Source organism: Salmo salar, chromosome 17, assembly GCF_965601325.2.
Source record: "Salmo salar chromosome 17, fSalSal1, whole genome shotgun sequence".
NCBI classification, from domain to species: Eukaryota; Metazoa; Chordata; class Actinopteri; order Salmoniformes; family Salmonidae; genus Salmo; species Salmo salar.
In genome coordinates, this window is record NC_138307.1 from 68,220,988 (window position 1) to 68,293,076 (window position 72,089).

At 44.8% G+C, this 72,089-nt stretch overlaps 2 protein-coding genes across 2 annotated transcripts; one reads left to right on the forward strand and one right to left on the reverse strand.

The window, feature by feature from the left end:
- Nucleotides 1-2,127: 2,127 nt before the first annotated feature.
- Nucleotides 2,128-8,258, reverse strand: LOC106609638 (troponin I, slow skeletal muscle). The gene is made up of 7 exons (XM_014208601.3): nucleotides 8,133-8,258; nucleotides 6,646-6,690; nucleotides 6,153-6,194; nucleotides 5,836-5,967; nucleotides 3,772-3,861; nucleotides 3,328-3,516; nucleotides 2,128-2,928 (listed from the first exon to the last, which is right to left on the reverse strand). Exons 2-7 carry the CDS (start codon nucleotides 6,667-6,669, stop codon nucleotides 2,830-2,832), a joined length of 576 nt encoding a protein of 191 aa, XP_014064076.1. The 5' UTR covers nucleotides 6,670-6,690; nucleotides 8,133-8,258; the 3' UTR covers nucleotides 2,128-2,829.
- A 16,013-nt stretch (nucleotides 8,259-24,271) lies between these two features.
- LOC106609639 (alpha-N-acetylneuraminide alpha-2,8-sialyltransferase) lies at nucleotides 24,272-47,418 on the forward strand. Its single transcript, XM_014208602.3, has 5 exons — nucleotides 24,272-25,223; nucleotides 26,405-26,549; nucleotides 40,338-40,447; nucleotides 41,204-41,296; nucleotides 43,672-47,418. The coding sequence occupies exons 1-5, from the start codon at nucleotides 25,045-25,047 to the stop codon at nucleotides 44,150-44,152; spliced, it is 1,008 nt and encodes a 335-aa protein (XP_014064077.1). The 5' UTR covers nucleotides 24,272-25,044; the 3' UTR covers nucleotides 44,153-47,418.
- Nucleotides 47,419-72,089: the final 24,671 nt, after the last annotated feature.

Here is a 72,089-nt window from a genome sequence, read left to right on the forward strand (position 1 = left end):
CCATGTCTGAAATGTGCCGTATAAATAAAGCTTGATTTGATTTGTGGGTATTGTTCATTTAGTGCTGTGTTGGAAACTACTACTGTATCTTCTTCCCAAAGGTTAGTGGAAGGACAGACAACTACTTTACTTATCAGCTTATCTACATGAACACCAACCACCACACACACACACAGGCTGGCACCGGTAGGTCCCCTGGGTGGCACACATACTGGTGAACCTTCATAGAGGTCTGATGTGTGCCTTTCTGAATAGACACTGAACAGGGGGACAAACACTCACACACACTGGTGAACCTTCATAGAGGTCTGATGTGTGCCTTTCTGAATAGACACTGAACAGGGGGACAAACACTCACACACACTGGTGAACCTTCATAGAGGTCTGATGTGTGCCTTTCTGAATAGACACTGAACAGGGGGACAAACACTCACACACACCTGACGCCACATTGACTGACCTGAACCTGTCAACACTTCCCTCTCACCAGCAGGCCTCTGGCTATTATTGGCCTGGGTGTCTCTCATACTCGGCATGACTGTGTCTGGGTGACAACAGCCAGGCGACCCACGCAGGCCAATAAAGTGAATGATGAGCTTCAGCTCCAGTGTTTGTTTCCAAGGTCGGATTAGACTCAGAGAACAACAGAGCTAAAAATACAAGGTGACTGAGGGTTTGATGCAGGGGGACAGGCTTTAAGATTCACCATCTGTTGACAACTGAACTCACAACACCCACAAATTGTTTCTGCTTCTTATCAGGCTGGTGTAGCTGTCTCGTGTGTCCAATAATCTACCAGACGTTACACTGTAATTGTGAGTTGAGGGATAGAGTTTCTTACATTTCATTCCTATTCCTTAGCTTTAGAAGACTGAAGCGGTCCAACAGTGGGTGTAAGACAGTGCTGATAAAGCCTTTGGCCAGGTCATCCAGCAGCTCACTACTACATCATATTGATGTGATTTGTGGGACATGAAACACTGCGCTGCTGGAACACAACCTTTTGACTGAAGGTCAATGTGAAAGTGTTTTTCCCTCGCCTGTCGGCAACTTCCATTTGACGTTTACAAAGTAGCAGATGAATAACCCCTAGTATCCCCCAACCCCCTGTTTTTCAATGGCATTGTCAATCTATCGTTTGCCAAATCCCTCAACACCGTTAAAGGGATAGTTCACCCAAATTACAAAAAAATGACATATTGGTTTCCAAACCCTGTAAGTGACCTATGAACAAGGTATGACTGCAATCCATGCTTTGGTTTAGATTCCCTGGCACTTATTTCAAATGTTAATATTTTAGCATTGTGGCAGTTACTAAGTCATGGTACCCATATTAGCATTTTTAGCGCATCATGTCCAAATCATCCTAAAGTATCTGAAATGAATTGTCTAGCTCAACAAAGTCACTTATAGATGAGCTGCATATGATGCGCGAAAAACGCTAATATAGGTACCATGACTTGAATGTGATTTATGCCACAAAACTAGAATGTTAGCATTTGGAAACAAAAACATAAATTGCTGTCATACCGTGTCTATAGACTTCTTACAGGGTAAGGAAACAACATGTAATTGTGTCATTTGGGTGAACTATCCCTTTACGCTGCTACCCATGGTCATACATGCCTCTATTAGATCCCTGAGTACCAGACAATAGAAAATAGACACATGTGAGTTTGCATAACAAACCAATGACATCCTTTGGTGATTCATTTTTTATAATGCCATAAATAAAAGACACATACATCTAATCTTCCATAATAAATAGCAATAGTGAGATATGCACCACACACAGCTTTTTAAGAAGTGGTTAACTGTCCCAGTGTGATAGGCTAAGTGGTCAATGACAGGGTGGAGAGATCATGTGCGAGGATGTCAGCGAGGGGTTAAATCATGCTGTTTTACCATTGACATCAGCCCTGAGGGAGTCCGAGTCCGAGAGAGCAACATGTTGCTTAATTAGATAGGAAATCATCATGATATTGACAACTGGAAACGTTCATCAGCCTCAAGCCTTTCCTATTTCTTTAAGACTGTCAGCCTAAAGGCTTGACTCAGTGGAGGACTATGATGACTTCACTATTCTACATTACTCCAATCATTCACTTCACTTTTATGTAACCTCATCGTGTTTAGGTAGTTCACATCTTCATGTGCTTTGTAAACGCATCATTTCCTAATCTCTCGTGGACAGATTACGGAACATAAATGTTATCGTAACGTCTGTCAAACGTTGGTGGGATGTGACGACTAAGGAGGAGCAGTAGTTCTGGTGCTTTTCCCTCACTGGTTATTTGGACGTATCAGGATTGGGTGAAGATGGTGCTTTAGCTGAGAGTTTCTGTTTAAGGGGTGGAGACTTCGCTAGTCTTGTTAGTATCTTATTTCATACATCTCTCCCCATAACTTAATTGAGCATTTGACGCAATTACGCAATATTTTTGTTTTGGGTTTCCAAGACTACCTTATACGGTGTCATCTGAGGGCTTTGTGGTATACTGTTTATATTGGGTTGGGTTCCAAAACGAGTTTATACAGGGTTGTCAAATATTTGGTAAGTAGTAACTGAAAGAAATTGCAGGCTCTGTAAAACTCTTATAGAAACCCTTCCACTCCAGCAGAGAACTACAACTTGTTTTACAAAACTACAAATCCCTCTAATGGACTGCTCAGCACTGGACTCCTCACAATTTAACCCCATGCTGCCTTTGTACTGCGGTAGGGTGTGTGGCGGGGCACTTTCAGGGACTACACAGCTCCTCCTCCTCCTCTTCCTCCTCTCTGGACCATGTCCTGTGCGTCGTTCCCGTCCCAAGGCTGTAGCATGGCTTACTGGCCGCCAGATGCGTCGAACATCTTCTTGCGGCCCTCCATGCCAGACATGGCCTCCACATTCTTACGCCAGTCGGTCACCTCAGACGTGAGCACCTGAGAGGGAAGGGGAACAAACACTGTGCTGTCAGACATCAGCGTTTAACTAGCTTTAGCGCCCAGGCTTCCTTGTGTTCGTGGAGAGTTGTCTCAGATGGCCACATTACAACCTTTCCCCATGCAATGTGTAGAGGGAAAACAAACAATGAGTAGCGCTATGCTACCTCATGTTTAATTAGCTAGCTAGCTACTATAATAAGCTAACGTTATGGTTACTCTCAGTTTAACCATTAGATACAAATGCTCGGAGGTCCACAGTAGCATGGTTTCCAGTACCACGCCATCTCCGCACAAGCCAGTGTTTATTTGTGCCAGAGAGGTTTCAAATTTCAAGGTGAGCTAACTTCAAGGTTCAGGAGAAAAGAAGGATGCATTGGTAAAATAAGTCCCAGTTACCTTGTCTTTGTCCTTGTTGGTGTCTTCCTTCTTGACAGACTTGAGGTTGGACCTGAGGTCCATAGAGCCTTTGTGTTTGGTTCCCAGCAAAGCTCTCATCATCTCGTCTGCAGAGACGCGCACCTTCCTCAGGGCGGGCTTCTTAAACTTCCCTCCTAAGTCCTGCACCTTCAGCTTCAACTCATGGATCTGTAGATTTCATCGAAATCTACTATTAAATATTATAGCAACCTTAAGCCAACACCTAGCAACCTCTTCAAGAAGTGTTGGTTTGATACTTGCTGGACCTGGGTTCGAATCCCGGCCAGGGCCAAGCCCAGGAACTGGTACTGACCATTGATTTGGCCCTGACCCAGCTGCAACACTGAGACTAACACCCATTTGTTGCCACCACAAGAGGCAGGACCTGAGGATAACATCTCACCCAAAGGGCCAAAGACTTACGTCTTTATTGTGCTTGGTCACTTTGGCCTCACAATCGTATCTCTCCTCATCTACCACATCTATCTTTCCATGGAGCTGCTTGCATAGGTCCTGAAGAAAATAGATAAACACACCAAGATTAAATATCATACACAAAAAAGGTGATCTAGAACCTAAAAAGGTTTTTCGGCTGTCCTCATAGGAGAGAATCCTTTGAAGAACTATTTTTGGTTCCATGTAAAACCCTTTCCACAGAGGGCCCTACATGGAACCAAAAAGGGTTCTTCCTGGAAACCACAAATGTTTCTTCTATGGGGACAGCCAAATAATTATTTTGGAACTCTATTGTCTAAGAGTGAAGAATCAATCTCATTGAGATGCAGTACCAGTCAAAAGTTTGGACACACCTACTCATTCAAGGGTTTTCTTTATTTTTACTATTTTCTTCATTGTAGAATAGTAGTGAAGACATCAAAAGTATGAAATAACACATATGGAATCATGTAGTAACCAAAAAAGTGTTAAACAAATCATATTATATTTTATATTTGAGATTCTTCAATAGCCACCCTTTGCCTTGATGACAGCTTTACACACTATTGGCATTCTCTCAACCAGCTTCATGAGGTAGTTACGTGGAATGCATTTCAATTAACAGGTGTGCCTTGTTTAAATTTAATTTGTGGAATTTCTTACCTTCTTAATGCGTTTGAGCCAATCAATTGTGTTGTGACAAGGTAGGGGGCTATACAGAAGATAGCCCTATTTGGTAAAAGACCAAGTCCATATTATAGTAAGGACAGATCAAATAAGCAAAGAGAAACGACAGTCTATCATTACTTTAAGACATGAAGGTCAGTCAATATGGAACATTTCAAGAACTTTGAATGTTTCTTCAATTGCAGTAGCAGAGTTACCTCTGCTGCAGAGAATAGGTTAGAGTTACCAGCCTCAGAAATTGCAGCCCAAATAAATGCTTCACAGAGTTCAAGTAACAGACACATCTCAACATCAACTGTTCAGAGGAGACTGCGTGAATCAGGCCTTCATGGTAGAATTGCTGCAAAGAAACTACTACTAAAGGACTCCAATAATAAGAAGAGACTTGCTTGGCCCAATAAACACAAGCAATGGACATTAGACCGGTGGAAATCTGTCCTTTGGTCTGAAGAGTCCAAATTTGAGATGTTTGGTTCCAACCACCGTGTCTTTGTGAGACGCAGAGTAGGTGAATGGATGATCTCCATATGTGTGGTTCCCACCATGAAGCATGGAGGAGGAGGTGTGATGGTGTGGGTGTGCTTTGCTGGTGACACTGTCTGTGATTTATTTAGAATTCAAGGCACACTTAACCAGCATGGCTACCTCAGCATTCTGCAGCGATTCGCCATCCCATCTGGTTTGCGCTTAGTGGGACTATCATTGGTTTTTCAACAGGACAATGACCCAACACACCTCCAGGCTGTGTAAGGGCTATTTGAACAAGAAGGGGAGTGATGGAGTGCTGCATCAGATGACCTCAACCCAATTGAGATGGTTTGGGATTAGTTGTACCGTAGAGTGAAGGAAAAGCATACAACAAATGCTCAGCATATGTGGGAACTCCTTCAAGACTGTTGGAAAAGCATTCCAGATGAAGCTGGTTGAGAGAATGCCAAGATTGTGCAAAGCTGTCATCAATGCAAGGGGTGCTTACTTTGAAGAATCTAAAATCTAAAATATATTTTGATTTGTTTAACACTTTTTTGGTTACTACATGATTCCATGTGTGTTTTTTCATAGTTTTGAGGTCTTCACTATTATTCTACAATGTAGAAATTAGTAAAAAGAAAGAAAAACCCTTGAATAAGTAGGTGTGTCCAAACTTTTGACTGGTACTGTATATACATACAGTATATAAAGCCTCCTCCACAGAAAATCTCTAGTGTTGTCCTCTATGGTCTTCCCCTTGTGACAGAATAACCATGCTGGAATATTTACTTGAGTGTTGTTCAGTTACATTCTCATTGTTTAGCTTTGTGGTTGGCCCACTAGTTTGGCCCAGTCGTATTGCTCCCTCAATTGGCTGACTCTCTTGTCTCTCACCTGTAGCTCAGCCAATGACAGTCCAGAGAGCTGCAGGGGGGGCAGTCGCTCTCCCAGGTAGCTCAGTTTCTCCTCATCCCTGTCCTGCGTCTCCTGTTCCAGCTGCTCCATCGCCCTGGTGAGCAGCATGATCTGATTGGACGAGATAAAGATCCGTCATTCCAGGGGTGGGCCAGTGGTGGAGGACCCAGTCTAATACCACCATGTAGTAGTTAGTCGTCCTCCATGCTTCACGGTGTCACTACAGTTGTATCCGTAATAAAGAATGACTTAGTTATAATCTATGTTAATTGTTAACATAATGCATGGTAATTTACCTTCAGGGAGAGCTTACGCGAAGCCGTAATCTTCGACTTCGGCTGTTGGGAAAAGGACACAATGTTATTGCAAATAAAGTGAAAATCAATTTTGTCAAGATCGGTGACCTATTCTTTTATTGGGACATTTTTGTGTTGGCCCAAAAGGGTTTAGGTGGTCACACAACTGCCACTCACAACAAATCTACTATGGACCTAAAGCTTTTATCTACAAATGGGCCTGTTCCTGGACACAACTAGTCCCAGAATGAAAAACTCTTTCAATAGAGATTCTCCATTGAGCAAACTTTTTACTGTCTTTATAGCATAAGTTCATCCATACAGGGAGCCAGTTACAGTTTAGTCGGAATGTGGTCACTCAAAAAACGTTGCCCTTGATTGCTGACAATAAACGATAAGACTGAAGTGGCAACCTTGGGACACCGTGTTCCCTCTCTATATAGGGATTAACACTGTTGAACCAGGGCTGTCTCTAGGTCTGGTTCTAGCTCACCTTGTCAATTAACTTGGGATTCATTGGCCTGGGTTTGTCTTGCTCCTACAGGGACAGAGGGGACATGTCAGGACGTTGTTCAAAATTATCAAAATGATCGAAGTATACATACTTCTATGAGAGGTAGCCTGAAAAACGTGTCTCTTGATTGATTGGACTTTGTTCAAAATTGCATGTAAGGTTCAACTAGACGTGAAAGAAATGCTTGGCATAACAGACAAGTCAAAATAGAATGGAGAATTTTCCGGTCCTAAATCTAATACGATGATGATGACGAAGGTCATGATGATGATGATCGTGATGACAGTGAATTTATAAACATTAAAAGACTTACCTCACTTAAATTTGACCAGATTTATGGGCACAAAAAGACAGGGGAGACACATAAGTAAAAAATAGCATTAGTAAAAAGAAAAACATAATTTGTAACCTGCTGGAGGTACATTACATTGTAATAGGGAGACAGACAGACAGACAGACAGACAGACAGACAGACAGACAGACAGACAGACAGACAGACAGACAGACAGACAGACAGACAGACAGACAGACAGACAGACAGACAGACAGACAGTTGCAGCCTTGTCCCCAAGCCCCATCATAATTTTACCCATGGATTAGGGCAAGGACACTACAGGAAAAAGCCATTCTGCCGCGAATAGCATTGTAGAATCCCCTCAGTTTTAGCTCAGTGTACGACTAACTGGCAGCTTAACAGAGTCATTCTGTGTCATTTGCAAGAGAATGTAAGTTGCAAGAGATCCACAATCAGGTAGAACGGACATATCATACCCTCAGAAGCAGTTATTCTAACATACATACATTATAACATTATAACTAGGGCCTACAACATGCTGCTACTGTAAGACTCAATGGCTTGTCATCTCAAGACAATAGGTAGAACACACATATCATACTCCCAAAAGCAGTTATTATATACTTACATTACATACATTATTACTTAGGATACAACATGCTGCTGTTAGACTCAATGGCTTGTCATCTCAAGACAATAGGTCCACTTCGTTCTAATAAGGCTTAGGCTAAGTATATTTAGAACAGATAATATGATGTATTTTTAAACAGATAACACACTGAGATTGAGCTATACATAATCATTAAAGCGGTATTAATTTAAAAAACGTACTTGAAGGGAGCTATATGCATAATTAATTAACAGTCAAGCCAACCTATTGCCCCAGATAACAATACTTACTCATCAGCCATTATGAAAACCTTGTTTGGAGAGAGAAAATTTGATTTTGAAATCCGATCCTGGCAATTCAATTAGGGCACCTTCCCTTTGTTGAATTACCTGATCAGCCTGAAACTCTCAGATCATTTCAAATCACTGACAACAGCAACAAAATGCCACCATTCACTTAAGTAATTATTAAGTAAACTAAATAAATGATTAAGTCATTTACTTAAATAAATACTTAAGTTTGATTCTGAATCACAGAATCCCCACCCCAAATGTGCATTACCTGGAATAGGGTGGACCACAGTCGGGTCGGGTACAGTACTCTCTCTCTGTCTCACTCAAACAACAGAGGGATCTGAGACAATGGGGTGATTTTCTCTTTTATGTGGGGCTGGGCAGGGCTTGGCAGGGCTGGGCAGGGCTTGGCAGGGCTGGGCAGCGGGTGACAACAGATATAGCCTAGCACCAGAGTCCTGTAAGAATGGGCTGGCTGGACACCAGGGATGAAATATAACCTCCTGTGACATTGTGACAATGCAGGTCAAAATGTAATAATAAATCATGACCAACGCCTTAATGGCATTGTCTGAAAACTTCTGTGAATTCCTCTCGCTGCCTTTTGCAAAAAGCCCTTGTTCCTATGGAACACTGAAAATAAACAGAGTCATGTTGTTTGGGTTATTTTGTTGGTTTGGTGGATACAAACTCTGTTTCACTTGTGTGGTTTATGTTCTCATTAAAGCCCATGAAAGTGATAATCTTGTCAAGAAATGAAAAGAATACATGTGTATATTGGTTGTTGTGATTTTGATTATCAATACTAAAATACAGGTAACTGCCGAAATAATGGAAACACCAACATAAAGTGTCTTAATAGGGTGTTGGCCACCACGAGCCAGAACAGCTTCAATGCGCCTTGTCATAGATTCTACAAGTGTCTGGAAGAAGAAATTCCATCCTTTGGTGTTTTGTTGATGGTGGCGGAACCCGCTGGTTCAGGCGCCGCTCCAGAATCTCCCATAAGTGTTCACTTGGGTTGAGATCTGATGACTGAGACGGCCATGGCATATGGTTTACATCGTTTTCATGCTCATTAAACCATTCAGTGAACACTCGTGCCCTGTAGATTAGGGCATTGCCATCCTGGAAAGACCACGCCCATCAGGATAGAAATGCCGCACCATAGGTTGAAGGTGATCACTCAGAATAGCTGTGTAGTAATTGTATAAAATGATTTTCCATGCCAGGAAAATGCACTCCACATCATAACAGAGCTGCCAGAACCCTCATTTACTCAAGTGTTTCTTTTATTTTGGCACTTACCTGTGTATCCTAATAGGCTGCTGTGACAATGTACAGTAGTTGAAGCATTTTTTATTTGATGTGACAAGTTTTATAGAGGTTAATCAGGGACAACAAATCAGAAGGCTCGTGAATGTTTTCCATGGCTATTTCAGGCACTTGTCAGAGCCTGTTGTTGTGATATATGCAAAAGTGAGATGTGATATTTAAGCAATAAGGCACAATGGGGTGTGATATATGGCCAATATACCACGGCTAAGTGCTGTTCTTATGCATGACGCAACGTGGAGTGCCTGGACACAGCCCTTAGCCATGGTATATTGGCCATATACTACAAACCCCCGAGGTGCCTTATTGATATTATAAACTGGTTACCAACGTAATTAGAGCAGTAAAAACAAATGTTTTGTCATACCTGTGGTATACGGTCTGATATATCACAGCTGTCAGCCAATCAGCATTCAGGGCTCGAACCACCCAGTTTATAATATGCAGCAAAACACTGACATTCATAGTTCCAAAAGGATTGTAAAGTTGTCCTCAACTTTAATAATTGGTATATCTGAAGTATTGCTAGGCCCAATGTTCTGGAGCTGGTATTCTATGTGGCTAGAGCTTCTTGTGATCTTGTCTCCCCCGGCCTCCCTCTCCAGATAATAAAACATGTAGTTATGACAAAAGGGACAGGCATGTCCCTCCTGTCACCAGTAATATTCCACATAACTGTTCAACTTCTCCTCCAGACATTCCACATGCTTCCCCTGGCCTATACTGTACATGGGTTGTGTCCAAAATGGCAGCCTATTTATAGTGCACTGCTTTTGACCAGGGAATTGGTCAAAAGTAGTGCACTAGGCTATATCTACGCTATAAGGACCGCGAGGGTGTGGTGTATGGCCAATACCTTGCCTAAGGGCTGTTGTTAGGCATAATGGGAAGCCATGGTATATCAAGAACAGCGTAGCGATACTTCAGATACAACAGTAAAGAAGTATTTTTATGTCATACTGGCTAGAATGCTGTTTTAGCCAATCAGACTACCTGTTTTAGGAATAGGGAATGGGGTACCATATTAGATGCGCTTATGGTCTGTCTTTTTGGAGTTCAAACGCTAGTAAACACACTATACTCTTATAGTATTTATAAGGAATTTATTATACATTTTATGAGACCATATTTATGATTAGATAGTCAATTGTTGGCGTCATAAAGTTTCAAGGGATTAGAGGAAATATAACACAGTCAGACACATGAAAACATATCAGTCACCACAATGCCACTCTGAATCAATCCCCACAATGTGTATAACGTAGCTGTATACTGTAGTGTTTATAGGCCTGTACTGTTGTGTGTGCCCAGGTCTCAGTGCATATACTGGATGGGATCCACAGGGTTCTCATTGGTCACCGAGCTGATACCCCCCTCTCGGATGGAACAGGGGTACGAGGGACAGGAACAGGGGTACAGGAGGGACAACAACGTCCGAGGGGGGTGGAGGCAAATGTTCTGTCATAACTCCCTCAGTGATCCCCAGCAGGTGGGCTAGCTATTTCTGCAGCAACCCGACACACACACACACACAGCTATCTGAGACTTTCTCAACATGCACTTCTGCTGTCGTTATGATTTCTGATAGGTACTGACGACTCAATATGTTTCCCCGTAGGTGCCTCCGTAATGTGCCTACCCTTGTAAATCTGATCAAACGATCGAGAGTGGAGTCAAAGAGATACAGAGGTGAAGGAAGGGAGACAAACACACAAACAAACACACACACAGGAGGAGTTGCGAGGACAGGCCATCACCACAGCCATAACCTGTTCTGTTCATGAGTCCTAGGCTTATTGTCACCTGTGTTTTGCCATTTTCCTGTAATAAGATGATGCTCTCCTGAGGGCTATACTACAAAGCAGAATCAATGAGCTAACTTACCAGTTGCCTTAGTATTCTGAAATAACTTTGGACAAGTTTGAAATGGGCATGGTCTAATTGATTCAACAACCAATTAGCTTGAATTCGAAAATCATTAGTTATTTCAGGTTGTTTATCAAAGTTAGCTGGCTAACTCATTGATCCTGCTTTGTAGTATACCCCCCTGGTTCATGTCCAGCCCCGCCCAGAATAAACTTTCTACAGATACTCTGAAACACTTTGTTAAAAATGTGCTCCAATGCTTTGGTGGCAGGTAGCCTAGAGGTTAGAGCATTGGGTCAGTAACTGAAAAGTTTGAATACGTGAGCTGACAAGGTGAAACATCTGTCTGTGTGTGCTTGAGCAAGGCACTTAACCCTAATTTGCTCCAAGGGTGCTGTACTACTGAACCCATAAAACAACACATTTCACTGCACCTATCTGGTGTATGTGACAATGTTTTATTTAAAAAAAAATTACATATCGAGATTCCAAAAGGGCACCAAACCAGTCTCTGGCATGGGAATCATCTAAGAACACAACAACCTTTATATAGGACGTGATGTGACCTGTTAAAGCCAAAGTCTGCCTTTTGACAGTGAGTTTCACAGGTTGTAACAATGGCAACAACAGCTCTGTCTTTAGTGAACAGCTGATGTAGGTTGAGCCCAATATCATGCCAGGGTATTCTCTGTCCAGGGGGGTGGCTAACCTTGATCCTACCCACTAGGGTTCCCTAGTGGGTGGGGGGGCAGAGATGGCACATGCCCCCGTATGCCTCAGTACCCCCCCCCCCCCCCCCCCCCCCCCATATCCCCGCAGCAAGCAGGCTAGCCAGGCTGTCAAATCCCATAGTTCAGTTCAGTCAAATCCCCTCACCAAATTGGTGGTCTTCTACACAGATCTGGCTCTGTCAAGATGCTTAACATTGGAAATCCAGGCTACACCAATGGGCTGATGATGGAATGCATAATTAAATAGACAGTAGTTTCTCTATGTGATGAAATTCATGCCTTCTCCATACTCAGCCTATGGTTGCTTCCCAATAAGCACTCCTTTCTCCCAAAGTGTGCACTTGTTGACTACCCTTCATGGATTTGACAGGAAATTACTTTTATAAGAAACTCCCTCGAGCCCATTCCTACACCAATGCTCTTATATTTGTGGGGAGTAGTAACCTAATAACGTATAGCATAGAAAGATGCCTTCAACTGAAAATGGAAGTTAGGTTGAAAATACTGTAAAAAACAGAAGCATCCACTTTCTGCGGAGGGTGGGGGGTAGTGAGTGAGTGCACACTTCAGGAGAAAGGAGATCTTATTGGGATGCAATCTATGAGGGCTAGAAGTTTTTCCTACCATGTGACTTGACCAGGAAAAACTCTGGGCCATAGTTTGAGGTTATTATTAGAGTTGGGCCTGGATTATTTCCTTATCAGCTCATGTGGTCCTACCTCTGAGATAAAGAGCTTATAATGTATTGGCATTCTTAAGGTGCTGAGCATGAAACTTTGACAGGTTTATAGCTGGGTGTGTTTTTACAATTTTGTTCAAGCATTAAACATCCGCAGAATTCTCGCCATCCTCATCAATTAAAGTATTTCACACCACCATACACACACACACACACACACACACACACACACACACACACACACACACACACACACACACACACACACACACACACACACACACACACACACACACACACACACATACACACACACACACACACAGGAATTTCTCTCCTCTGAACACTCCTGAGTGTCTCAGCCCTGTGGACACTGCAAAAACATCAGACATTTGTGGTCTCTAATGTGTATTATATGGCTTGGTCTCAAGGTGTCATTAGACTTCCATTATTACACCAATGAGTCACTGTATCTGCCTGTCATCCACATGTACTCTATTCATTTAGGGTTGTATATATTGTAAAATGACCGTAAAAACTGTTAAATTCCCGTGGATTGATGAGAGGGATGAGGCAGATACAGTGACAAAAGGAATGGCAAATACGTCTGGCTGCACAATCGATTGGCAAACGTTCTGCAAATTGAGAAATCATGTGACTAAACTGAACTAAAAGAAGAAGAAACTACACTATGAAACAAAGATAAATGACAAAGAATGACAGTAAAAAGCTTTGGAACACCTTAAAGGAAATTTTGGGCAAAAAGGCAAACTCAGCTCCATCATTCATTGAATCAGATGGCTATGGGACTCCCGGTCACGCCCGGTTGTGACACAGCCTGGGACTGAACCTGGTTGTGTAGTGATGCCTCAAGCACTGCGATGCAGTGCCTTAGACCGCTTCAGTGATATGATAGCATTTCGCAAACCCGCTCCCCCCGTTGCCCCAAGATGAATGGTTTTGACCACTAAAGTTTTGCTTCACTACACACTCAACTGCTTTGATTGGTGTAACGTTAGCTAGAACCGTAAAGTGTTTATCCAGATAATAAAAGTCACCTGCGAAAGAAAATTCAAGGAACATGTCATTTGCAGGGTGCATGATCATGAGCAAAGTCATGGTAGCCTATCATTTCACTTCCCCTGGGAAAATCCTGCCATCCTGCCATCCAGTAAGTAAGCATTTCACCTGTTGTATTCAGCGCAAGTGACAAATAACATTTAGTTTGATTTACCAGGCGGTGTCAGAGGAAGGCCCTAAAAATTGTCAAAGACTCCAGCCACCCTAGTCATAGACTGTTCTCTCTGCTACCGCATGGCAAGCGGTACCGGAGCACCAAGTCTAGGTCCAAGAGGCTTCTGAACAGCTTCTACCCCCAAGCCATAAGACTCCTGAACATCTAATCAAATGGCTACCCAGACTATTTGCATTGCCACCCTCTCCTCTTTTACACTCCTTCTACTCTCTGTTATTATCTATGCATAGTCACTTTAATAACTCTACCTACATGTACATATTACCTCAATTACCTCGACACCGGTGCCCCGCACATTGACTCTGTACCGGTAACCCCTGTATATAGCCTCGCTATTGTTATTTTACTGCTGCTCTTGAATTATTTGTTACTTTTATTTCTTATTCTTATTATTTTTTGTAGGTATTTTAATTGATTTTTTAATTTTACTGCATCGTTGGTTAGGGCTTGTAAGTAAGCATTTCACTGTAAGGTCTACACCTGTTGTATTCGGCGCATGTGACAAATAAAATTTGATTTGATTTGAACATGAGCACGGGCTGACTTGGCTTTGCTGTACTGCAGCTGAAGCCTGCCAGCAGGCTACCTACCAAAGGTCCATTACAATGTAGAGCTTCATCTTATTCTTTCTAACTATTTCTATGGTGGATTCGCGGCCACAATTTATTAAAGATGCCAAAACTTGAGATAACAATAGATGGCGAAGTCAAAAATAGGCCAGTGGTGTCCATCTGTGGCAAAGTTTGGCCTAAATCAATGCTTATGACTTATCCAGCTCCAGAACCAGACAAATGTTATTAATAAAGGGTTGTAAAAAAAAAATCTTCATGGAAACAGATAACATTAGCTAGATAAGGTTAGCAAGATAGCTAGCTAACTACACTGAGGTCAGCATTCTAGGTACCCACTGGGCACCGACATAAATTCAGCGCCTATTCCACGTTGGTTCAATGTGCCCAGTCGGTAGCTACACTGAGAGCTGTCAGTGCCCTATTTGTTGATGTTTATCATCTCCATGTGGAAATTCCTACACCCAATTCGTGAATATGTATAAGTAGCCTTCATCATTCTAAACGTGAATTTCCTCTCTAGGATAGAGAGGAAATAGTGACCTATTTAGTGACCTATTCAAACAAATCTAGTATGGCAGGGGTCCTTTAAGTAGACCAGAACTGACCTTTTTTTCAATGGTAAAAGGCCTGAGTGAATTATCTTCATTTATCCACCATCTTTGGTTAGGTCTAGCAAATGCCAAGGTATTCATGAGTTAGTGGTTATTATGATGTTGGAGAGGCAGGAGAGCAATGACCTCCTGCCTGATTTCAGATTTCATGGATCACAGAAAATGGACAGGGCCAAACAAAATACAATGTAATAGTCTGCAATTAATTCATTAGGAAGAGCAAACATCCATTCAACATGATCAGTACACATAAGAATGCTGTCACGATGGACATTCAACATAATGTCATGCATTTGGCAACATCAGATTAGAGTGATTAAAAGCTCATGTCTTTAAACACTGGATGCAAATGCATGAGATCATGTTCAATCAATATTTACTCTTATCATGCAACTCTAACATGCAGGAGGGGTGAAGTCAGGCGGAGGAGACTAAGGTACGTGGAAAAAACACGTTTAATAAACACCAGTCCAAAAGGGCCGTAAATACAAGGCAGGGTACAATAAATCCAGCAACAGGCAAGAACCCTCAAACCGAGTCGGGACGCAGCCCAGCAAACCCGTATGCCTTAACAACTGAACGGCAGAGGAAAACCCAAATCCCCAACCTACAATAACATGACACAAATAATCCCGCACAATCCCAAACCAAAACAGACAGACTAAATACCCCCACTAATGAACTAACTCAAAACAGGTGCTAACATAAAACAGACATCACCAAATGAAAATGAAAAGGAGATCGGTGGCAGCTAGTAGGCCGGCGACGACGACCGCCGAGCGCCGCCCGAACGGGGAGAGGCGCCACCTTCTGTAGACGTTGTGACAGTACCCTCCCCCCTGACGCGAGGCTCCCACAGCGCGCCGACGCCAGCCTCGAGGACGACCCGGAGTGATGGATCCAAGATGTGATGGATCCAAGATGTCCTCCACCGGTACCCAGCACCTCTCCTCCGGACCGTACCCCTCCCAGTCCACGAGGTACTGCAGGCACCCTACCCGACGACTGGAGTCCAAGATGGACCGGACTGTGTACGCCGGGGTCCGCCCGATGTCCAGGGGGGCGGAGGGACCTCCTGCACCTCAGCATCCTGCAGTGGACCAGCTACCACCGGCCTGAGGAGAGACACATTAAACGAGGGGTTAATACGGTAATACGAAGGGAGCTGTAACCTATAACACACCTCATTTATTCTCCTCAGGACTTTAAACGGCCCCACAAATCGCGGACCCAACTTCCGGCAGGGCAGGCGGAGGGGCAGGTTCCGGGTTGAGAGCCAGACCCTGTCCCCCGGGGTAAACACGGGGGCCTCACTGCGGCGGCGGTCAGCGCTCTCCTTGTGCTGTCCAACAGCCCATTTAAGGGATTCCTGGATGGCGCTCCAGGTCTCCTTAGAGCGCTGTTCCTAATCCTCCACCGCAGGAGCCTCAGTCTGGCTCTGATGCCAGGGCACAAGGACCGGCTGGTAACCCAACACCACCTGAAAGGGCGACAGGTTAGTAGAAGAGTGGCGGAGAGAGTTCTGTGCCATCTCGGCCCATGGCACGAACCTCGCCCACTCTCCCGGCCGGTCCTGGCAATAGGACCGCAGAAACCTGCCCACATCCTGGTTAATTCTCTCCACCTGCCCATTACTCTCGGGGTGAAAACCCGAGGTCAAACTGACCGAAACCCCCAGTCGCTCCATAAACGCCCTCCACACCCGGGACGTAAACTGGGGACCTCGATCAGAGACGATGTCCTCAGGCACCCCGTAGTGCCGGAAGACATGAGTAAACAGGGCCTCCGCAGTCTGTAGGGCCGTGGGAAGACCGGGCAAAGGGAGTAGACGGCAGGACTTAGAGAACCGATCCACAATGACCAGGATCGTGGTGTTCCCCTGAGACGGTGGGAGATCCGTGAGGAAATCCACCGACAGGTGGGACCATGGTCGCTGTGGAACGGGGAGGGGCTGTAGTTTCCCTCTAGGCAGGTGTCTAGTGGCCTTACACTGAACAGGAGGAGACATAGAGCCTCACATCCTTCACCAAAGTGGGCCACCAGTACTTCCCTCTAAGACCCCGCACCGTCCGCTCAATCCCTGGATGACCCGAGGAGGGTAGCGTGTGTGACCACAGGATCAATCGATCGCGGACACCGAGCGGGACGTACTTCTGACCCGCGGGACACTGAGCTGGAGTAGGATCTGACTGCAACGCCCGCACGATGTCTGCATCCACCTCCCAGACCACCGGTGCCACCAGACAGGAGGCTGGAAGTATGGGAGTGGAGTCGATGGACCGCTCCTCGTAGTTGTGGAGACGAGACAGTGCGCCGGTCTTGGTGTTCCGGGATGCTGGTATGTATGAGATAGTGAACTGGAATCTCGTGAAAAACATAGCCCACCTGGCTTGGCGAGGGTTCAGTCTCCTTGCCGCCCGGTTGTACTCCAGATTACGTTGATCAGTCCAGATGAGAAAAGGGTGTTGCGCCACCTCAGGCCAATGTCTCCACACCTTCAGGGCCCTGACCACGGCTAGCAACTCCCTGTCCCCCACATCATAGTTACGCTCCGCCGGACTCAGCTTCTTGGAAAAGAAAGCACAGGGGCGAAGCTTCGGGGGCGTGCCCGAACGCTGTGACAGCACGGCTCCAACCTCAGCCTCGGACGCGTCCACCTCCACCATGAATGGCAAAGAGGGATCCGGATGCGCCAGCACTGGGGCTTTGGTAAACAGAGTTTTCAGCCGACAAGAGGCTCCGTCCGCCTCCGCCGACCACCGCAGCCGCACTGGGCCCCCCTTCATCAGTGAGGTAATGGGAGCCGCCACCTGCCCAAAGCCCCGGAAAAACCTCCGGTAGTAATTGGCAAACCCTAAGAACCGCTGCACCTCCTTAACAGTGGTCGGAGTCGGCCAATTATGCACGGCCAAAATGCGGTCACATTCCATCACCACCCCGGATGTGGAAATGCGATACCCCAGAAAAGAGACGGCTTGTTTGGAGAACTCACATTTCTCGGCCTTGACGTACAGGTCATGCTCCAACAGTCGCCCAAGCACTTTACGCACTAGAGACACATGCGCGGCGCGTGTGGCAGAGTAGATCAGAATGTCAACGATGTACACCACCACACCCTGACCGAGCAGGTCCCGGAGAATCTCGTCCACAAAGGATTGGAAGACGGCTGGAGCATTCTTCAAACCATACGGCATGACGAGATACTCATAATGGCCAGATGTGGTACTAAATGCAGTTTTCCACTCGTCCCCATCTCGGATACGCACCAAATTGTACGCGCTCCTGAGATCCAGTTTTGTGAAGAAGCGTGCCCCGTGAAATGACTCCACCGCCGTAGCGATGAGAGGTAGCAGGTAACTGAAACCCACCGTGAAGGAATTTAGACCTCTATAGTCAATGCACGGACGCAAACCTCCCTCCTTCTTCTTCACAAAAAAGAAGCTTGAGGAGACAGGTTATTTGGATGGCCGAATGTATCCCTGCCTCAAGGACTCAGTGACGTATGTCTCCATAGCCACTGTCTCCTCCTGAGACAGAGGATACATGTGACTCCTGGGAAGTGCAGCGTTAACCTGGAGGTTTATCGCACAATCTCCTCGTCGATGAGGTGGTAATTGAGTCACCTTCGTTTTACTGAAGGCGATGGCCAAATCGGCATATTCTGAGGGAATGTGCACGGTAGAGACTTGGTCTGGACTCTCCACCGTAGTCGCACCGATGGAAACCCCTATACATCTGCCCGAGCGCACTCCTTCGACCACCCCTTAAGAGCCCTCTGTCTCCACAAAATTTTAGGATTGTGAGTGGCCAGCCAGGGAATTCCTAGTACCACCGGAAGCGCCAGGGAATCAATGAGGAAGAGGCTGATACGCTCCTCATGACCCCCCCACATCACCATAACCAGTGGCACAGTGACCTCCCTAACCAGCCCTGGCCCAAGTGGTCGACTGTCTAGGGCGTGCACGGGGAAAGGTTGGTCCAACTGAACCAGGGGAATCCCTAACTTATTGGCGACCCCACGGTCCATAAAACTCCCTGCCGCGCCTGAATCGACTAGCGCCTAATGCTGGGAGTGAGGGGAAAACTCAGGAAAAGAAACTAAGGCATGCATGTGGCCGACAGGGGGCTCTGGGTGAGGCTGGTGCTGACTCACCTGAGGTGTCGAAGTAGTGCTCTGCCTGCCCTCTGAACTCCCGGACGAGCTTCTCCAGCACCGGTCGGCAGTGTGCCCTCTACGACCACAGTGGGCGCAGGAGAAGACTCCCCTCCGGTCTTCCTAGCTGCAGCCCCCCCTATCTCCATGGGCGTTGGAGCAGGAGGGCTGGGAGGTGGAATGAACAGGGCCCGATTGGAACGCCCGCGGGCAGCCAGCAGGTTGTCCAGTCTGATGGACAGATCGATGAGCTGGTCCAGGGTGATGGTGGTGTCCCGACATGCCAGCTCCCGGCGGACGTCCTCTCTCAGGCTACAGCGATAGAGATCAATCAGGGCCCTTTCATTCCACCCCGCTCCAGCGGCTAGGGTCCGGAACTCCAGCGCGATGTCCTGGGCACTCCTCGTCTCCTGTCTCAGTTGGAACAGTCGCTCACCCGCCGCTTTGCCCTCCGGTGGATGATCGAATACAGCCCGGAAGCGGCGGGTGAACTCCGGGTAATGGTCCCTAGCCGAGTCTGGACCCTTCCAGACGGCGTTGGCCCATTCTAGGGCTCTACCCGTGAGACAAGAGACGAGGACACTGACACTCTCCTCTCCCGAGGGAGTGGGGCGAACGGTCGCTAGGTAAAGCTCCAGCTGGAGTAGGAACCCCTTACACCCAGCGGCCGTCCCATCGTACTCCCTCGGGAGCGCGAGTTTAATCCCACTGGGGCTGGACTCCGTTGGCGCTGGTAGGGGCGCAGGCTGTCGAACAGCTGCAGGCATGGTGGGGGGAGCGCTTCTCTCCCAGCTCTCCAGACGCGCCAACACCTGGTCCATGGCCGTACCCAGGCGATGGAGGATGTTGGAGTGCTGGGTAACCCGTTCCTCCATGGACGGGGTTGGCGCTTCTGCTCCTGCTGACTCCATGATGTTGGTGCGGGATTCTGTCATGCAACTCTAACATGCAGGAGCGGTGAAGTCAGGCGCAGGAGACTAAGGTACATGGAAAAAACACGTTTAATAAACACCAGTCCAAAAGTGCCGTAAATACAAGGCAGGGTACAATAAATCCAGCAACAGGCAAGAATCCTCAAACCGAGTCGGGACGCAGCCCAGCAAACCCGTATGCCTTAACAACTGAACGGCAGAGGAAAACCCAAATCCCCAACCTACAATAACATGACACAAATAATCCCGCACAATCCCAAACCAAAACAGACAGACTAAATACCCCCACTAATGAACTAACTCAAAACAGGTGCTAACATAAAACAGACATCACCAAATGAAAATGAAAAGGAGATCGGTGGCAGCTAGTAGGCCGGCGACGACGACCGCCGAGCGCCGCCCGAACGGGGAGAGGCGCCACCTTCTGTAGACGTTGTGACAACTCTACCTAATCATATTACTCCAGTCCAGACTATGAAATTGTACTTTGTCTGAAAGAGAAAAATTGTCTAGCTTTTCTTTGGTTAAAAATTAGATTTCACCATATGTAGGCCTTAAAGGAACTGACCCTTTTTTAAATGTTCACCTAAAATGACATACCCAAGTCTAACTGCCTGTAGCTCAGGACCTGAAGCAAGGATATTCATATTATTGATACCATTTGAAAGGAAACACTTTGAAGTTTGTGAAAATGTGAAATTAATGTAGGAGAATATAACACATTAGATCTGGTAAAACATAATACAAACAAAAAACATGCGATTTCTATATTATTATTTTTTCATCATCTTTGAAATGCAAGAGAAAGGCCATTAAATCACCTAGGAGTGTAGGCGCAATTTAGATTTTGGCCACCAGATGGCAGCAGTGTATGTGCAACGTTTAAGACTAATCTAACGAAGCATTGCATTATTGCACAGAATTTTGTATCAAGTCTAGCCAAATGTGCCGAATTGGTCAATTGATACATTTTCAAGGACATAAGTATAGACAACTTACAAAAATGATATGGTATTACACATTTTGAGTTTGCACACTCCCAGGAATGTCATAAATGATGGATAATTAGCTGCCCTACAAGAAAAGACGCTAACCTGTGTTGCCAGACACAGCAGGACCCAGATCCTACATTTGAATATAGAAAATTATTTTCTCAAGCAAAACTACGCTACATTTTATCTCTGGGACCCTCAAGATGACAAATCAGAGTAAGATTACTGAATGCAAGTACATTATTTACTGTGATAAAAGTTTTGTTGTTGTGCACTCTCCTCAAACAATAGGATGGTATTTTTTCACTGTAATAACTACTGTAAATTGGACACTTCAGTTAGTTAGATTGTCCAGGTAATCAGAAAAATCGGCATTTGTTTGTACCAAGAGGGGTGTGGCAGAAGACATCATCACCATTAGTATCCCAATCAATCAAAGAAAAAGATGAGGCAAGCCAACCTGCTGTCATTAAATAGAATATTCTACAGGGGGCAGCACAAGACTGTGCTAATGGCACCCATTCACAGCAGGCAGCAAGGCGCATTCTCAGCAGCACAAGAAGCACTTTGTTCCAGAGATAGGGTGGGTTGCAATGGGAGAGAGAGAGAGAGGGATCAGCCTGGTCTCATAGACTAGACGCAACATAGTAAATTTACATCCGGGACACTTAAATTAGTATAACATGTTACGTTTGTTATGGTTACATATGACAGAAGGTTACTTAAGGCAAAAACAAAAGTAGGGCGGTTGGTCGGGGTTGATAGGTTGGCATATAACGCGAACGTCTAGCAACCCCAAGGTTGCATTTTAGATCATTAGCAACTTTGCAACTATTACAACTTTTTAGGTAATTTGTACATGTAGGTAAGGGTGAAGTGACTATGCATAGATAATAAACAGCGAGTAGCAGCAGCGTACAAAACAAATGGAGGGGGCGGGGGGTGTCAATGTAAATAGTCCGGTGGCCATTTGATTAATTAATATATGTTGCCCTAAGAGTTGTGCAAAGTTGGTAGAATCTTAATTATAATAATTCACAGCTGTAATGGCTGTCAAAGATGCTTCCACAACTCAGGGGGGTGGCGACTTATCCAATTAGCCACAACAAATTGGAAATTGGAATTTGTAACATATCATACATTTAGCAATTAGCATTTAGCTGTAACATATTGTATGAATTGCAATTCGTAACATATCATACTTGTTTTCACATTTTGCTGCCTTAAAATTAAATCTAAAAAGAGATTAAATTAGATAACCTTCTAGAACATTTCCAAATGAAGACTAAATAAAACAACTGAAATATCATAATTGGATAAGTCTCCACCCCCCCCCCTGAGTTAATATTTGTGGAAGCACCTTTGACAGCCATTACAGCTGTGAATCATTTTCATTAAGATTCTACCTACTTTGCACAACTCTTAGGGAAACATATATCCATCATTTTTTAAAACATTTCTCAGGATCAGTAAATTTGGTTGGGTATCATTGATGGACAGCGATTATTTAAACATTGTCTCAGATTTTTTAAGCAGATTTAAGTCAGGACTGAGATTAGACCACTCAGGAACACTTAGCCATTAAAAGCCATTCTGGTGTATATTTTGCATAAAAAATGTGTGTAATTGTTAATCAAATGGCTACCCGGACTATTTGCATTGTCCCCACCCCACTCCGCATTTTTTATGCTGCTGCTACTCTCTGTTTATTATCCATGCATAGTCACTTTACCTCTACCTCTATTAACTCAATTACCTCGACTAACCGATGCCCCTGCATATTGACTCTGTTTTTTTTATTGTTGCTCCTTAATTATTTGTTATATTTACATTTTTTCTTACATTTTGATGCCAAAGACACACCGGAATGGCTTCCCAAGAGGTGTTAAGTGGTGGCAGGTAGCCTAGTGGTTAGAGCGTCAGACCAATAACCGAAAGGTTGCTGGATCGAATCCCTGAGCTGATAGGGTAAAAATGTGTCATTCTACCCCTGAAGAAGGCAGTTAACCCACTGTTCCCTGGTAGGCCAGCATTGTTAAGAAGAATTTGTTAACTGACTTGCCTAGTTAAATTTAAAGAAATGAAGTGTTCCTGAGTGGTCTAGACTCAGTACTCACTTGAAACTCAGAGACACATGGTCTGAATATTGCTGTCCATCAAATATTCCCTTCCAAATTTTTCTCAAAATATGTTGCCCTAAGAGTTATGCAAAGTTGGTAGAATCCTATTCCAAATGATTCACAGCTGTAATGGCTGCCAAAGGTGCTTCCATCAAGTATTACAGTTTTTCCTTGGATGCTTGAACACATCTGTCCAATCAGAATTCCATTTTTCAAAACATTTAACACGCAGCCCCAAATTCAAACACTTTGGCCAAAATGACACATTTCATTTGTAAAATGCATTAAGACTCTCAAAACATTAAATATGACGAACTACCTCCATCAAAGCATACAACTTGTTAATTAAAAGTTATTTCAATCAATCATTACACAATGGCCCAATAAATACTAACTACAACTATCAATACACCTAACATGGTCAACCCTCTTTTATATGTCTGTGCCATTTTGTAACGCGGGTCGTACAATGGGGACCAAGGCACGGCGTGTGAAGTGCTCATATTAACTTTAATGAAACACGAATAACAAAAACAACAAAATGACCGACAACAGTCCCGTCAGGTGAAACATACACTAAACAGGAAACAACTACCCACAAACCACAGGAAAAAAAACGCCCCTACTAAATATGACCTCCAATTAGAGGCAACGAGGAACAGCTGCCTCCAATTGAAGGTCAACCCAATAAACCCCAACCTAGAAATAGACAAACTAGAAATCCAACATAGAAATAGAAGACATAGAACAAACACAAAAACACCCCTTGTCCCGCCCTGACCACTCTACCATAGAAAATAACAACTTATATTGGCCAGGGTGTGACACATTTGTTGATACTATAATTATAGTATGCACCATAAAAGGCAAGTAAACATATTAGTACAGCATGGGTTGTATTATTTTTTCCTAAAATTATTGTACCAAAGAGGTCCCATACAGAAAGAATGTCACTCAAGAGCATGAATATCCAGAAACAAAAGGCTTTATTTTCCCTTTTGACCTGAGAGCTGAACTATCTTCCTCTATGGGCCCCACTTCCTCTCCTTTGTCCTTGTCCTTGGTCCATTCTTGCAAACAGCAACTCAGAAATGACCTCTCTTATGCATGAATAAGGTTTGATTGCTGATTGAACAATTGAACAAAGATGTTTTGTGCAGATGAGGTTCACAATTGTTTTTGAAAAAGTCAAGGGTGTGTAGACTTTCTATAGGCACCATAAGAAATGTAACCCACTGTTTCCTGGGGTGTCCTGGATTTACGTTTACTATGTGACGTCTACTCCTGAGTCTAGGTTGGAGGGATGTAGAACTATGGTAGTTACAGAGGGGGAGAGAAAGAAAGAGATTCACTGGATTTTGCCCAGTACACTTGCAAGGTTTCCAAGAAGATCCAGCAGGACAAGGAGAGAGGAGATGAGAAAGGGGTAGCATGGTCCATTCGGGTTGGATGTACCAAAATAAGTGACCACAAAGGGCGATGTGGCTCTAGGGAACCGGGCAGGGATTTCACACAAGACCGCTGTTGTGTAGGGAGAGAGCGGCGGACATCTAGGTGATGCTTGCGGGGTCAGTGATGCACCAAGACGAGTGTGGTGGATTCCAGCAACCCGCCGCTGCAGAGAGCAAAGCCCGCTAGCTTACCGCGGCCGAGATGGTGCATGGATAGCGGATCCCTTCATGCTGCAAAACATGACCAAGCGTTTATAACAAAACCGGCAGTTTGGGAGCTAAACTAAGGAATTCGATGCTTGCATTAGCAGGAAGAATACAAACGCGCATTTCCATTGAGACTCCGAGCCTGGATGAGAAAGGATGCCATCTCCATAAAACCTATCATACATAGCTAACGGAGAGGGCCAGCTTGCGTTTTTTTCACCATACTAGATTTGTTTGAGTAGGCCGGTTGTGATTCGTGAACCACAAGCTGTAACGATGTTGGTGAGATGCCACCGGAGCAAGCTGTCGGTGTGGGCCGTTCTGTGTGTGCTCGTGTTATGCTGGCTCTACATTTTCCCAGTGTACAGACTCCGGAGCGACAAGGAGATAGTTGATGAAGTGCTGCGGCAGGGACAAGTATGGCAGAGGAACCAGACGGAAATCGATCTGTTCAGGTTGGTTTTCACTCATCTCACAACATTAGGCCTATGCGATTTGGCCCTCATAAATAATTCATAGCAATATTAATATTCTACAATATAGCAAAACATTTTTACATGATTGTGTCCAAGTAACATAACATCTCCTACAGTCTATTTACGCACATAACAAGACAATACATAGGCTAATTATAATAATAATGTTTATTAAATGGAAAAAGAGGAATGCAAATGGTGAAAAGAAAATCTATCACTATCAAGCTGAATCTCCAGGGCACACGGTATGGTAGGCCCATTTGTTGTATCTAGTCGCATTCTCACGAGAATATGACGGGAGTAGTAGGGTAATGCACTGAGGAAAGGAGATTAGGGAAATGGCCAGACCGTGGCACCTGCACGGAAAAGCACAGAGACGCGATTTATGATGGTGCAAGAGGGAATTAGAATAATTTAATAGGATCTCTATGGTTCAGCACGTTTGGAGTTGAAAAGGTTGTCTCGCAGCCGAAGCTGTGTGTGTCCATGGAAACGACAGAAATGCAACTGTACTGGTGGTGCTGAATCTAGGACAAAGTAACCATCAACAACCAGCCTTTATCCATTTGCTATTTCCACACTTCCACGCTTCAAATTCGCCAATTGACGCCCACAGTTGGACTGAAGATGATATTTTTATCATATCTGCACCGACTCCTAATTGATTCCAAATGCATTTACACTACTCAGGCTTCCCCACAGTAGGCCTACTGTCGATGCAGGCAGGATTTATGAAGCATGTATGAATGTGTCATTGTGTTAAAAGAGCATGCATGACACTTGGACACTGTATCAATTGAGACAGTTGAGTTGTCTCATGATCTGAATTATAGTTGACAGTGCCCACTCTGCAGTGAGTGTTTTATTTAATCAATAGACAATGCTCAAATTACATGTGGCCCAGAGTCCTGGACTGGTAACCATAATTCAGATCAAGAGACCGTCTCAATTTATACACTGAGTGTCACTCAATGACAAATTCTCTTCTCATTCTGACTGTCTATTTATAGCTCAGGGGTAAAGGTTTCCCATATTTACCACAGATCTAGGATCAGCTTACCCTCCCCAAATCCTAAACTCACACATAAGTGATGACACCCTAAACTGACATGAGATCAGTGTCGAGCTACATCGTCATCCTACTCCCTCTCTCGTTACAGGAAGCTGCTTTCAGAGTGCTGTGACCCAAGGAGAATGTTTGCGGTGACCAAGCAGAATTCACCTATGGGGAAGGTCCTGTGGTACGACGGAGAGTTTTACCACTCACACACAGTCAACAATGAGACCTACTCTCTCTTTGTGCAGGTAGGCCTCTACTCTGGTCCTGGAGGCCAGCAGTGTACAGGCATTTGTTCCAGCCCAACTCTAACACACCTAAAAACACAATATATTTGTGTGTGTGTGTTTGTATGTGTTTGTGTCTGTGACCACACTTGCATGGTCACTGACGGTAGTGTAGAGAATGTGTGGAATTGAACTCCAAACCCCCTGACCCCAATGAAAACACAGCAACCATAGTCTGTGCTAATGGTCAACACTCTTTTAACAACTTAATCAGCTTCTCACCACCTTCCCTTTCACCCACGCTCAACTGTGAAATCCCCACGCTATCACCTTTTACGCAGGTCTCCAAGATAACAACATTATTTCCATCTCATTAAAACACTAAGTGAGCAACAGACACTTTGAACTGAGAAATGAGTCTAACCATAAAACATGTGACACGTTGATAACCTAACTGTCAGTGTTTCAAATCATTAGGCATTGTTCTCATCTTAAACACAGGTGTTTAGAATGCAACATTCAACATGACAGTCAGCTTGTTCCAGTTAGTGTCCAACCAGGAGATCACCTATATCTGCTAAGTGTTGAGACTTTAACCACTAGCATTTACTTTCCCATCTTCCTGTTTGGAGTGCTTCTAGTCCTGAGAAATCCATGTGACTTTCAATGCCTTTTATTCAGATCAGTGTTAGTAATGTCTGTCACCTTACCTACATTTCAGCACAACTGAAAAGGCCCCGGCTTCCCGATAGCGATGGCTTACGAGTGTTTTAACGATGCGTCTTTCCTACAACGGCCGAAGATGTAACATGCGTTTCCTAAAACACCACTCAGAGAGAACGGTCGCTAAGGGCGTCGTTGGAGCATGTGTCGATCGATACTGATAAGATCTAAATAAAGGGAGCGCTGCTCTCGGATCAGCTATCTCCATTCAAATCTTTCCTTAACATTAGAATTTTTTCACAATACTGATGACAGATCAGCTCCTACAGAGATATTACCACCTATGGCTGCAAATGTTGAGGCGGCTTATTCTAATGCTTACCCAATAACCCAACTAGACCATAACTGAAGGCTGAGGAGAACTAGGCCATAACTGAAGGCTGAGGACAACTAGGCCATAACTGAAGGCTGAGGACAACTAGGCTATAACTGAAGGCTGAGGAGAACTAGGCCATAACTGAAGGCTGAGGACAACAAGGCCATAACTGAAGGCTGAGGACAACAAGGCCATAACTGAAGGCTGAGGACAACTAGGCCATAACTGAAGGCTGAGGACAACTAGGCCATAACTGAAGGCTGAGGACAACTAGGCCATAACTGAAGGCTGAGGACAACTAGGCCATAACTGAAGGCTGAGGACAACTAGGCTATAACTGAAGGCTGAGGAGAACTAGGCCATAACTGAAGGCTGAGGACAACAAGGCCATAACTGAAGGCTGAGGACAACTAGGCCATAACTGAAGGCTGAGGACAACTAGGCCATAACTGAAGGCTGAGGAGAACTAGGCCATAACTGAAGGCTGAGGACAACTAGGCCATAACTGAAGGCTGAGGACAACTAGGCCATAACTGAAGGCTGAGGACAACTAGGCCATAACTGAAGGCTGAGGACAACTAGGCTATAACTTAAGGCTGAGGAGAACTAGATCATAACTGAAGGCTGAGGAGAACTAGGCTATAACTTAAGGCTGAGGAGAACTAGGCCATAACTGAAGGCTGAGGACAACTAGGCTATAACTGAAGGCTGAGGAGAACTAGGCCATAACTGAAGGCTGAGGACAACAAGGCCATAACTGAAGGCTGAGGACAACAAGGCCATAACTGAAGGCTGAGGACAACTAGGCCATAACTGAAGGCTGAGGACAACTAGGCCATAACTGAAGGCTGAGGACAACTAGGCCATAACTGAAGGCTGAGGACAACTAGGCTATAACTGAAGGCTGAGGAGAACTAGGCCATAACTGAAGGCTGAGGACAACAAGGCCATAACTGAAGGCTGAGGACAACTAGGCCATAACTGAAGGCTGAGGACAACTAGGCCATAACTGAAGGCTGAGGAGAACTAGGCCATAACTGAAGGCTGAGGACAACTAGGCCATAACTGAAGGCTGAGGACAACTAGGCCATAACTGAAGGCTGAGGACAACTAGGCCATAACTGAAGGCTGAGGACAACTAGGCTATAACTTAAGGCTGAGGAGAACTAGATCATAACTGAAGGCTGAGGAGAACTAGGCTATAACTTAAGGCTGAGGAGAACTAGGCCATAACTGAAGGCTGAGGACAACTAGGCTATAACTTAAGGCTGAGGAGAACTAGATCATAACTGAAGGCTGAGGAGAACTAGGCCATAACTAAAGGCCTTATGACATGTATAGTATGTGGCCATAAAGGGTTTACTTTTAATTATTATTTATTTATATATTAGGATCCCCTATTATTATTATTTATTGTATTTTGTTTATTTATTTAGACTTTTTATTTGGGGATCCTAATAAATAAAATGAATCATAATTAAAAGTAAACCCTTTATGACCACACACCATACATTTCAGAAGGGAGTTATCCTCAGCCTTTATTTATGGCCTAGCTATCCTCCACATTGTGGTCTGAAAGTCCTGGCTCATGGGCCACATCAGACCTGCAAGTCACAATAAATACATTAAATAAATAACTCATCCTTGGGTCCAAACAAAACACAGCAAATAAAATGCATAATATGATAACATAATATACATAATACTACATAATACTACATAACACTACATAACACTACATAATACTACATAACACTACTGTCACGCCCTGACCTTAGAGAGCCTTTTTTATTCTCTATTTGGTTAGGTCAGGGTGTGACTTGGGTGGGCATATCTATGTTTCTATTTCTTTGTTGGCCTAGTATGGTTCCCAATCAGAGGCAGCTGTTTATCGTTGTCTCTGATTGGGGATCATACTTAGGCAGCCGTTTTCCCACCTGTGTTTGTGGGTAATTATTATTTTCTGTGAGTGTTTGTGTGCGCCACAGTTGCGTCACGTTTGATTTCTGTTTACCTGGTTTTTGTGAAAGGTTACACTTCCATTAAAGATGTGGAATTACAAGCACACTGCGCCTTGGCTCATTTATGACAGGGAGTTTGAAGACAGTGAGCGTGGCAACTACATCATCTCCTGCCTCTGCCTCACGCATCAGAAACAGGAGATGGCTAGTGCCCTATAAGCCGTTCCTACAAAATACAATACATAATACATTACAAAATATATAAAAATGGCTGTGTCTCTTCACACTCCTCGTTGTTCCGTAAGGTGTTCTTTTATAGGGTTTTATTGCTAGCTTGAGTTACCTGGGGTGGCAGAGAGTTTCATGTAGTCGTGTCTATATTTAATACTATGTTTCCCAGCCTCTGTTCTGGACCTGGGGTTTGTGAAGAGACCTCAGATTGCATGTCTTGTGTTGTACCGATGAGTGTTCGAACTGTGTGCCAACTGATGGAACAGACAGTTCTGTACCTTCAACACATCAATACCTCACGCAAAGACCAATAGTGATGTAGTCAATCTCTCCTCAACTCTGAGCCAGGAGAGACTGACATGCATGTTACTCTCCGTGTACATCTATGTGCGATACGTGCTGCTTTGTTCTGAACCAACTGCAATTTACTTATGTCGCTCTTCGCCGCACATGACCACATAACTGGGCAGTAGTCACCGCAGCAGGCCTTTTCCCTCTTGGTAGGCCGTCATTGTAAATAACAATTTGTTCTTATTTGACTTGCCTAGTTAAATAAAGGTTAAATAAAAATAAATAAATAAAAATGTGTCCAGATGCGACAAAACTAGGGCCTGTAGGACCTGTCTGGTCGACTGAGATATCAAGAAAGCAGTGCCACGCCGTATCACCGACAGACCTCTTCTCATTTTAACAACCATTGAGTGTATATGCTTTGACCATGACAGCTTGCTATCGAGGCTTACACCCAGCAGTTTAGTCTCCTCAACTTGCTCAATTGACACATTTTTTTCAAAAATAGATCTAGATGAGGTTTAGGGTTGAGCGAGTGATGTGTCAGAAAAACTATGCTTTTAGTTGTTGAGATATTGATCACCAGCCTATCGCTAGTTAACCCTTTGTAAAACTGACTGGAGCTCTATGGGTGTCAGTTATTTTACTGTCACAGCCGACGTGTGTTTAGTCATCAGCGTACATAGACACGCAGGCCTTGTTCAAGGTCATCAACCTAGTGTAACAGTAAACCAGTAAATCAAGGGGGAATGTCAATAGTCTGTGGTTTCCTCTCCTTGTCTCCTCTCCTTCAGTCTGCACTGGTCTGAAAAGAGTCGAGAGGTGAAAATCTGTTTAGTTGAAGGAGAGGAGACACGGTAGAGGAATCTATTTTAGATGATTGAGATACCCCCTAAATTACTCAGAAGAGTATAGGGAACTTAAAGATGCGTCCTCCACCTAGAGACTAAAGAAGGGAACAGATTGTGCTGTTGGGAAATGATTTATCATAGGTCACGAGCCCCGGGGAACATGGGAATATGACACCCTGAATGCAAGCTGTGGGATTTGAGATGGATCCCACTTTATCATGACAGAGAGGACATAAAGGAGTATGTGAAAACCCTCATTGGAGATTGGATCAGATAACCGGAGATATTCAGTCCTCAAAATGTGGGGAAAAACACAGATGGGTTGTCAAATTGTGGCACTCATCAGCTATATCCATTAGTCTGTATAGGTAGGTGTGTGTGTGTGTGTGTGTGTGTGTGTGTGTGTGTGTGTGTGTGTGTGTGTGTGTGTGTGTGTGTGTGTGTGTGTGTGTGTGTGTGTGTGTGTGTGTGTGTGTGTGTGTTCTAAGCAGAACATTGAGAGTAATAATGAAATAAATGTTGGACCCGTTCTCTTTCATTTGTATCTGTCTCTCTGGTTACTAACATCAGACCATCCCTTGTTACTCAGAGCAGAACATGCAGTATGAACCCCCACGTTGCAGGTGTTAATGGTTTCAAGGAGAGATGGAAAAAGCTACTGTGAGTCCCAGCTCCCAGGACTGTTGATGTGTGTCCTGCTCGCCCACTACTACCTAGACCTGAGAAAACACTAGTGTGACAAGACAACTGTTGTTGTTATTCTAGGTAGGGACAGTGTGTGTGTATCTGTAGAGGGGGGTTTAGGTGTGTGTGTGTGTGTGTGTGTGTGTGTGTGTGTGTGTGTGTGTGTGTGTGTGTGTGTGTGTGTGTGTGTGTGTGTGTGTGTGTGTGTGTGTGTGTGTGTGTGTGTGTGTGTGTGTGTGTGTGTGTGTGTGTGTGTAGGTTAAGGTGAGTGTCTGGATGTGTGAGTGGTGTGTGTCTTGTGTGATTGTATGTGTGTGTGCTGAGTGGGAGAAGATGAGGAGGAATAGGGAGAAAACAATTCTACTGCAGAGGGAGAGAGAGAGAAACGGCAGTATTTTAGCTACATAACCAAAAAGACATTTCCAGAAAAGCAACAATCTACAGCCTAGGATATTCATTCATTACACATATACATAGTGTACATTCATGTGACTCAATGCTACACTCTTAGAGAAAAGAGTTCCAAAAGGGTTCTTCAGAAGTCCCCATAGGAGAACCCTATTTTGTTCCAGGCAGAACCCTTTCGGGTTCCACGTAGAACCATCTGCGGAAAGGGTTCTACATGGAACCCAAAAGAGTTCTACCTGGAACACAAAGGGTTCTACTCAAATGGAACCAAAAAGGGTTCTTCAAAGGTTTCTCCTATGGGGACAGACGAATAACCCTTTAGGTTCTAGATAGCACCTTTTTTTTATAAAAGTGTAAAAGTGGCGTGTTTAGACAGTGTGTCGGAGATGGGGGAGGTGAAGTATGTGTGTAATTTGTGCCATAAGGTCATGGTTCGCTACACCAAGTCCACAAACAGAAGAGGAGAGGAAGTAGGGAATCAAATCAAACACAAAGTTCCTTAATTGGTTACATATTGTGTTACAAATGTTACCATATAGGCTACACTGTGAAGATGTTTTGAATTCCTTCTACATTGTTTTCAGTACCCTAAAAAGGATACAGTCAGAGGGTTACAGTCAGAGTTACTTGCATTCTCTTTCTCCTCGCTCTATCCCTCTCTTGCTCCCACTCCTCTCTCATTCGCTCAGATCTGCCATCTTTAAAAAAAAATCTCTCTCTTTGTCTCTCACACCCTAATGTTCTCCATCTCCCCTTCTCTTCCTCAACCCCCACTCTCTCTCCTCCTCTCTCTCTCTCTCTCTCTCTCTCTCTCTCTCTCTCACTCTCTCTCTCTCACTACCCCCACTCCTTATGTTTCTCTCTTTATCTCCCCCACACACTCCTGATTGAGCTCTGCTGATTCCCTATTTGGGGTCATGGTGATCAGTCATTTATCTCTTTCTCCATGGCTCCCCACTGGACACGAACGTCATTCAACATCTAGTTTTCATACACATCTGGTTGAGATGTAAACTAACGTGAATTCAATGTGAAATCAACAAACATGTCATTTGATTTAGGCTAAAAGTTGGTGGTACGGGGGCTGGGGTCTCTGGTCGTTGTGGGGGATTGGGAGGAATGTAAGGGGAGACTCAGGGGATGGGTGGGCAGGAGGGGGGACTGGTAAGCAACCTCGGTTGCTAGGTGGGATGAGAAGGGGTGGGAGCCATGCTTTCTTCGGGTCGGGGAGGTGGGGAGAGGGGCTAGGCGGAGTGGGAAACATGGTTTCCGGACGAGGAGGCAGGATGTGGGCTGGTAAATGGGGACTGAGGGGGGATGGGTCGGGGTTATCTTTGTGTCTGTGACTCCTCTCTGAAAAACAAATATAAGTTGGGTGAAGAAAAAGGTGACATTTCCTTACTGTGATGTCTTTTTGCAAATCCAATCATTTCCCCCATGTTTATTGAACGTCATCAGATCATTTTTGTTGTCGTTGAAATGACGTGGAAACAACGTTGATGTGACCAGTTTCTGGCCAGTGGGTATGTTATTCTAAAGTTCAGGGTATAGATGTTGCTGCCCTGAGATAGTTCTGGTTTCACACCTCACTGTCCTTATTCAGACAGAGGAGATGCACCTAGCTGAGCCTCACTGCCGTGTTACTGAGGTAAATCACCTTTTATTGGGTGTGGGTGTGTGTCAGTCTCCCTACTAGTAAAGGTTGCCTTGACACCATCTAATCTACCTGTTTATGACTGAGGCGTGGACGTTACAACAATCCTCTTGACTTCACGTGGAGAGAGAGGGATCCAGAGAGCGTGTGTGCGTGTCACTGTGTGCGCGCGTGTGTGCGTCCTGTGAGATCTGTGTGCTGTGTTTGCAGAGCATGTGAGTGAGTGTGTGTCAAGTGTGTGTTTGTGTACTCTATCCTCCCACGTCCTAACCACCAGTGGCTACTCACCCACACACACATTATACACAAGGACAGCTCTAGACAGTACTGTATAACCACTGCCTGACAAAAATAGAGCCTGAAGCAGGGAAGAGGCACACACTCACATACTCACATTTTTACATTTACATTTGAGTTATTTAGCAGACACTCTTATCCAGAGCGACTTACAGTAGTGAATGCATACAATTCATACATTTCATACATTTTATTTCATGCATTTTTTTTATATTAATTTTTTTATGTACTGGCCCCCCGTGGGAATCGACCCCACAACCCTGGCGTTGCAAACACTCTGCCAACCAACTCACTCACACACACACACACACACACACACTCAAGTATTCATACACTATTTGCCTACTTTTTCCCTGTGCATGAATGTTATCAGAGCAGAGTTATCAGTCAGAGCACTAATTGCAGGTCTGAGCATAGAGAGCGAGCCATGCCTGACCAGAACTGGCAGTGCCACCAAGCTCATGGGCACAGCAAAACAGAGCCCTTCTGACCACGCAGTGAAGCGTTGGCATCGGTTGGCATCGCCGTCCATTGGAGGAATGTGTCATTTAGGAGTTGGCTGATTAATGGAGAAGCTTTGTTAGCTTTGATCACATAGAAAGGGCTTTTAGGCTGTGATTGCTTCTGCCCTTGTCAGTAGTGCTCATCATCTCTCATCCTCTTTCTCCTCCTCTCATTTGTCTGGTTAAAAATGTTTTTGTTTTTTTAAGTATAGCCTGGTTTAAAAAAAACGTTTTGGTCTGTGTATGTCTGTGTGTATGTCTGTGTGTATGTCTGTGTGTTGATCTATGTTTTGGCCCGTGAGATGGTCCGTGTGTTAGCCCGTGAGATGGTCCGTGTGTTGGCCCGTGAGATGGTCCGTGAGTTGGCCCGTGTGTTGGCCCGTGACATGGTCCGTGTGTTGGTCCGTGAGTTGGTCCGTGTGTTGGTCCGTGTGTTGGCCCGTGAGATGGCCCGTGTGTTGGTCCGTGAGTTGGTCCGTGAGTTGGTCCGTGAGTTGGTCCGTGAGTTGGTCCGTGTGTTGGTCCGTGTGTTGGTCCGTGAGATGGTCCGTGAGTTGGTCCGTGAGATGGTCCGTGTGTTGGTCCGTGAGTTGGTCCGTGAGATGGTCCGTGTGTTGGTCCGTGAGATGGTCCGTGTGTTGGTCCGTGTGTTGGTCCGTGAGATGGTCCGTGTGTTGGTCCGTGAGTTGGTCCGTGCGTTGGTCCGTGCGTTGGTCCGTGAGATGGTCCGTGTGTTGGTCCGTGAGATGGTCCGTGTGTTGGTCCGTGCGTTGGTCCGTGCGTTGGTCCGTGCGTTGGTCCGTGCGTTGGTCCGTGAGATGGTCCGTGTGTTGGTCCGTGAGTTGGTCCGTGAGATGGTCCGTGTGTTGGCCCGTGAGATGGTCCGTGAGATGGCCCGTGAGTTGGTCAGTGAGTTGGTCCGTGTGTTGGTCCGTGTGTTGGCCCGTGAGATGGCCCGTGTGTTGGTCCGTGAGATGTTCCGTGTGTTGGCCCGTGTGTTGGTCCGTGAGATGGTCCGTGTGTTGGCCCGTGTGTTGGTCCGTGAGATGGTCCGTGTGTTGGCCCGTGCGTTGGTCCGTGTGTTGGTCCGTGAGATGGTCCGTGTGTTGGTCCGTGAGTTGGTCCGTGAGATGGTCCGTGAGTTGGCCCGTGAGATGGTCCGTGTGTTGGTCAGTGAGTTGGTCCGTGTGTTGGTCCGTGTGTTGGCCCGTGAGATGGCCCGTGTGTTGGTCCGTGAGATGTTCCGTGTGTTGGCCCGTGTGTTGGTCCGTGAGATGGTCCGTGTGTTGGCCCGTGTGTTGGTCCGTGAGATGGTCCGTGTGTTGGCCCGTGCGTTGGTCCGTGCGTTGGTCCGTGAGTTGGTCCGTGCGTTGGTCCGTGCGTTGGTCTGGGTGTTGGTCCGTGTGTTGGTCCGTGTGTTGGTCCGTGTGTTGGTCCGTGCGTTGGTCCGTGCGATGGTCCGTGCGTTGGTCCGTGAGATGGTCCGTGTGTTGGTCCGTGTGTTGGTCCGTGTGTTGGTCCGTGCGTTGGTCCGTGCGTTGGTCCGTGAGATGGTCCGTGAGTTGGTCCGTGTGTTGGTCCGTGTGTTGGTCCGTGCGTTGGTCCGTGCGATGGTCCGTGCGTTGGTCCGTGAGATGGTCCGTGTGATGGTCCGTGTGTTGGTCCGTGTGTTGGTCCGTGCGTTGGTCCGTGTTTAGGCCTGTGTTTTGGCCCGTGCTTTGGCCCGTGAGTTGGTCCGTGTGTTGGTCCGTGTTTAGGCCTGTGTTTTGGCCCGTGCTTTGGTCCGTGAGATGGTCCGTGCGTTGGTCCGTGCGTTGGTCCGTGTTTAGGCCTGTGTTTTGGCCCGTGCTTTGGTCCGTGAGTTGGTCCGTGTGTTGGTCCGTGTTTTGGCCCGTGCGTTGGTCCGTGTTTTGGCCCGTGCTTTGGTCCGTGTGTTGGTCCGTGAGTTGGTCCGTGTTTAGGCCTGTGTTTTGGCCCGTGCGTTGGTCCGTGTTTTTGCCCGTGTGTTGGTCTGTGTTTAGGCCTGTGTTTTGGCCTGTGTTTTGGCCCGTGTTTTGGCCCGTGCTTTGGTCCGTGTTTTGGCCTGTGTTTTGGCTTGTGCTAGCCCTACTCTCATCTCATAATACTTCTCTCAGTGAGATATATAGATAACTAATGTTTGGATCACATGTGTTACAATGATATGGAGGGATATGTTCCCAGAACTGTGAGCTGGCCATTGTTCTCCTTTTAGCTGGCTCAGCCCCTTTCATGGTTCACCAGACACCCTGGGGGGAACACAGAGGTGGGGGGGTGAATAGAGGAGTAGGAGGATGAGGGGGTCTAGTCCTCCACTCCAAAGGGAATAATGAGAGCATTTGTTTCTCTCAGGACTCTCCGTTCATCACTGGCACCGGCTCAAGCAGGGCGCAGACTCACAGCAACAGGCCAAACGAATAGAAAGGATTTGCCTCAAGAGGCGCCCACAGACACTCCATTCACTGGCCAACACTGGTCGGCCTGTAATGGAGGTTGAAAAGAGAGTACCCAGCTAGCCGTCTGGGAACTTTTCCAGGACTTTTAGTTCACATTCCTAGTACGTTCTAAATTCTGATAAGAATGTTCCACAAATGTATAAAGTGCATTTGTTTATTTACTTTACATGCATCCAAATTTAACTTAACGTAAGAGCTGGTCAAAATATTATAGCAATGGAAAATAAGTGAATGTCCTCTGTCCACTTAATGTTTGCTGTCCGTCTGTAGCAAACTGTGAGCAGACATTTATTGCTTTATACTTTTTTAGGAAAGTAGTCAACATTTACAGTACATTCGGAAAGTATTCAGACCCCTTGACTTTTTCATTCACAATAAATCCATTATTTAATTTAGACAGGTCTCAAGAAGCATTAAATGAAGAAAATGTAGACTATTTCAGAAGAACAGAATAGCATACTCTGAGTTGTCCTTATGTTAGGTCTTGATCTGGCTATGCCAAATGGCTGTGGGCTACACTAGTTAATTTAGCAGACAAGATTTGCTTAAAATTCCGTGGCATTATTTTATATTATTTATAGTATGAAGAATACAATTGAACAAAGCTGATTAAAGTAGAAAGGATATTTTCTCCCAACGATTTGAGTGTGCACTATTCTGTGTTGAGCGGTTAACATAGAAATAGGTACTCCTATATGCTTAATTTAGAGTTATTAATGTAACTTGTTCTACGAACGTTGGGCTATATGTTTTGATTTTGAATTTTTAATACATTGTAAGGCTGCATGATGCTACTTGAAAGGCATGTTTTTTTGCTCAGGCTGTACACACTTTATCAGTCTCTCATCCACAATTTGACAAGCACTTAATAATGCCTCAAATTTCACAGCGGCATCCCCTTTGTGTGGTCAGAATGCACCCTAAAAAAGTCCATGCCTTTTGCGGCCAGTGGCTGTTGTGCTCTTGGCACGGAGTGCCGCGTTGTGCCCTTCTCCCTGAGTGCTGCGTTGTGCCCTTCTCCCTGAGTTCTGCGTTGTGCCCTTCTCCCTGAGTGCTGCGTGCTCCAAAGCACCTCTAACTCACGTTGCTCTCCATCACGTGATCGGGTGTTTCTCACAGGTTACAAGTGAAGACAGAAACATCTGGGACGCAATTGCCCGAGTCCTTATCCATTTCCGAGGTGCATATTGAAGATATTGGAAGAACTGTTCACATTTACTTTTCGTCTGCCAACAAGATGAGTAGGCCTAACGAACAGCAAAAGCATTTGCCTATGTCAATCTACTATCCCTCATAGTACAAAAGTTGACCTATTCTGTGCGATAAATAAATATTCCAAACATAGTCTGGGACAGTTGTGAGATGCTATAGATCCCAAATTAATACAACCACTAGCATCAAAAAAACTTTTTTACGCAATGTGGTTGACGCAACAGATCAGAACGTTTAGCTTTAAATGTTGATAAACTATTAGGCTATTTCTTCACATAAAAAGCGCAGCAATTCGCACATGGCAGTAGGCTGTTAGCATGAAAGTTCCATTAGCGGAAAACACCATTATCAAAAGTGCCCGCAAATGCAATTATGCATGTCATTCTTTTATTATAAAGGTGTATTTTTATGGTGAAAATTATCTTCCCCAAACTTGAAACCGCTGCTTATGTATGCCAGTTAGGCTCTACACCCCTTGTAAAGCGGATTAATGTGCTTAATTTTACGAAGTTATTTGGCCACTTTAGTTGTGATACAAACATATAGGCCTAAGTGCTAGGCTACATGAGGTGTGCGACTATGATCACTTGTTTTTACAAAAAGTTTGTTTCTTATGCTGGGCATCATTTACAAGTGATTATATATAATTCACAAGTGATAGGCTAATATTGTCACCCATCAGACTATTCCTGATTTAATCTTGTCTTTACATATACTAAATATATGTGTGAAATTTGTTTTGATTTAGAATGGACCATTATCATGCACCTGTCTCCAAACAGGGGCAGGGGAAAAATACATGTCATCTATGCACTTAAATAGCAAATGGAGGACACTTTTCCCATGGTCATTTTCATGCCAGCCAGGTAGGCTATACTCCTGTTTCAGTAGGCTATACTTCTGTTTCAGTAGGCTATACTCCTGCCAGCCAGGTAGGCTATACCATTTTTTGGGGTACTTTTTAACCCCTTTTTCGCGATGTCCCATTGCTGCAACTCCCGTATGGACTTGGAAGAGGCGAAGGTCGAGAGCCATGCGTGCTCCGAAACATGACCCTGCCAAGCTGCACTGCTTCTTGACACACTGCTCACTTAACCCAGAAGCCAGCCGCACCAATGTGTCAGAGGAAACACCGTCCAACTGGCGACCGAAGTCAACGTGCATGCGCCCTGCCCGCCACAAGGAGTTGCTAGAGCGCGATGGAACAAGTACATCCCGGCCGGCCAAACCCTCCCCTAACGATGCTGGGCTGGCTGTGACACAGCCCGGGATCGATCACGGGTCTGTAGTGATGCCTCAAGCACCAGTGCCTTAGACCTCTGCGCCACTCGGGAGGCTTCCTGTTGTAAAGAGAAGCAATGTGCTTAATATTAGGAAAGTTGAGAAATAAATATAGTAGACCTAGCCTATAGAAAGTGGATGGGATCCTCCTCTTTTTAATAGAGGCCATCACTCTGTTTTCTCACCCCCCCCCCCCTTAAAAGATTTAGATGCACTATTGTAAGTGGTTGTTCCACTGGATATTATAAGGTGAATGCACCAATTTGTAAGTCGCTCTGGATAAGAGCGTCTGCTAAATGACTTAAATGTAAATGTAAATGTAAATGTTGTGCAACATGAGCTCATGGACTTTTTATTTAACCTTTATTTAACTAGGCACGTCAGTTAAGAACAAATTCTTATTTACAATGACGGACTCTCATGAAGTGTTTGATTCGATTTTTGATTACATTTGATGTCAGAGTGATTAGAGGGACAATAGAGTGCTGAGTACCAGGCAGTTAGCAAGTTTGGTATGCTGCTAATGACCATCAGCAGCATCAGAGCTTGGAGAAGCCCAATTACCATGACTAAACAGTCACGTGGAATTTGACTGCCTTAATGACTCGTGACTGCCGGCGTGGTGGTAATATGGTCGCCGCAACAGCCCTATCTATCCCTCTCACCTCATTTGACTTGTCTTTACCATTGTCTTTGACTGTTCACAAAAGTTTCAGGCCAGTCCACTTCAGGATGTGTGTGTGTGTGTGTGTGTGTGTGTGTGTGTGTGTGTGTGTGTGTGTGTGTGTGTGTGGTGTGTGTGTGTGTGTGTGTGTGTGTGTGTGTGTGTGTGTGTGTGTGTGTGTGTGTGTGTGTGTGTGTGTGCGTGTGTACGCGTGTATGTTTACTCACTTCATGACACTCACTTCCCTCTCGTTTACCAGGAGACACCTCTTCAGCATCCCCTCAAAAAGTGTTCGGTGGTGGGCAATGGAGGGGTCCTGAAGCACAGCGGCTGTGGGAAGGACATTGACCAGGCTGACTTTGTCATGCGGTAAGAGAGGGGCTGTCCGCTCCAGTGCCCGTCCAAATATGATTTGGCCGTCCCGCGCTCGCCGGGGCCAGAAAGAGCAGCCAAAGAACATCAGCCATCAGACTAAATGAGAACAGGTGTTGTCATATCTGCTAGAGAGAGAGAGAGAGAGAGAGAGAGAGAGAGAGAGTGGTAAGAGAGGAGAGAAGTGTCATAAGAAGTGTCTGGGTTTTGAAGGGGGCAGATGAAGTCAAGTAGTGAATCATTTTGGCTCTGTAGCCTTGAGGACAAACAACAGAGTGTTTGATTTAGTTGACTAGACTAGTTCTAGCTTGGATCACTGTTGTCCCACCCATCTCAGGCATGCCTGGCTGGCTTAAACCAGGCTTAAACCAGACTTGAACCTGGGGAAGGCAAGACTAAAATAATATAATTAATTTGGAGCTCCAACTCCATCAAAAGCCTATAGGCTCACTGGCTGCCTGACTGGATGTTTTCACTAGAGAAATATTGTGTTCATTCAAAGCAGATAAAAAAACGAAAAACTATTTTCTAAGTTAGAATTTTGTTATAACTTTAGTGTCAAAATGTGTTAACATTAAATGTCTAAGAAAAGGCAAGACAAAAAGCTAAAAGCTAGTTCCATTCTGAAAGCAAAACATGAAGAACCACTATCTGCAATCCTGACCAAGTTGTCAAATAGTGAATGATTTATGGTCACTGTAAATCACTATCAGTATATTAATGCACATGTGTACTTGTGTTTTTCGTATCTAGGTGCAACCTTCCACCACTGTCTAGGGAGTATGTTGAGGATGTGGGGACCAGAACTAACCTGGTGACAGCCAACCCCAGCATCATTGAGAAGAGGTACACTCCTTTCCTTTCAAAACGGCTGTTAACTGTGAAATGTATGGGTGTGTGGGACAGCATCCAAGTCCTCTCCTTTTCAGTCCTCTCCCTCTTTCTCTCCATCCTTTCTCTCTACTACTCTGTTTCCCACTCTCTCCCCGCCCTATCTCTCTCTCACTCTCTTATTTTCTCCTGCTATCTCTCCTCTCCAGTTCTCTCTCTCTCCCTCTCTCTTTTTCTACTGCTTTCTCTCCTACCAAGGCCTCTGTCTTCTCTCCCTCTCTGTGTTCTCTCCCTTTCTTTCTCCCTCTCATGATGTGTACTGTCAGTTCCAGATGTTAAGTTCTAAGAGCTTTGTCTGTTGTCTTGTCCTAGCAGCAGCTTCCCTCCTCCAGACTGGTGTTTTTATAGAGGAGCCGTGATCCGGAGACAAAACGTGTGTGTGTGATCTTGTTCTTTTATCATTGTGGGGACCTGAAATCCCCAAATGGTCCCCACAAGGATAGTACATCTGGACATACACAAGGACATACATTTTAGGTCCCCAAAAGGAGAGAAGAACAAGTTTGTGTGTGTGTGTTTGAACAGAGCCTCTTTGTGTCTGTTTAGAATGCTACTCTGTGCTGCATATGTAGTGTATACAGGCAAAACAGGAAGAAGACCCCATACTGACACAGTTGAGGCTGAAATTCATTTCTGTTTTCAGCAATGCGTTTCTTCTGTCTATTTCTGAACCACGTTGTTGCCAACACCCCCCCTGCTGCTTCCCATCATCTCATCTCTGTGCATTTAAAGATTGACGTCTCGTGACATTATCATTGGATGTTGGCACAACCTCACTCCTGTCCTCAAGACATTTTGTTGATATTTTGAAGCTCAATCACGGTGAGGGCAGGTAGGCTGTACTGTATATTGTTTACATTTGGGTTGATTCGAAATGCAATGCAGTACAATTGAATCCCCACCTCCACAAGCAACTACACCCACACCTATAAACCATCTAGATTATGTACAACACATACAGTATGACATATCCTGAGAGCACATATCCATAATACCATAGTCCATAAATACCCATGGAATGAGGACGCCAGTTCTATCTGGACTCTATAGATATTTCCAGAACCCATTTCACACCACATCCACAGTAGATTTAGCCTGGAATGCATGACCAGATCAAATAGATTTACCAAAAGAATCACCCTCTGTGTCTGTGTGTGTGTGTGTGTGTGTGTGTGTGTGTGTGTGTGTGTGTGTGTGTGTGTGTGTGTGTGTGTGTGTGTGTGTGTGTGTGTGTGTGTGTGTGTACATCCACGTGGCTCTACTGGCATAGAGTTTAGATTTCCGAAGGCAACATTAGCATGGATAAACAGCAAGTGGTAGTCACCATAGAAATATAATGACTACAACAGGGAAAGCCCCCTCTGACCATAGCAATGCAGATATCGCTCCACCATTTCCTGGTGGCAAAAATTCAAATATTTAGCCTAATTTCGGTTTGTGACAAAACAAGGCATTGTGTAGAGAATCATTGTACCATCTAAACCAATGTGAAATAAATATAATTTAAATTACCAAAAATATTGTTTTTTCAGCTGTTTGAAGCTGGTGCACTAAACGAAAAGAAAATGACGCAAAAACTAAACTTAAGAAAGGAAAGCATAGAAATTGGACACATAGAGCTGATGTACCGCTTCTTAGACTTGCTTTCAATGAGAATTACAGATCTATAACACATTTCTATGTGAATTTGATCAGGTCTACCAAAAACATACATATTGTAGCTTTAGCTGTTGTCACGGTTGTCGTCGGTGAATGAGGACCAAAACGCAGCAGGTACGTGAATGCTCATCTTGATTTTTAATTATCTTCAAAAATGAACATACAAAATAACAAAACCGAAAAACGAACAACTAACAAACAGTCTGCAAAGCATAGGCTCAACACAGAACAATCACCCACAAATCACACACACAAACACACCCTAATATATGGGACTCTCAATCAAAGGCAGATAGACAACACCTGCCTTCAACTGAGAGTCCCAACCCCAATTAACCAAACATAGAAACACACACACCAGACTAACCATAGAATACAAACACATAGACCATCAACCAAAAACCCGGAAATACTAAATCAAACACCCTTTACACAAACACACCACCCCGAACAACATAAAACAAATACCCTCTGCCACGTCCTGACCAAACTACAAAACAATTAACCTTATACTGGCCAGGACGTGACAGCTGTACACTCATGGGTACACCATTATGACCTCCGGTCCACCGTCATGGAAAGTTGACTGGGGCTGTCCATTCGATAGGTTCTATTTCTATGGTACTCACACATTCTCATCTCTCTCTCTCTCTCTCTCTCTCCCTACTCAGGTTCCAGAACCTTCTTTGGTCGCGGAAAAGCTTTGTGGAGAGCATGAAGGCCTACGGCTCCAGCTACATTTACATGCCAGCCTTCTCCATGAAGCCGGGCACCGACCCCTCCCTGCGGGCACACTACGCCCTTACCGACACCTCGTCCAACCTCACCATGCTGTTTGCCAACCCCGAGTTTCTCAGGACCGTGGGAAAGTTCTGGAAGGGTCGCGGAGTGCATGCCAAGCGCCTGTCCACAGGCCTCTTCCTGGTCAGCCTGGCGCTGGGGCTGTGTGAGGAGGTGACGGCCTACGGCTTCTGGCCGTTCAGCGTTGGGCTCGACGAGCAGCCCGTCAGCCACCACTACTACGATAACGTGCTGCCGTTCAGCGGGTTCCACGCCATGCCTGAGGAGTTTGTCCAGCTCTGGCAGTTGCATAAGAGCGGCACACTGCGTATGAGGGTGGGACACTGCCCACCTCGGGAAGGGGCTATATAACACTCAAGGAACCAAGGGACCCTCCCCTAATAAACCTTCCCTTCCTTTCGCTTACAACCCACCAGCCCCCTGCGATCGTCCCCAGCAAACCACCCGCAAACCTTCACCTCTTTCTCCACCATTAGCATGAGAATGTAACCCATGGTTACCCACCCAGCCGAGAAAGCCCCCACACACCCTCTCTCTCTATCCTGTCCTCCATCCACTCTAACTATGTGTGTGTTTGTGTGCGTGCGTGTGTGTTTGTGTGCGTGTGTGTGCGTGCGTGTGTGCAGAGAGGAGGTCTGCTAACTCTCAGCTGGGGCTGGAGGATTCTTTATATGTTGACTACTCAATGTGACATAGGGAGGAGCTGGGCCCAATGCCCCCACTGTGTCTTTGTTAAACAGAGACAGAAGGAACAATCCTAACCAAGAGGTTTTCATACAAGTCTTAAGAGAACAGACTGAAAGACTTGAAACACGGACGGAAAAAGGAAAGGAGGAACCAAGATGTCCTGGTACTAGGCTTGTATGAGAGCGGACTAAAAGGGAGAATGAAAGATGTCTTGGTACCTTGCTCGTTCGAAGGAGTTTGTTATTTTTTTGTCTTGAACAAAAACCCTTGATGGACATCTTAAGCAACCAATCAGCATTGAGGTTCAAAGTAGGATCCAATAGAAAAGGAGAGTGAAGCACGATATCGAGCTCCTAGAATGTTCCATTTTACAGCCAAAAGGGAATCCAAGAACATTGCAGTGTTTGATATATCCGTATGTTAATTTATATTTGTTAATCATGACTTTAATGATACATGTTTTTCATTTTATATAGGTTGATGTTCTACGTTGATTTAGTTATGTTACGATTGAGAGCTGAGTATGTATTTAAATCTTTTCACAAAACTCCACTGCAGAGAAAAAGATGTGAGCTTTACAAATCATGACCTCATCTGTGTATCTTCATCAAGAGGTTGTGGCCTTGAAGGTTCACCCCCCGTTCACGCTACGAGTGCTTATTGGTATGGTCCACTTACAAACACACTCCATTGACAAGAGACTGGGAGCTACCATAGCTTTCATTCTGTAGGGGCTGTTAAAAAGTGTCTTGACTGAGTGATGACAACACTGCATGTTTCTGTTCAGGTGCGGGACACCTGCTCACATTGAACTTGAACATTCATACTCTTCTTCATCACCATGGTCATCGCCATCATCAGTGTGCGTCTGAATGTCTGGGCAGTGACCTGAACTTTGCTGTCCTGCATTTATTTCTAGGTGTTTTTTTTCTGTCATTCATAACAGGGTTGGGATCAATTCCATTTCAACTCAGTCAATTCAGGAAGTAAACTGATATTCCAATTGAAATGGAATTGACTCCAACCCTGATCCGTGTACACATACAAGGGAATGAACATATGATGTGTAGTAGGTGCTAGTTCTTCTGTCCTTCTGTCATCATCACCCAACAGTTGAGACAGTGTAAGAGCCAGCCCTTTTGGTTTTACATGAACTCCTGTCATGAATTTTGGAATGATACGTTTAAATGTTGTTACTGTCATTTATATTTTGGTTGTGCAAATGTGACCAGTACCATATCATGTCATGGGCCAATCTAAGTGCGCATGGATCATGCATGGAGTCTAGCACCAACACTGAAACAACATTTAAACAACGTTTGGGCTAACCTACAGGCACAGAACAAATCATGTGAATTATATTCCTCATATCTACTGTATAATAAAATATTTTTGTGCCTTCAGAATTCACCAAGGCAAATGGAAATGCTAGACATTACTGTATGCTATCTTTAGAATGACATTTTCCCTTGTCCCCCTTTTGAAACTGATTTCCACAATCGCAATGGGACACTGCGATATCATAGAATAATATAGTACTACAGTAGAGAGGAGGATGGAGGGAGGTGGTAATACAGTAGCATGAATTATTTGAGCCATTTGAATGTTTGAAGTATTTCAAGGGTGCATCTGAAATGGCACCCTAATCCCTATGTAGTGTATTACTTATGACCATCACCTATAGGGTGCACTACATCGGGAATATTGACCCCTTTGACCTCTATATGAAAACCATGTGACTAAGGAAACAAGTCCAGAGTCTTAGATTGAGCTGGTTGTTGTTGGACCAAGTCAGTTAATGATAAACCAAACCTGTTTAAAGTCTCTTCATTGCCAGTCCTGATGCAAACTTGTGCTCTCTTCCAACCAGGAATTGAACTGTTGATCATTTTTAAAAACCAATGCGATTAAATTGATGCCACGTATTTGCACCTTCGGGCCCACTTTATTTGGATAGTCTGGATAGTCCATCTGTAGATGGTCTTACTATCAACAAACTATCTGTTGAGAAGCAACAGATTGCTAAGGTTAGGGTAAAGGTTAGGGCTAGGATAAGGCTTAGTAGATAGTTAGTTGACATGTTATCCAAATAAAGTGTTATCTCACCGTCTGGTTCCTCTGCCCAGTATTGTGAATGAGAAATATTTTACTGTGTCATTTGCAGTAAGCATGACTGTGACTCTGTATGTGTTTTGGGGTTTTGACTTTCAAACTCATTCTGTCCATTATTTTGTGAAGCGCCATATTGGGTTGATTATGCCCAAAAAGAAATAGCGCAAATTGTACCTCAATATCGGTTTTGCTGGCAATCCCTTTTAGCCTTAGTATGGGTACCAGTCATTTTCCAAATGACAGAAGTGGCAAGGAGTGGAATGTTAGCTAAAAATACTGGTACCCAGTCTATATTAGCCTACTCTGGGGTTGAATTGTGACGTAATGCAAACACAATGTGACGTTCTCAGCTACACAGTGTGTGTGAGCGAATCCTACTTACTGTGTCATGAATAAGATGACATCTAGTTAACGAGGACTTCTGCACAGTGGTACTTCTGAATCTTTCCTACGTATATTTAGATGTGTTTTTAGTGTATGCCATTACCAGGTTCATTTGGACAAAATATATAAATGTGTTTTCTTTGTTTTGCCTTGCCTTGAATTTGTTTTTGAAAAATACTTTGGAAAGGAAAAAAAGCAGTGAGGTTTTTACATTATTAAGCTGTTAATGTATATTCAACCCTTGTGTCAATCACCTTACGTCAGCTCAATGCTGTTTTTGGCGAGAGTACCCTGCCTGAGCATGTTCGAATACAGGAAGTCAAAATTAAGGACTGAAATGTGTTTTATGTGCCACCTGGACTATGCCAAGAAAATCATTGCATCCAAATAAGAGGTAAACACTGGTATCCAATAAAGAAGGTAATAATTTTGAATCACTACCACTCTTGTGTTTTGTTTTCAATCATCTTTGTTCTCAAATGATTCAATTGTCTTTTAATTCAATGGGGCTATTGTCCCCTTCACTTACAGATGGGCAACATCTGTTATTGTAGCTAATGGTCATTAGTTAACCAGCACATTTAATTGATTGATGAAATGCAGATGGGTCCCGTTAACCCATTGTGCCTCAGAAAGCCTATTGTAGTATAGCCTTGTACAAACCATCTTGATCTCGTGAGCTTACTACAGGGATAGCAAAACAGAATGTAAACTCGCAAGATCAAGATGGTTCGTACGAGGATAATTGTGATTGGGCCTGCTGTCCAACTCAAGGCAAGGCTATGGAAGAAGGGCGTGTACAACTACTAACCTATTTTGCGAAGGATCTTTTGATTTGCCTTGTCATTGCGGGATATGGGTAATTCCATGTAACTGATATACCCTGAGACTCTGACTTTTCACTTTAGAATGTAGTATGCCAAACAAAAAGCATGGATTTCAAAGTTTAACAAACCAACTCTGCGCAATGACGACTGAACAATTTACACAGAACATAAAAAAGTATTATTCTGTTACCAAACATTTCTTCCAGTAAATGTGTTTTGTCAAATTCTCAGTGGAAATTGTAAAAACTAGTCCTTGTACATAGAGTTGTATGGTTTGTTAAACTTTGAAATCAATGTTTTGTTTGGTATACATTTTAAAGTAAAAAATCGGAGTCTCGGCGTAATTCTGTTACCATGGAATTATTGCCCATATGTAATCTTGTCCACCAGCTGGCTCTCTCTCTCTCTATTTAACCTATGGAGTAGCAATTGAGCCTGTGGACGAAGTTATGTGATATGCCGCAACAGAGCTGAACCACAAATCATACCTGATGTCCCTCAGGTGCTACTGCGTTTTGTTTTGCTGGATGTCTAGCCCAAATTTTCTGTACTTGACGCACATGTGCTTTGCTTTTCAACTGGCTAAAAGCTAGTTGGAGTCTATGTGTACTTCTGTTTGTACCACCTCACGGTAAAGCAACGCACGAGTTGAAAATATTGAAGGCATGCAGTACACAGAACGTACCCCCAACGTAGAGTTGCAGACTGCTCCTTTAAAAATGAACAACTTCCGCTGAAATGCAAAGAGTTTGATGTATCTGGTGGACATGAGGCGTCAGGCACAAGAACTTATGTGAACTCAGAAAGCAGGTGTTGGTGACATTACATTAACTTCCTGTTGTAATGATTTCATGTGTGTTTATAATGCATAAGGAGACAACTCACATGGTGGTCAAGTTCAGAAAATTGATTTAATATGCAGAATTCGCTCCTCCATTTCCTGGTTGCTAAAATTGTAATAGTTCGCCCCATTTCAGTTTCAGTGTAGAGAATCATTTCATCATCTAAATCTCTGTGAAATATATTTTCCATTATCAAAAATATTGTATTTTCAGGTGGTGTACAAAACCGACAGTAAAAGACACTAAAAAACAAAACTTAAGAACAGGAAGCATAAAAATGTTGCACATAGAACAGCTCTACCTCTTCTTAGACTTTCTTTCTATGCGAATGACAGCCAGTTTGCTCTGCTCTGAGAAGGGAGTAGTACACAGCGTTGTATGAGATCTTCAGTTTATTGGCAATTTCTCGCATGGAAGAGCCTTCATTTCTCAGAACAAGAATAGTCTGACGAGTTTCAGAAGAAAGGTCTTTGTTTCTGGCCATTTTGAGCCTGTAATCAAACCCACAAATGCTGATGCTCCAGATACTCAACTAGTCTAAAGAAGGCCAGTTTTATTGCTTCTTTAATCAGAACAACAGTTTTCAGCTGTGCTAACATAATTGCAAAATAGTTTTCTAATGATCAATTAGCCTTTTAAAATTATAAACTTGGATTAGCTAACACAACGTGCCATTGGAACACAGGAGTGATGGTTGCTGATAATGGGCCTCTGTACGCCTATGTAGATATTCCATTAAAAATCAGACGTTTCCAGCTACAATAGTCATTTACAACATTAACAATGTCTACACTCTATTTCTGATCAATTTGATGTTATTTTAAAGGGGGAAAAATTGCTTTTCTTTCAAAAACAATGAACTTTCTAAGTGACCCCAAACTTTTGAACGGTAGTGTATTTGTCCAGGTGTGTTAGGGGTTACAACAGGGTAATTGTGTTTTATAGTATGAAAAATGGAGGTGCTGTAGAGTGGTGGCTCAGCCTCTGAAACTTCAATTAACACAGTCAAAGTGGCCTAGTTCCTTGGCCCATGCATTTTGGACCATGTGTCAGCAAAAACTCCCCAGCTGCTCTTCCGTCCCAGACGCAGACATTTCAGCATCACAGGGTTATTTTTATGATCAAGGCTGTCATTTGTAAGTCTGAAGAAAGAGAGAGGAGAGAGAGAGAAAGAGAAAGAGAGAGAGACAGTCTTACAGCAGTGGAGAATAGTGGGTGTGGAGAAAGATATAATGTGTTATTAGGTGACAGGTGTCTGTCGGTGCACAAACAGTCATTTTAAGGGGGGGGGGGGGGGGGGGTGTGTGTGTGTGTGTGTGTGTGTGTGTGTGTGTGTGTGGTGTGTGTGTGTGTACAGTACCGGTGGGCATGAGGAAATGTTTATCTTTTATATGCACTGATTCCTAATCCACCTGATTCCGAAACCAAGGATCCGTAAACCACCTGACATTATCACTTATGGTTTACGGCTGCAGATAAGACTTGGATTTACAGTTACTGGAATAGCATTATCTTTTCATACTTTATCTGCAACTTGAATGAGTTTTACTGTTTGCCATCATTTCCTAGCGTGACCTTACTGCTGGATGGTAATCTGATGGAGATCTAACGTTTATGAAACATGATATTATCCCAGATAATGGGCACCAGATTAAATATTTAAAAGCCACCAGGAAATGGATTTCAGCGCCTACACACTGACTAACACGCATGAAGACATGCACGAACACATACGCACACCCACCCACACTGCTTTCAGAGAGAGCATATCATTTGCAAGAGAGAAACCATTGCAATTTTCACACTGCTGTTTATTCTTGTTTTAGTTAACCAAACTCTCTGCAACACACTGATCTGCCCTGAGGTGGGATTTATTCTACAATTCTTCATATGATTCTCCACTCTCTCTTTCCCTCTCATTCTCTCTCTCATCTGCTGCATTCGTCTCCCACTCCCTCCTTAGTCGTGGACCTCTATTCATCTTTCCTGCTCTCCTGTAAGCCCCTTTCTTCTTTTTTAGAGGGATGTACGCCTCAGAAGATGAGCTGTAAATAAATTCAGCTCCAGAATGTTAATAGAAATAGGTTGAAAGAAGAGCCGCTACCTTGATCTGTATCCAAGCCTCTGGAGTAGACAGACGTATTGAGCAGAACAGATACTCATGTCAATGTTTGCAGATGTTGTTTGTTGATGTCTGTACTGACGTGGAACTGTCCCACAAGTATCTATTTTGTCTGGTGTTTTACGCAGTATCCAGTGTGTAGACCAGTGTTTCCCAACCCTGGTCCTGCAGTACCCCCAACAGCCCAACCCTGGTCCTCCATTACCCCTAACAGCCCAACCCTGGTCCTCCATTACCACCAACAGCCCAACCCTGGTCCTCCATTACCCCTAACAGCCCAACCCTGGTCCTGCAGTACCCCCAACAGACCAACCCTGGTCCTCCATTACCCCTAACAGCCCAACCCTGGTCCTCCATTACCCCTAACAGCCCAACCCTGGTCCTCCATTACCCCTAACAGCCCAACCCTGGTCCTCCATTACCACCAACAGCCCAACCCTGGTCCTCCATTACCCCTAACAGCCCAACCCTGGTCCTGCAGTACCCCCAACAGCCCAACCCTGGTCCTCCATTACCCCTAACAGCCCAACCCTGGTCCTCCATTACCCCTAACAGCCCAACCCTGGTCCTGCAGTACCCCCAACAGCCCAACCCTGGTCCTCCATTACCCCTAACAGCCCAACCCTGGTCCTCCAGTACCCCCAACAGCACACATTGTTATTGGAACCCTTGACAAGCACACCTGATTCAACTAATCATCAAGCCCTCAATAATTTGAAATGAGGTGTGTTGGTTAAGGGCTACAAAAAAACTGTGTACTGTCGAGGGTACCGGAGGACCAGGTTTGGGCTGTTGGGGGTACTGGAGAACAAGGGTTGGGCTGTTGGGGGTAATGGAGGACCAGGGTTGGGCTGTTGGGGGTACTGGAGGACCAGGGTTGGGCTGTTGGGGGTACTGGAGGACCAGGGTTGGGCTGTTGGGGGTACAGGAGGACCAGGGTTGGGCTGTTGGGGGTACTGGAGGAACAGGGTTGGCCTGTTGGTGGTAATGGAGGACCAGGGTTGGGCTGTTGGTGGTAATGGAGGACCAGGGTTGGGCTGTTGGTGGTAATGGAGGACCAGGGTTGGGCTGTTGGGGGTACTGGAGGACCAGGGTTGGGCTGTTGGGGGTACTGGAGGACCAGGGTTGGCCTGTTGGGGGTACTGGAGGACCAGGGTTGGCCTGTTGGTGGTAATGGAGGAACAGGGTTGGGCGTACTGGAGGACCAGGGTTGGGCTATTAGGGGTAATGGAGGACCAGGGCTGGGCTGTTAGGGGTAATGGAGGACCAGGGTTAGGCTGTTAGGGGTAATGGAGGACCAGGGTTAGGCTGTTGGGGGTAATGGAGGACCAGAGTTGGGCTGTTGGGGGTAATGGAGGACCAGGGTTGGGCTGTTGGGGGTACAGGAGGACCAGGGTTGGAAAACACTGGTGTAGACAACAGTTCCAGCCAGGGATGTGAGTGAGTGTGGGATTGGACTGTAAGATCTTTAACAATGTTGTGCTGCTATTTTTATTGACCTGGCCAAAGCTTTTGATATGGTAGACCATTCCATTCTTGTGGGCTGGCTAAGGAGTATTGGTGTCTCTGAGGGGTCTTTGGCATGGTTTGCTCTCTCAAAGAGTACAGTGTATAAAGTCAGAATATCTGCTGTCTCAGTAGTACTCCCTTGTCACCAAGGGAGTACTACAAGGCTCGATCCTAGGCCCCACGCTCTTCTCAATTTACATCAACAACATTGCTCATGTAGTAGGAAGCTCTCTCATCGATTTATATGCAGATGATACAGTCTTATACTCAGCTGGCCCCTCCCCTGATTTTATGTTAAACACTCTACAATAAAGCTTTCTTAGCGTCCAACAAGCTTTCTCAACCCTGAACACCTCCAAAACAAAGTTAATGTGGTTCAGTAAGAAGAATGCCCCTCTCCCCACAGGTGTGTTTACTACCTCTGATGGTTTAGAGCTTGAGGTAGTCACCTCATACAAGTACGTGGGAGTATGGCTAGACGGTACACTGTCCTTCTCTGGCACATATCAAAGCTGCAGGCTTTGTCCGGGAGGGCTCTCACCTGGACTACTGCCATGTGAGAACAACAGCCGACCATATGCGCTTGTCTGGAGGGGTTCGTGGGAGAAGTGAGGAAGGTTTTTGATGCCCCGTTCTCCAGGAAAGAGGACGCCTGGAAACTAATCCAGCTTCGGCAGGACTCCTGCAGTGATTTCCACACGTTGGCAGCAGAGAGTGCTTGGAACCAAGAGGCACTGTTCAATATATTCCTGCACGGCATCTCGGAGGAGGTCAAGAACGAGGTTGCAGCCCGGGAGTTACCTACAGAGCTCGATTCCCTCATCGCTTTGACCATCCGTATCGATGGCCAATTATGGGAAGAACGGAGGGAGAGAAAATTGGATTTCGTTCACACGCCCAGGGATCCCACCTTGCCTCCGAGTCATCCCGGAATCTCCCGACGGTCTTGTTACCGAGAGATCTCGAGGCTTCCCAACCTGCCCCGAGGGCTGCCAAAGATGGCCAAGTCACCGCTTCCTGAGCCTATGCCACTAGGCAGGGCTGGGCTGTCGCCAGTGGAACGGCAATACAAGATCGACGCGAAGAGTTGTCTGTATTGCGGGACCCTTGGTCATTTCATGTCCTCTTGTCCTTTAAAAAAAACAGGCTCACCGGTAGGAGAGAGTACTCTGGTGGGCCATATGGAGAACATTCCTGCTTCCCTTAATCGCACCTCTTTTCATGCCATTCTGCTGTGGGGAGACCAGTCCAAATCTCTCCGGGTCTCATTGACTCTGGGACCGACGAGAGCTTTTTGGACGCTACGCTGGCATCCGAGCTGAACATCCCCACTCAGCCCCTCTCCATTCCCATCGATGTTAGAGTGCTGGACGGGCGCTCTATAGGCCGAGTCACCCACAACACCACTCCCATCAACCTACATGTGTCAGGGAACCACAGTGAGGCTATCTAGTTCCTGCTTATCAAGTCCTCTCAGATTCCCGTGGTATTGGGATTCTCCTGGCCTGTTCTGCCACGCCCGCTCTTAGAGTGTGCGGCTTTCCCTTATTTTCTAGTCTGCCACGCCCATTGCCTGAATTCAGCACAACCTGCCTCGGGATGTCTTCCTGGGGGCTCGGAAGGTGGCCCGGACCTCTCCGCCATTCCCACGGACTACCAGGACCTCTGGGAGGTGTTCAGCAAGGCCCAGCCCATTTCGCTCCGCCGCACCAACGTTATGACTGCGGGATTGACCTTCTCCCTAGCATGACTCCTCCCCGAGGATGACTGTACTCTCTGTCGGGACCAGAGACCAAGGCGATGGAGACCTACATTGGGGACTCCCGTCCTTCTTCTTCTCTCGCCGGCGCAGGGTTCTTCTTTGTGGAGAAGAAGGACAAGACCCTGCATCCATGCATCGACTACCGGGGTCTTAACGACATAATGGTGAAGAACAGCTACCTGCTACTACACATCTCCTCGGCCTTCGAGCCGCTCAAGGGGGCCACCATGTTTTCCAAGCTGGATCTACGGAACGCCTACCACCTGGTGCAGATACAGGAAGGGGACGAGTGGAATACCGCCTTCAACACGGCCAGCGGTCACTACGAGTATCTGGTTCGACCTCGGGGCAGGGGGTTCCAGTGCCTGGTTGACTGGAAGGGTTATGGCCTGGAGGAGAGGTGCTGGGTCCTCGCCAGGGACATCCTGGATCCAGGCCTCATCGCAGATTTTCAACGCCGACACCCCGGTCAACCAGGTATGCGCCCAGGCAGGACGCAATGTGCCGCCCCTTGTTCTCTGTTTGTCTTGTGTGGGAAATTTTCTGTTAAACCCTACTCATACTTGTGTACTAAACTATCCTTCTTTAAGCCTAGGCATTGGGCTTGAGATAGTTTTTTTAACTAACTCATATAAGAAAAGAAAAGTGTGTGTGCTCATTGAGAGAGGCCTGTTCTAACTGTTCTGAGTGTGTAGAGGGACCGATGGTGTCTGGGCACTTAGCCAAGAATATGACAGAAACTGACTGGTTCCTCTTGATCCTAGACAGAGTAAAGGTTATATCCTGCACACCAGTAACAGAGACATTCTTCTGTTTTGGAGCCTGTTTCTGGGGAAATATTGTGGTGGAGAAATCAGAATTAGCTAAGGAACAAAGATAATTAAGATGCCTTATCTGCAGAATATGCTTATATGATTGAACTGTTGAACTCTTGCCATTAGAATGTCTCCTTTCGGACTCTTGTGTTGGCAACTGCACTTCCTGGGGAAGTGGGATACCAATCACTTGTCTCCACAGTGTGCATCAGTCACCTCCTCTAGGGGGAGATTGTTCTCTCCCCTAGTTCAAGGTGGAAACTAAGTAACAACAAATGTCTTAAGTTCTTAGTACTGAACAAAGCAACAAGTTCTTTGTATTTGGGGCCGAAGGTCTGGCACAGGATATGTGGGCTTGGTGTTTGGAACCATTATACGTCATCTCTGAGGTTGCACCTACTATACTGACCTATCCTGAGATAGTATACAACCTAGAAGCTAACTCCACTCAGTGGGCTCTCACTCCATCTCACCTGCGGGGTGGGGCGACCAGCCTCCTTATTATAATACGTTTTTAATAAAAGTAATACCTTGATTGATTATTGATTTTGCCTCTCCTCGTTATTAGTTAAAGGTAGAATTTCCACCACAGTCTGTTGCCAGTTCGTCTTGTTTGTCAAGTCAACCAGCATTTTTCTCAGCTCCTGCTTTTTCCCAGTCTCTCTTTTTCTCGCCCCCCTGCTTTTGACCCTTGCCAGTCCTGTCTCTCAGCCCGCCTGCCCAACTACTCTGCCTGTCCTGACCCTGAGCCCGCCTGCCGTCCTGTACCTTTGCCCAACCTCTGGATTACCGACCTCTGCCTGACCTGACCGTGAGCCTGCCTGCCGTCCTGTAACTTTGTCCCTATACCTTGGATTATCAACACCTGCCTGCCTTGACCAGTCATTGCCTGCCCCTGTTGTTATAATAAACATTGTTACTTCGACAGTCTGCATCTGGGTCTTACCTTGATTCCTGATATTAAGAAGTCTATGTTATTTTTGAAGACAAATACAATTGAATAAAACTTTTCCAACAGAATAAAATAAAAGTAAAATAAAACCAAAATTAAAATAAAAAACATTACATATTAGTTCCTATTAGTTTACCTTTGTTGTACCACAATTATAGAATATTCTATTTGTTTATACAAAATGCATAATAGGCCTATATTAAGCACTATTATATTTATACTAACATATGCTATTGATAAGACCAGCATATATTTTGTCCCTTCAACTGCCATTTTGGTACGAGACACCTCCCGACATCCATCCAGTTATTGCACTACGTGATTGGTTGAGGAGACATCTCTGACCTGAATGAGATTTTCCAAGACCTGGCTGGAATGGAGGTGGATCGGATTGGAAAAAAATAGAATAATTTAAAAAAAAATCAGCATAGCTTAAGGATGCGGGCAGTAAGTTCTTAGAAAGCACATTTACTGCACTGTACAAAAAGATATATAGGAAGATATACGCCCAATGGCCAGTTTTTTTTAATTTTATCTCTTCAGTCTTTCTCCACCCTTGTTTTGTGTTCCTACTTTTGAAACACACTGATCATATGACTATTCAGAACAGAAAGAAAGGGGGGCTTTGTCATTTTTTTGGGGGGGGGGGTTCTCAGAAACCATATCTGTTTGTTTTTCCTACCACACTGACATTACTCCATACACTGAACCCCCAAAAATGCTGTAATGACGTCATGTAATATACAATCAAAAGTTGAATGACATAATGTATAATGTGTAAAAGAGTCAATTACCTTTCTTTCCATACATTTTTGCCACCCGGACTCCCGTCGGACCCTGGCCTTCGTGCGACAACGCTTTTCAAGATACATCATAAGGGCCCTTTTGCCTACATTATATCAATATTTGAACCTGTCTTCCTCCATTGAGTGCGAGGTTATCAGTTTTAACTAAGTTTCAAGTTTTAATGTCACGTGCACGAGTACAGCGAAATGCTGTTCTTGCAAGCTCTAAAACCAACAATGCAGTAATAAATATCAATGTAATGTAGTACTAAATGTAACATATGGTAGAACAAAACACACAAGAAATAAAAATAGGAAATAATAAGAACATGAGAAGTAAGTAAGCTCAGGCTCAGTTCTAGTACCATATTTACAATGTAAAATAAAATAAAGTAACATTTTATTTATCACATGCACTGAATACAACAGGTCTAGACCTTATAGTGAAATGCTTACTTACAAGCCCTGAACCAAACAACGCAGTTTTAAGAAAATTCCCCAAAAATATATATAATAATTTTAAAGTAAGAGATAAGAATAACTAATAATTAAAGAGCAGCAGTAAAATAACAATAGCGAGGCTATATACAGGGGGTACCGGTACAGAGTCAATGTGAGGGTGGCACCGGTTAGTCAAGGTAATTGAGGTAATATGTACATGTAGGTAGAGTTATTAAAGTGACTATGCATAGATAATAACAGAGAGTAGCAGCAGCATAAAGGGGGGGGGGGGGGGGCAATGGATATAGTCCGGGTTGCCATTTGATTAGCTGTTCAGGAGTCTTATGGCTTGGGGGTAGAAGCTGTTTAGAAGCCTCTTGGACCTGGACTTGGCGCTCCGGTACCGCTTGCCGTGCGGTAGCAGAGAGAACAGTCTATGACTAGGGTGGCTGGAGTCTTTGACAATTTTTAGGGCCTTCCTCTGACACCGCCTGGTATAGAGGTCCTGGATGGCAGGAAGCTTGGCCCCGGTGATGTTCTGGGCCATACGCACTACCATCTGTAGTGCCTTGCGGTCGGAGGCCAAGCAGTTGCCAAACTGGAGGGGACTGAGGACACACCCCCGTGTTGAGGTTCAGCATGGCGGATGTGTTGTTACCTACAATTACCACCTGGGAGCGGCCCGTCAGGAAGTCCAGGATCCAGTTGCAGAGGGAGGTATTTAGTCCCAGGGTCTTTAGCTTAGTGATGAGCTTTGAGGGCACTATGGTGTTGAACACTGAGCTGTAGTCAATGAATAGCATTCTCACATACAGTTGAAAACTTGTTTTTCAACCATTCCTCAAATTTCTTGTTAACAAACAATAGTTTTGGCAAGTCAGTTGGGACATCTACTTTGTAATTTGGCCAACAATTGTTTACAGACAGATTATTTCACTTATAATTCACTGTGTCACAATTCCAGTGGGTCAGAAGTTTACACACACTAAGTTGACTATGCCTTTAAACAGCTTGGAAAATTCCAGAAAATGATGTCATGGCTTTAAAAGCTTCTGATTGTCTAATTGACATCATTTGAGTCAATTGGAGGTGTACCTGTGGATGTATTTCAAGGCCTACCTTCAACCTCAGTGCCTCTTTGCTTGACATCATTGGAAAATCAAAAGAAATCAGCCAAGACCTCAGAAAAACAATTGTAGACCTCCACAAGTTTGGTTCATCCTTGGGAGCAATTCCCAAATGCCTGAAGGTACCACGTTCATCTGTACAAACAATAGTACACAAGTATAAACACCAGGGGACCTTGCAAATCAATCCCAGAACAACAGCAAAGGACCTTGTGAAGATGCTGGAGGAAACCGGTACAAAAGTATCTATATCCACAGTAAAACGAGTCCTATATCGACATAACCTGAAAGGTCGCTCAGCAAGGAAGAAGCCACTGCTCCAAAACCACCCTAAAAAAAGCCAGACTACGGTTTGCAACTGCACATGGGGACAAAGGTCATACTTTTTGGAGAAATGTCCTCTGGTCTGATGAAACAAAAATAGAACTGTTTGGCCATCATGACCATCGTTATGTTTGGAGGAAAAAGGGGGGGGCTTGCAAGCCGAAGAACACCATCCTAACCGTGAAGCACGGGGGTGGCAGCATCATGTTGTGGGGGTGCTTTGCTGCAGGAGGGACTGGTGCACTTCACAAAATAGATGGCATCATGAGGTAGGAAAAGTATGTGGATATATTGAAGCAACATCTCAAGACATCAGTCAGGAAGTTAATGCTTGGTCGCAAATGGGTCTTCCAAATGGACAATGACCCCAAGCATACTTCCAAAGTTGTGGCAAAATGGCTTAAGGACAACAAAGTCAAGGTATTGGAGTGGCCATCACAAAGCCCTGACCTCAATCCCATTGAAGATTTGTGGGCAGAACTGAAAAGGCGTGTGCGCGCAAGCAGGCCTACAGACCTGACTCTGTTACACCAGCTCTGTCAGGAGGAATGGACCAACATTCACCCAACTTATTGTGGGAAGCTTGTGGAAGGCTACCCGAAATGTTTGACCCAAGTTAAACAATTTAAAGGCAATGCTACCAAATACTAATTGAGTGTATGTAAACTTCTGACCCACTGGGAATGTGATGAAAGAAATAAAAGCTGAAATAAATAATTCTCTCTACTATTATTCTGACATTTCACATTCTTAAAATAAAGTGGTGATCCTAACTGATCTAAGACAGGGAATTTTTACTAGTATTAAATGTCAAGAATTGTGAAAAACTGAGTTTAAATGTATTTGGCTAAGGTGTATGTAAACTTCCGACTTCAACTGTAGGTGTTCCATTTGTCCAGCGGTGAAAGGGCATTGTGGAGTGCAATAGAGATTGCATCATCTCTGGATCTGTTGGTGTGGTATTCAAATTGTAGTGGGTCTAGGGTTTCTGGGATAATGGTGTTGTGAGCCATGTGAGCCTTTCAAATCATTTCATTTCTACAGATGTGAGTGCTACAGGTCATTAGTCATTTAGACAGTTTACCTTAGTGTTCTTGGGCACAGGGACTATGGTGGTCTGCTTGAAACATTTTGGTATTACAGACTCAGACAGGGAGAGGTTGAAAATGTCAGTGAAGACACTTGCCAGTTGGTCAGCGCATGCTCGGAGTACATGTCCTGGTAATCCGTCTAGCCCTGCAGCCTTGTGAATGTTGACCTGTTTAAAGGTCTTACTCACATCAGCTGCAGAGAGCATGATCACACAGTCGTCCGGAACAGCTGCTGCTCTCATGCATGTTTCAGTGTTATTTGCCTCGAAGTGAGCATTGAAGTTATTTAGCTTGTCTGGTAGGCTCGTGTCACTGGGCATTTCTCGGCTGTGCTTCCCATTGTAGTCTGCAATAGTTCGCAAGCCCTGCCACATCTGACATAAAACAAGCTTATATTTGGAGTTCTGGTGGGCTGACTGTTGAACTAAGCTTATGAAGCATTTATAAGTGATATTCTTTAATAATAAATGGGTATATATCATTATTTCTGTTATTATGCCTGAGGGAAAGAGGGGTATTTTGAGGGATGGAGTGGTATTTTGATGGATGCAGGATATTTTGAGGGGTGGAGTGGTATTTTGATGGATGGAGGGGTATTTTGATGGATGGAGGAGTATTGTGATGGATGGAGGGGCATTTTGATGCATGGAGGGGTATCTTGAAGGATGGAGCAGTATTTTGAGGGGTATTTTGAGGGGTGGAGAGGTATTTCGAGGGATGGAGGGGTATTTTGAGGGGTATTTTGAGTGGAAGTCCTTTAGAGACAACAGATTTTTTTAGGATAAGAGCTAACTTCCTGCATTTCAACACATTATGCCATGGGACAGAAAGAAAAATGTGATGCTTTATAGCTCAACTCATGCACTTCTTCACATTTTGCCTTGAGGATGTGAGAACATTTTGCACTTTTAAAGCTACATTTATGCTACTCTACATATTTTCCCATGCGGCTGAGAGAAAGTAACTGTCCAGGGTGAAAATCTCACTTTTCAAAGTTCTTATTCAGTTAACTCGTACACAAATAATGTTGTAGACTCATCCATAATTGTATGTGTGGCCAAAGCATAAATTGGACTTTAAAAAATCTTTCTCAAATGTGTATCTCAAACAGATCATTTTGACATGTCCACACTATTTTAATGCAGAAATCTGCTTTTTAACATACTTCATTGCAATTTTTGGGAAGAAAACTATTTCATTCATAGTGTAATGAATTATAGGTCATAGTTCATAGTAATCAGGAAACACTGGACAGTTACTTTAACTAACATATTTCAACTGTTGTGGAAATATTGGTCCAAATATTTCACAGACACCGGAACTTGTGAATTCAAATAGACTTTATTACAAAAGTGACAGAAGCCAAACAATTCCATGGAACAACTGACCTCTCCAGTCTCAGCACTCTGCTTTTATACAGTTTTGCCCTCACATTACATACATGGTCACTCCTCTCTTTGTAAATGATTAACACCTCTTGGCATTTTGCCACTATTATCTTCCTGTCTCACTTCTGGCTTGTTCACACCCACTTCTGACTTATTTATGCTCGTCTTAGATTATATTGGTGGCGTCACCATAGTACTAATACAAAAAATAATACATGTATTACATATATATGTTCCCAACATAAGTGTATGTCTAATATTATTAGATTAGTACAAACATATCTTCTTATTACAGATACATGGCTTGTGGTGCCTATATTAATTAACTAAGGCAAATATTTCTGCTTACGTTCTGTTTTTACATGTCTAGTGATGAACTCCATGTTGATACAGCCTTGTACACTCCCATGGATTCTGTTTCTGTTTTGTTTTTACATGTCTATTGGTTAACTCTATATTGATCCAGCTCTGTACATTCACCTGGGCTCAGCCTTTATTCTGCTTACACCTGTCTCCTATGTTGATTCTGCTCACGTCTTCTGGGAGAACAGTCTAGGTACTGGAAAATCCCCATAGTACTGGAAATTCTCCAACAGGACATGCTTAAACCACCTGACCAAGTCCTAAAGCAATGAGACTCCCTAAATCTTTCTCAAATTATTACCAATCCCACAAGGTATGACTCCAAACACCCAGAAAAGGCTACTCTCCTTGATGTTATCCTCACAAATAATCCTGATAGATATCAGTCTGGTGTTTTCTGTAATGACCTTAGTGATCATTGTTCGTAATGGCTGCTCAGTTAAATGACCTGTCCTGATTTGTCATAGACAATTGCTAAAAAACTTTAATGAGCAAGCTTTCCTTCATGACCTGGCCTCTATAAATTGGTATAGAATCAGCTTGATCCTGTCGTGGAAAATTACAAAATTAGACATACTACGCTGTTTTTACTTAGAGAATTGTCCATTGTTATATGCTAGTGTATTTTTTTGGCTGATGCAGGCTTGTCTTGTGTGACTTAGTCATCCCATACTATCTGCAGGAACTCCTCTGTGTGGAAACTTGCAGGAAGGAACAGACAACGGTGGCAACATCAGCGATCTTAATCTGCACAAACAAGCTAAACACCTTTCATACACTATGTTCCCCACCCCTGTTTGCACACATATGCTAACTGCCACATAGACAAAGAGGTTGGACTTTTCTATAAAAGGTGAGAACCAATTCTGTTCGTGAAGTTTTCAATTCTGACTATTGTTAGTGCTGGCTGATTGCTTCATTTTTGCAAATCTTATATTAAAATTGTTGTTTGAAAGAATCTACAGAATTTCTCTGACAATAACCTTTTTCGATATTTTCAGTGGTATTGTTAACAAATACGGCCCATAAAGAAAATGAGAATTAAAAACAGGTTCAGCCCCTGGTTCGACCGTGATCTGGCAGTTACTCCACCTCAAGAATTCCATTTGGCGAAAGGCTCGGCACACGCATACTCAGGCTGACTGGCTCTCGTTCAGGCAAATGAGAAATAAGTGCACTCAGGCTATCCGGAAGGCTAAAGTTAGTTACTTTAAGGAGCAGTTCTCTCTCTATGGGTCTAACCCCAAGAAGTTCTGGAAAACAGTTAAAGCCCTGGAGAATAAACCCTCCTCCTCACAGCTGCCCATGTCCCTTAAAGTTGATGATGTGGTTGTTTCTGACAAGGAGTGCATGGCTGAGCTCTTTAATCACCACTTCATTAAGTCAAGATTCCTATTTGACTCAGCCATGCCTCCTTGCCCGTCCAACATTTCCTCATCTCCAGCCCTTCTAGCCCCGATGCTCTTCCCTCTTTTCCCCCTGCCCCACTACAAAGTTTCTCCCTGCAGGGGGTCTGAGGTGCTAAAGGAGCTCCTTAAACTTGACCCCCAAAAAACATCTGGGTCAGATGGTTTAGATCCTTTCGTCTTTAAGTTTGCAGCCCCTATCATCGCCAAGCCTATCTCTGACCTTTTAACCTGTCTCTCCTCTCTGGGGAGGTTCCCATTGCTTGGAAGGCAGCCAAGGATGCTTCCTTTATTTAAAGGGCGGGGATCAAGCTGATTATAACTGTTAGGCCCATTTCTATTTTGCACTGTTTATCAAAAGTATTGACTTTCCACTCAGGTTATGGATGTGTCACTGTAACCTTAAAGTTTCTAAATGATGTCACCATTGCCCTTGAATCGAAGCAATGTTGTGCTGCTATTTTGATTGACTTGGCAAAAGCTTTTGATACGCTAGACCAGCTAAGGAGTACTGTGTTTCTGAGGGGTCTCAAAAATGCAGTGTTTAAAGTCAGAATATCTGCTCTATCAGCTACTGCCTGTCACCAATGGAGTACCACAAGGCTCAATCCTAGGCCCCATGCTCTTCTCAATTTACATCAACAATATAGCTCAGGCAGTTGGAAGCTCTCATCCATTTATATGCAGATGATACAGTATTAGACTCAGCTGGCCCTTCCCAGGATTCTGTGTTAAACACTCTACAACAAAGTTTTCTTCATGTCCAACAAGCTTTCTCTGCCCTTAACCTTGTTCTGAACACCACCACAACAATGGTCATGTGGTTCTGTAAGAAGAATGCCCCTCTCCCTACCGGTGTGATTATTACCTCTGAGGGTTTAGAGCTTGAGGTAGTCACCTCACATGAGTACTTGGGAGTATGGCTAGACAGTACACTGTCCTTCTCTCAGCACATTTCCAAACTGTAGGCTAAGGTTAAATCTAGACTTTGTTTCCTCTATCGTGATCGCTCCTCTTTCACCCCAGCTGCCAAATCAAACCCTGATTCAGATGACCATCCTACCCATACTAGATTATTGAGATTTATGTTATAGATCGGCAGGTTAGGGGGCTCTTCAGTGGTTAGATGTTCTTTACCATTCGGCCATCAGATTTGCCACCAATGCTCCTTATAGGACACATCACTGCACTCTATACTCCTCTGTAAGTTAGTAATCTCTGTATACCTGTCGCAAGACCCAGGTCTATGCCCAAACAGTTCGAGCTGCTACTTTTAAAGATCCATCTCTCCAGAAATAAGTCCCTCACTGTTGCCGCTTGTTATAGACCTCCCCCCTCAGCTTCCAGCTGTGCCCTGGACACCATATGTGAATTGATTGCCCCCCATCTATCGTCAGAGTTCATACTGCTAGGTGACCTAAACTGGGATATGCTTAACACCCCGGCCGTCCTACAATCTAAGCTAGATGCCCTCAATCTCACACAAATTATCAAGGAACCTACCAGGTACAACCCCAAATCCGTAAACATGGGCACCCTCATAGATATCATCCTGACCAACTTGCCCTCTAAATACACCACTGCTGTTTTCAACCAGGATCTCAGTGATCACTGTCTCATTGCCTGCGTCCGTTATGGGTCTGCGATCAAAAGACCACCTCTCATCACTGTCAAACGCTTCCTAAAACACTTCTGCGAGCAGGCCTTTTTAATCGACCTGGCCCGGGTATCCTGGAAGGATATTGACCTCATCCCGTCAGTAGAGGATGCCTGGCTGTTCATTAAAAGTGCTTTCCTCACCATCTTAAATAAGCATGCCCCTTTCAATTTTTTTTAACTAAGAACAGATATAGCCCTTGGTTCACTCCAGACTTGACTGCCCTTGACCAGCACATAAGCATCCTGTGGCATACTGCACTAGCATCGAATAGTCCCCGCGATTTGCAACTTTTCAGGGAAGTCAGGAACCAATATACACAGTCAGTTAGGAAAGCAAACGCTAGCTTTTTCAAATAGAAACTTGCATCCTGCAGCACTAATTACAAATAGTTTGGGACACTGTAAAGTCCATGGAGAATAAGAGTACCTCATCCCAGCTGCCCACTGCACTGAGGCTAGGAAACACTGTCACCACCGATAAATCCACGATAATCGAGAATTTCAATAAGCATTTCTCTATGGATGGCCATGCTTTCCACCTGGCTACCCCACCACTGTTGCAACCCCTATTACTAGTCTGTTCAGCCTCTCTTTCGTATCGTCTGAGATTCCCAAAGATTGGATAGCGGCCCCGGTCATCCCCCTCTTCAAAGGGGGAGACACTCTAGACCCAAACTGTTACAGACCTATATCCATCCTGCCCTGCCTTTCTAAAGTCTTCGAAAGCCAAGTGAACAAACAGATCACCGACCATTTCGAATCCCACCGTACCTTCTCCGTTATGCAATCTGGCTTCCGAACTGGTCACTGGTACACCTCAGCCACGCACAAGGTCCTAAACCATATCATAACCGCCATCGATAAAAGACAGTACTGTGCAGCCATCTTCATCGACCTGGCCAAGGCTTTCGACTCTGTCAATCACCGTATTCTTATCGGCAGACTCAACAGCCTTGGTTTCTCTAATGACTGCATCACCTGGTTCACCAACTACTTCTCAGATAGAGTTCAGTGTGTCAAATCGGAGGGCCTGTTGTCCGTACCTCTGGCAATCTCTATGTGGGTGCCACAGGGTTCAATTCTCGGGCCGACTCTTTTCTCTGTATATATCAATGATGTCACTCTTGCTGCGGGTGATTCTTTGATCCACCTCTACGTAGACGACACCATTCTGTATACATCTGGCCCTTCTTTGGACACTGTGTTAACAAATCTCCAGACGAGCTTCAACAACATACAACACTCCTTTCGTGGCATCCAACTGCTCTTAAATGCTAGTAAAACGAAATGCATGCTCTTCAACCGATCACTGCCGCACGCGCCCGCCCGACTAGCGTCACTACTCTGGACGGTACTAACTTAGAATATGTGGACAACTATAAATACCTATGTGTCTGGCTAGACTGTAAACTCTCCTTCCAGGCTCATATCAAGCATCTCCAATCCAAAATTAAATCTAGAATTGGCGTCTTGTTTCACAACAAAGCCTCCTTCACTCATGCTGCCAAACATACCCACGTAAAACTGACTATCCTACCGATCCTTGACTTCGGCGATGTCATTTACAAAATAGCCTCCAACACTCTACTCAGCAAATTGGATGCAGTCTTTCACTGTGCCATCCGTTTTGTCCCCAAAGCCCCATATACTACCCATCACTGCGACCTGTATGCTCTCGTTGGCTGATCCTCACTACATATTCGTCGCCAAGCCCATTGGCTCCAGGTCATCTATAAGTCTTTGCTAGGTAATGCTCCGCCTTATCTCAGCTCACTGGTCAACATAGCAACAGCACCCGTAGCATGCGCTCCAGCAGGTATATTTCACTGGTCATCCCCAAAGCCAACACCTCTTTGGTCACCTTTCCTTCCAGTTCTCTGCTGACAATGACTGGAACGAATTGCAAAAATCACTGAAGTTGGAGACTTCTATCTCCCTCACTAACTTTGAGCGTCAGCTGTCAGAGCAGCTTACCGATCGCTGCAGCTGTACACAGCCCATCTGTAAATAGCCCATCCAACCAACTACCTATCTCATCTCCATATTTGTTTTTCTGTTCTTTTGCACACCAGTATTTCTACTTGCACATCCTCATTTGCACATCTATCACTCCAGTGTAAATTGCTAAATTGTAATTACTTCGCCACTATGGCCTATTTATTGCCTTACCTCCTTACTTCATTCACACACACCATATGCAGATTTTTCTATTGTGTTATTGACTGTATGTTTGTTTATTCCATGAGTAACTCTGTGTTGTTGTTTTTGTCGCACTGCTTTGCTTTATCTTGGCCAGGTTGCAGTTCTAAATGAGAACTTGTTCTCAACTGGCCTACCTGGTTAAATAAAGGTGAAATATATATATATATTAAACTGGTTGATGCTTATTTACAAAACCCTCTTATGCCTCACTCCCCCCTATCTGAGATATCTACTGCAACCCTCATCCTCCACATACAACACCCGTTCTGCCAGTCACATTCTGTTAAAGGTCCCCAAAGCACACACATCTATGGGTCGCTCCTCTTTTCAGTTCGCTGCAGTTAGCGACTGAAACGAGCTGCAAAAAACTCTCAAACTGGACAGTTTTATCTCCATCTCTTCATTCAAAGACTCAATCATGGGACACTCTTACTGACTCTTGTGGCTGCTTCGTGTGATGTATTGTTGTCTCTACCTTCTTGCCCATTGTGCTATTTTTTTTACTGCTACCATGTTCTGCTGCTGCCATGTTGTGTTGCTACCATGTTGTTGTCACGTGTTGCTGACATGCTGTGTTGTTGTCTTAGGTCTCTCTTTATCTAGTGTGGTGTCTCGTCCAATATTTTTATTTTTAATCCCAGCCCCTGTCCCCTCAGGAGGCCTTTTGCCTTTTGGTAGGTTGTCATTTTAAATAAGAATTTGTTCTTAACTGACTTGCCTAGTTAAACAAAGTTTAAATACATAAAAAAAGTGTAATAGCATTATCGGTTAGTGCAGTGTAGCGAGCTTCTACAGTTAGTCTTCTCCAGGGTATATACAATTGCTTGCGAAATTATTCACCCCCTTGGCATTTTTCCTATTTTGTTGCCTTACAACCTGGAATTAAAATTGATTTTTGGGGGGTTGTATCATTTCATTTACACAACATGCCTAGCACTTTGAAGATTCAAAATATTTTTTTATTGTGAAACAAACAAGAAAGAAGACAAAAAAAACAGGAAACTTGAGCGTGCATACCTATTCACGCCCCCAAAGTCAATACTTTGTAGAGCCACCTTTTGCAGCAATTACATCTGCAAGTCTCTTGGGGTATGTCTCTATAAGCTTGGCAAATCCAGCCGCTTGGATTTTTGCCCATTCTTCATGGCAAAACTGCTCCATCTCCTTCAAGTTGGATGGGTTCCGCTAGTGCACAGCAATCTTTAAATCATACCACAGATTCTCAATTGGATTGAGCTGTGGAGGTTTGCAGCTCCTTCGGGGTTATCTCTGGTCTCTTTGTTGCCTCTCTGATTAATGCCCTCCTTGCCTGGTCTGTGAGTTTTGTTGGGCGGCCCTCTCTTGGCAGGTTTGTTGTTGTGCCATATTCTTTCCATTTTTTAATAATGGATTTAACAGTGCTCTGTGGGATGTTCAAAGTTTCTGATATTTTTTATAACCCAACCCTGATCTGTACTTCTCCACAACTTTGTCCCTGACCTGTTTCGAGAGCTCCTTGGTCTTTATGGTACCGCTTGCTTGGTGGGGCCCCTTGCTTAGCGGTGTTGCAGACTCTGGGGCTTTTCAGAATAGGTGTATATATGCTGAGATCATGTAACAGATCATGTGACACTTATATTGCACACAGGTGGACTTTACTTAACTAATTATGTGACTTCTGGAGGTAATTGGTTGCACCAGATCTTATTTTTGGGCTTCATTGCAAAGGGTGTGAGTACATACGCACGCACCACTTTTGTAGGTTTTTTTAAATTATTTTTTTCATTTCACTTCACCAATTTGGACTATTTTGTGTGTGTCTATTACATGAAATCCAAATAAAAATCTATTTAAATTACAGGTTGTAATGCAATAAAATAGGAAAAACGCCAAGGGGGATGAATACATTTGCAAGGCACTGTAGCAAAACCAGAACCCTCAACTCTCTATGTACATAAATATAAACTACATTTAATCTAATTAGGAAGCTCTGGTGATGTTCATGCATCAAAAAACAGACAAAGGTATCTCTGTTAAGTCTCTAGACAAAGTTAATGGCTAATGTCACCCTGCCACAGGCTAACTTCCTGCCATTCATTACCTCTTCCTCTGTAAGAGTTGAGAGATAGGCCAATTTAGGGAGACCAAGGAAGTTGAGGCAAGACTGGAAATGGAGTTAGTTTGCTAACTCTCGCTTCGCCTGGCCCTCAAATTCAATTTTGTTGTTTAGTTACAATCGAACCCAGTGGCCAATTCCGGAAACCCCTCCAGGGTTTTTTTGCGTTAAATTCATTTTGGGGAAAAACTCAAAGATGAGCGCCTCCGTTTACTGTCCTGTGTCAGTATCAGTAAAGCTTGACACATTTTGTCTGAATAACTGCGACAAAGGGACAACCACAAGCAGATAACAATGCATGTATTTTGCTTGGAGTTTGAATATACAAAACCTGGCCATGAAGAGAGAAGATGAATAATGTCTAATCTGTTAATCTAGTTTCTTCTATCTCTTACTGACCGGAGGATGGGTCATAATGGTACAATTTGGCCTGCACTGGACTGTTTGTCGCTGAAATGTTTATCACCATCTGTCTCCATGTATACCTCTCCCTCTTCACCTCTCTCTCTCTCTCTCTCTCTCTTTCTTGTTATCGTCCTGGCTCATTTTCTCTCTGTTGTATGCGCTACCCCCTCCCCCTACCTCTCTCTCATGTGTACACTGAGTGTACAACACATTAGGGATACCTTTCTTATATTGAGTTTCACTCCCTTTTGGCCTCAGAACAGCCTCAATTTGTCGGGGCATGGACTCTGCAAGGTGTCGAAAGCGTTCCACAGGGATGCTGGCCCATGTTGACTCCAATGCTTCCCACAGTTGTGTCAAGTTGGCTGGATGTCCTTTGGGTGGAGGACCATTATTGATACACATGGGAAACGGTTGAGTGTGAAAAACCCAGCAGCTTTACAGTTCTTGACACACTCAAACCGGTGGGTCTGGCACCTACTACCGTACCCCATACAAAGGCACTTAAATATGTTGTATTGCCCATTCACCCTCTGAATGCCACATATACACAATCCATGCCTCAATTATCTCAAGGCTTAAACCTGTCTCCTACTCTTCATCTATACTGTGGATTTAACAAGAGATCATAGCTTTCACCTGGATTTACCTTGTCAGTCTCTGTCATGGAAAGAGCAGGTGTTCCTAATATTTTGTACTCTCAGTGCATGTCTTCCCCAGGTGCATGACATTGGTGCTTCCTGGAAAGAGCCATGCAAGTCAACTATTCTAGCAGCCAGACTCCCACCTCCTCACCGACCATCGGAACCTGGAGTACATACGGACAGCGAGGAGACTGAATCCACGCCAAGCCAGATGGGCACTATTCTTCACCAGGTTCGACTTCACGCTGACCTATCGCCCAGATTCCAAGAACATCAAGGCCGATGCCCTGTACCGTATCTACGATTCAGGAGAGGGTCCTGTCCAGAGTGCACCTATAATCCCATCCTCCCGAGTCGTAGGACCAGTCGCCTGGGACATAGATGTGGTTATCCACCATGCTTCAGAGAGGGAGCCCGCACCCCTGATCTATGTTCCCACAGGGATCAGCTACTGTCCTGGGCACACACAGCTGTCGTCGCTGGGCATTCATGTACTTCTCGCACTATCCACTCCATCGCTGAAAAGTACTGGTGGCCCACCTTGGCACAGGATGTAACGCGTTATGTCAACTCCTGTTCCGTATGTGCCCAAACCAAGTCCCCCCAGAATGCACCAGCAGGGATGCTCCTGCAGCTTCCCGTGCCTCAGCGACCCTCCTCTGGCGGTTTCACCACCATTCTGGTGGTAGTAAATATATTTTCTAAGTCATGTCGTTTAATCCCTCTTCCTTGTCTGCCCACTGCTCTCCAGGTCGCTGAGGCACTCTTCCAGCAGGTCTTCCGGCATTATGGCCTTCTGGAGGACATCGTCTCTGACCGTGGCCCCCAATTCACTTCACACGTATGGAGGGCCTTCATGGAGAAGTTCAGGGTTGCGGTTAGCCTCACTTCCGGTTACCGGCCTCGGTCCAAGGGGCAGGTGGAGAGGATGAACCAAGAGCTGGGGAGGTTCCTGAGGAGTCACTGTCAGGACCGGCAGGGTGAGTGGGCACGATTTCTTCCATAGGCAGAGTATGCTCAGAACTCGCTGCGTCACTCCTCCACTGGGTTGACCCCCTTCCAGTGTGTTCTGGATTTTCAGCCGGTCCTGGCTCCATGGACCCCAGGCCAGACCGAAGTTCCTGCGGTTGATGACTGGTTCCGGTGAGCAGAAGAAGTGTGGAGTGACGCTCACGTAAGACTCTAGCGCGCCATCCATCATCAAAAAGAACAGGCAGACCGCCACCGCAGTGAGACCCCTGTGTTCCACCCTGGGGATCGCATCTGGCTCTCTACCAGGAACCTCCCATTCCGCCTGCCCTGCAAGAAACTGAGCCCCCGGTTTGTGGGGCCGTTCAAGGTTCTCCGGAGGGTCAACGAGGTGACGTATAGGTTACAACTGCCCAGTCACTACCGTATGTCTCCCTTCTCAGGCTGGTGGTTCCTGGTCCCCAAGCTGATGCTGTCCCCCACGACACCCCACCACCCCCCCAGACATTGAGGGCAGTCCGGCGTATGCTGTCAGATCTCTGCTGGACTCCCAGCATCGTGGGGGTCAGCTCCAGTATCTGGTGGACTGGGAGGGGTATGGTCCGAGGAGCGGTGTTGGGTTCCGGTGGAGGACCTTCTGGATCCCAACATCATCCATGATTTCCACCTTCGCCGCCCGGATCGACCCGCTCCTCATCCCCGGATCATTGTCCTGCGGCAGGGGTCGTGCGTCAGAGGGCGGGTACTGTCACGTCTACTCCTGCTCATCCCCTCTGGCATACGACATCGCCGGAATACTAACCACCAGTCCTGGGAATCATCATTACACCTGGCACTCATTATGATTCACACCTGGACCTCATTACCTCCCCTTTCTAGGTGCCTTCCTTTTGTTCATTCCTCAGTTGGTATTGTTCCTGTTTTCATGCAATCTCGCCAATGTCACGCTGTCTTGTTTCATGTTTGTTTTATTAAACATTTCACCTGTGCCTGCTTCTCGACTCACAGCGTCATCATTACACAAAAGTCGCTAAATCTAGAATGTTCAGCCGTGCATGCTTCCTGTCTTACCAGCAGGACATTAACACCATTAACTGTAACCAAGGCACCTGCCACCAGCTGGATTATGTTGCCAGAGATGTGGCCGAGACTGCATATTCACAAGAGCTGCATGTGAGGCCATTGGCCTTACATTATTGGCTTCTCTCTCCAAGTGACTCAACATTTTTCTCCAACCAATCCATTCTGCATGCTGTGACCAATAGGGAGAATGAATGAATGTCCATGAGGTGTTTTTTCCAAAGGTGAGTGAAGGATCATTTGGAGGAGGCCCATTTTAGCCATTTGTCCTGATTGAATCATTCAGATATCAGATAG

Bases quoted from the DNA above. Each gene is read 5' to 3' on its own strand.
- LOC106609639 (XM_014208602.3), top strand. From the start codon at position 25,045: ATGTTGGTGAGATGCCACCGGAGCAAGCTGTCGGTGTGGGCCGTTCTG. The intron at 25,224-26,404 runs GTTGGTTTTCAC...CTCTCGTTACAG, and splicing joins ACGGAAATCGATCTGTTCAG to GAAGCTGCTTTCAGAGTGCT. The intron at 40,448-41,203 runs GTAAGAGAGGGG...TTTCGTATCTAG, and splicing joins CAGGCTGACTTTGTCATGCG to GTGCAACCTTCCACCACTGT.
- LOC106609638 (XM_014208601.3), bottom strand. From the start codon at position 6,669: ATGAATCCCAAGTTAATTGACAAG. The intron at 3,517-3,771 runs GTAAGTCTTTGG...TGAAATCTACAG, and splicing joins TGACCAAGCACAATAAAGAC to ATCCATGAGTTGAAGCTGAA. The intron at 2,929-3,327 runs GTAACTGGGACT...CTTCCCTCTCAG, and splicing joins CCAACAAGGACAAAGACAAG to GTGCTCACGTCTGAGGTGAC.